We start from the raw sequence: 72089 nt of genomic DNA on the forward strand, positions 1-72089 counted from the left end.
GGGGGAGGTATTAAAAACACTAATATTTCTGGAATGGAAGCTTTAATTGAATGCAAGAAAGATACCATAACTTAGAGCAAATTTCTTTTGAAATCAAATACATCTTTTGCAAATGACCTGACCTGGGTTTTTGGTTGGCTCTTTTCATAATAATCCCCATTAAAGGATGAGTCATTACATGGGCTCCAAATTTGCAACCTCTTTCTTTTCCCTGGGCAATAAGCAAAGGATCCTAGAATCAGACACATGGAGGAGAGGACAGAATTAATGGTTTTCAGGCTCTGGGTTCTTTCATGCTGGAGGTTTGTGTTTTTTTTTTTTTTTTTTGAAAATTGAGTGAAATTTACATAACATAAAATCAACCATTTTAAAGTGAACAATTTAGTGGCATATAGTACATCCACTATGTTGTGTAACCATCACCTCTATCTAGCTCTAAAACAGTTTCATCACCTCTAAAGAAAACCCTGTACCCATTAAGCAGTTACTCATTATTCTCCCCTCCCCCAGCCCCTGGCAATCACCAATCTGCTTTTCATGTCTATGGATTTACTTACTCTGGATATTTTATATAAATGGAATCATACAATATGGGACCTTTGGTGTGTGCCTTCTTTCACTTAGTGTCATGTTTTGAAGGTTCATCCAAGTTGTAGCATGTATCAGTACTTCATTCCATTTCATGGCCGGATAATATTCCGTTGAGTGTACCTACCGCCTTTTGCTTATCCATTAGTCTGTTCGTGGACACCTGGGTTGTGTCCACCTTTTGGCTATTATGAGAAGTGCTGCTATGAACATGTACAAGTATTTGGGTACTAAGTGTCATTTCTTTTTTTCTTTCTTTTTTTTTAGATGGAGTTTTGCTCTTGTCACCCAGGCTGGAGTGCAGTGGTGCAATCTCAGCTCACCGCAGCCTCCGCCTCCTGGGTTCAATTCTCCTGCCTCAGCCTCCCAAGTAGCTGGGATTATAGGCACCCCCCACCAAAAATACTTAAAAATTTTTGTATTTTTAGTAAAGACAGGGCTTCACCATGTTGGCCAGGCTGGTCTCGAACTCCTGACCTCAGGTGATCCTCCTGCCTTGGCCTCCCAAAGTGCTGGGATTACAGGTGTGAGCCATCGCGCCCGGCCCCAAGTGTCATTTCTAATGAATTTCAAACTTGGGACTCCCACAGGAGATAATTAGGAGCATCTAAAAATCCCAGTTCATATCGTTCTTTAACCTGTAGGAGAAGAACATTGCATGGGTCCAGCTCTCGCCATTCCTGCATATGTGGAACAAAGTGATCTGAGCATGAGGGTGGCAAAGCCTTGGACCCCGGCTCCCTCCTAGCTCTTGTCACTTCCTTTCTTTGAGAGCCCAGGCTGGCCCACTGTTGGCTCAGGCCAGCAGCCACACTTTTTCCTTTATCTGTGGTGCCCTGTCTACCAGGTTGTTTTTTCATTGTTCTTCTTTGCAATTGGCTCAAGGTCAATTGTCCTTACACATTCTTTTTAAAATTCATTTTCGTTTTTAATTTTTTTGAATGTTATTTTTAATTTTAATTAAAAAAAAAATAGAGGCAGGGTCTCGCTTTGTAGGCCAGGCTGATCTCCTGGCTTCAAGCAATCCTCCTGCCTTGACCTCCCAAAGTGCTAGAATTATAGATGTGAGCCACTGCACCTGGCCACCTCACACATCCTGAAAGGTGCCTTCCTGGTTCATATTGGAAAAACACAATTTCTCAGGTTAGAGCAGAAGAGACCCCAGGCCTCCTGATGGGAGACAGAGGACAATTAAGAAATGGACCACTTCTCCTAAAATAATCATAGCTATTATTTAGGAAGCACTGACTGAAAGCTAGACACCACCTTGTTTAATTGAACTACCCTATGAAGCTGACACTATTATTTCCATTTTATAGATGAGGAAATCAAGGCTAAGAAATAATACATACTTCTCTAAGTTTACTGAGCTAGTAAATGGTGAGGCCAGGGATCAAACTCAGGCAGTGTGACTCCATGCTGGGACACTCAGTCTCAACTCCCACAAGGGATCTACTGAGAGCTGGGCCTGGGAAGCAAGGGCTCTGGCTGGGAATGGATTCTGGGGACCAGATGGGTGATGCTGGAGAGGATCCAGTGAGCCGAGAGAGGAAGGTGGTGCAGCAGCAAACTGGAGCAGAAGGCCAGGCTGGGCCCATCAGGGGGAAAGAGCGGTCCTGGATCTGACTGGCTCCAGCACAGAGCACTGCACACAGCACAGCTCACCAGATGGTTCGTTTGTTGATAAGGATTGACCTGGACGAAGGGATGCTGGGGACAATGGGCTTTGAAACTGCATCCTCTGATCATCATAGTATGATAAGCAACTAATACGATGCTGTGGCACATGGTGGGTGCTCAATAAAGACCTGTTGAAGGGATAAATTAACACATGTGGCTTCTATATGTCATTGTCGCTCTATGTAGCTTCTATTTGCATATAGCTTCTCTCTCTGTGCAGCTTCTATACAGTGAGGACACTGCATTTGCTTTGCCTCTGGCTGCTTGATAGCTTTTATGTTACTGCTCTCAAGAGCCTGGATCCATAGTGTCTCAGACAACTTTAAAGGGCCACCAGTAGTGTGTATTAGTTTCCTGAGACTGCAGTAACAAATTAACACACATTTGGCGGCTTCACAGAAATTCATTCTCTTTCAGTTCTGGAGGCCAGAAGTCTGAAATCAAAGGTGTCTAAGGCTATAGGGAATTCCTTGCCCCTTCCAGCTTCTGGTGGCTCTGGGCATTCCTTGGTTTGTGACGGCATACCTCCAATCTCTATCTCTATCTTCACAAGGTCATCTTCTCTGCCTCAAGTGTCCCTCTGCCTTTCCCTCACAGGGAAGCTCTTTACTGGATTTTGGGTCTGCCTAGATGTCAGGATTATCTCACTTTGAGATTCTTAACTTAATTACATTTGCAAAGACTCTTTGGCTAAATAATGTAACATTTGCAGGTTGTGGGGGTTAGGGTATCAGCATACCTTTTGGGGGGTCACCATTAAACCTACTACACAGGCCCTGAAGCCCTAGACAGAGGAGCCACTAGTGCCAGTGGGGTTGAACTTCCTCTATGTTCAATGCTTGCCCTCTCATGGTTGTTGCAGAGTGGGCTGCCTGCCCCAGAACTCTCCCCTGTAACCACTTTGTAAACCTATGAAGAAGAGTGACAGACAAGCGTGAAGAGAAGAAAGTCCAGAGACCCTGGGCTGATGGCTGCGTCCCCATAAGGGTAGTTCAGCTAGGCAAGGTCACAGTGAGCTATCTTGGCACTTTTAGGAATGCAGTAAAAATTCCTTGAGCAGCCTGGAGGCAGCACAGGTGGCAAGGTTCCCTAGGGAGCAGAGAGGGTCATTAGAGGAGCAGGACAGGGGAGTAATAGTAATAAGGCTCAGCTTGGATTCCCCTAGCCGCCCTTCTGTGTGGCCACTCTGCAGCCATGTTTTCCTTTACCTTCTCCCAGTACCAGCCTTGTTTTCCAGCTGAAAACTCTGGACTCTCAACTCGCTGGCTCCTAAGACCCAGGCTATAGTCCTGGGAATGTGTGATGGTTAATTTTATGTGTTAACTTGGCTGGGCCAAGATGCCCAGATCAAACACGGTTCTGGACGTTTTGGAGAGGGTTTTTTGGGGGGGATGAGTTTCACATTAAAATCTATGGACTTTGAGAAAAGCAGATCACCCTCCATAATGTGTGTGGGCTTCATCCAATGGGTTGAAGGCCTGAACAGAACAGAAGGCTGACCTTCCCTCCTGCCACCAACAAGAAGAGAATTCTGACTTGAATAGCAACATTGCAACATCTCCCTCCTGTATCTCCAGCCGGCTGGCCTGTCCCACCATTTTGGGTTTGCCAGTCCCCGTAATCTCTTAAGTCAATTCCTTAAAATAAATTATCTCTGTCTCTCTCTCTCTCTTTCTCTCTCTCTCTCTCTCTCTCTCTCTCTGTACACGTCCTATTGGCCCTGTTTCTCTGGGGAACCCTGACTAATACAGATCATTTCCACCTTCCCAGTCTAGGCAGCAGCCTTCGCAAGAGCAGGAACAGCCTCTCTTCTGGGCTCTGTACTCAGCTTACGCACCTTCCCTCTGCCTCTGATCTCTATCCAGACCCCACCTTCATGTTCAGAAAATTGGCTTTTAACATGGATAAGAAACTCATTTGGGGTCTCTAGTATACTTCTCTTTGTTTCAAACAACTGATTACAATTTTACCCCAGTCAGGAGCCATTCTACCCACTGGCTCAATAGGATTCATGGAGGGGAAACATTTGCATGATGGGGAATGTCAGGGGAACAGAATAATGGTACCAGCCCAGCTCGGGGAGCAGAGGGGTCAGCCAGGCTGAGTCAGCCAGAATGGCGGCACCAATGCAAGTGAATACAGAGATGCAGCTGTGGGCGACAGCTCATCAGGCTCTCCCAGCAAGCAAGGCGCTGAGGCCAGGGCGGAGCAGAGCCCAGGAACGTCACGGTCATGTGGATAAAGACCTGCCTCGCAGGAACCAGAAAGAGGTCATGAACCAGGGGGTATGAAGAGACAGGAGCAGGGGGCCTGACAAATTTTACTGACAAGGGCAATTGTTTCAGCTGCCTTTTAGCCCTGTTTTTGCCACTCACTTAAAGGGAAGTCACCATGTGGTGGTAGGAAACCTTGTTGTCAGTGCTGGGAGAAAAGCCCTTTGACAGTCTGGCACAGGGAAATGCAGAAATCGTTTTTCTCACCTGCGGGATGAAGTTATTTTTTCTACAACCCTGGAGGGACACAGCGGCACCATGCAGGCTAGACAGAGGCGCTCTGGGCAGCACAGCAGAGCCTCATGCTGTGCATTTAAAGCATACCCAGACTTTCGAAATCTAGGAAAAAATTGTGGCTGGTTTTGAAATTTACTGGGTGTCTGGGCTAGCTCCACCCTCTGCCTTTATCTTTAACGAGGCTGTTTTATAACTCTGTAGAGAGAGATATTTTCCTGTAGGAAACTAATGGTCATAATCCCTGTCCATAGGAATGTAAATTGTGTCCAGTGGAATGCGGCTGATGATCACCCTGTGGACAGTGAACAGTTTTGCCAGTTTTTCAGCCATTTGTCAATGCGTTTCAGCATTCCTCATCTGACTATAAATGTGAGGAATTTTGAGTTCTCTTTTGAACTCTCTTTTGTAATAGCTACAACATTACCTGCTTTAAATGCTGGGTTCCCTTGTTAATTAATGAGTTAAATAAAAAATCTTTGACATGTGATCATTTTATATCTGTATGAAAGTAATGATTTTACCCTTTTATTACATATACATTTTAAAAATAAGGTTCTTTCAGCTAATAATTTTTATTTATTTATTTGTTTATTTTTGAGATGTGCTCTTGCTGTGTCACCCAGGCTGCAATGCAGTGATGCAATCTTAGCTCAGTGTAACCGTTAGCTCCAGGGATCCTCCTGCTTCAGCCTCCCAAGTAGGTGTGATTACAAGTGTGTGCCACCACACCTGGCTTACCTTATTATTTATTTATTTGTTTTTGAGATGGAGTCTCAATCTGTCACAAGGCTGGAGTGCAGTGGCACGATCTTGGCTCACTGCAACCTCTGCCTCTGGGGTTCAAGAGATTCTCCCGCCCCAGACTCCCAACTAGCTGGGATTACAGGCGTGCCACCATGCCTGGCTAATTTTTTTTTTAATTTTTATTAGAGATGGGGTTTCACCATGTTGGCCAGGCTGGTCTTGAACTCCTGACCTCAAGTGATCCGCCCACCTCAGCCTCCCAAAGTGCTGGGATTACAGGCGTGAGCCACCACACCTAGCCTATTTTTTTTTTTTAAGTAATCCCTTAACAGAGGCTGACCATTCTCAAACACACTCCCAAAATGAGACTACTTTGTCTCGTTTAATTTCCTCCACAACAAATACTGTACATTAACATGTATTAAGATCATATAATTGAGGTTTATAGGTGCACAGAATGAGACTAAACCTTGCAAACAAATAGAAATGCTTTCAAAGTGTCCTCCCCTCCCTTATCTTAAAGGGAGAATATTGAAAATGCCCAAACGCATATAGACTCACCTTTCCCCTTCTTTAGGCCTAGCTGAACTCTGAGATAAATCAGAAGTACTGTACAGAATTTTATACTTAGGGCTGGGAATATTATTTATGAAAAAGATTTAAAAGACTTACTATATTTTAAGAAAGGACGATGGTAATGTTGACAGTATAAAGATTTTTGACTCCCATGATTCTGAAACTACCGGCTGCCTCCTTCTCCCCCTAAAGATGACTGCACTGTACTTGCATTCAGCATCAAGGTGCCTATGCTCCTTCAACTGTTGGTTGCTTTGATTTCACATTGCGTCTCCCTTGAAAGGCAGGTCTCAGGTGACCGAGGCCTTAAAAATCTGTATCATTCAGTGACAGTGCCTACACAATATTGAGCAGCTACCACTTCAATCAAGTTCCAAAACATTTTCATCATCTAAAAAGAAAACCTCGTACCCATTAAGCAGTCGCTCCCCATTCTGCCCTTTCCTGGCAACCACCAATCTGCTTTCTGTCTTTATGCATTTACCTATTCTGGATATTTTATGTAAATAGAATCATATCCTATGACTCAGCAATTCCACTCCTAGGTTATACTCCAAATAATTGAAAACAGGTATTCAAGCAGATACTTGTACACAGATGTTCATAGTGGCTGTAACTGTTAAGTTTGTCCTGGTTTTCCCTAGGCACTCTGCCTGCTTCTTCATGCTTCTACAGGTAAATCTTTCTTCCTCTGAGCTGGAAAGGCAAAAGCCAAAATGAGGGTGTGGACAGGAGCAGCACCCAGTTACCCCTGTCAGGGTTCTACCTCCTGAGCATGACAGTCCCAGGAATGGGTGAATGCTGTCCACTTAGGGGTACTGACATGATGAAGCAAACATACCCAAAAAGGAGAGGCCTAGGAGACACCGTCAGGTGATTTACTGAATTCAGAAGACTGGCAGTGCCTGCCGTGGCAGCCACGGAAGTGGGACTTGTCCAGGGTCCCTCCAGTTCAGAGGTGAATGCTGCAGGGAAGCTTGTTATATAAACCCGCTGGATTTCCCGCTTAAGGCAAAAAATGTGTATGAGAACCTTCCTAGGGGTGGGGGGCATGGTTCTTGTGGTCATCCTGATCACTACCAGGAATAAGCCCGAGGCTGGCTGACCCAAGGGTAAAGCGGATTTGTTTTTAAATCTGAACCCAGCACGTGAATTGCAAAGCATTTTATTCTAACCCTCTGTGGGCTCAGGGGCTTTTGGCATTATAGTCCTTGGTTTGCAAATGAAGAAACTGGAGCTGAGGCCTTTTCCAGTATTTTCTTCCTTGCTCTCATTTCCGGCAATTATTATAAAGTGCACTCATTATCCTTACAATGGTTTGGAGATTAAAGCTTAATTTGGTTTGTTATTTCTGTGGCTTTGCCTAATAACATTTGTACCTGTACCAGCCCCACTAGGCTGTAAAGCCAACAGCTCCTTAAATCACCAGGGGCTGCAGTTTGCATCCTCAACTTTGTTCCTATTGGTCTGGCCAGAAGCAGTTTTCATGAGAACATTTTAATGGGTCACCAGGGTTTTCTGTGGGGACAGCTGTCTCTGTAACAGGCAAAATGGGACTTTCCTAAGAGAAAAGCTGGCCTGCAGGAAGAATGATCAGGCTCAGATTCTAAAATGCAGTAGTTGAATCATTTGCACCCTTTGTTGAAAGCAAATGAGAATGAAGCCACTCTCCTATTCAGGTGAGGTACCCTAGTGTACTGTTGGGAACTAGGCAGATCTGCGTTCAAATCCTGACTCTGCCAGCTTTCTATGTGTTATTAGGACAGGTCTCTAAACTCACTGAACATCAGTGTACCCAACTATGGAGTATGGTGATAAAACTAGAGTTACTGTACAATTCAATGAGATAATTTTTGTAAGTAGCGAATACGTAAAAGGTGTTCAAAGATGACAGCATTATTATTCATTTAGTACTAATAGCTGCCTCCAGTCTAAAACTGGCCAAAAAAGATCAGGCAATTTGGGGATTTTTGCAATCTTAGAAGATGTGGCTTGTGGGACATCAGGCCTAAGAGAGCTTTCCAGATCTCAACTTGGCAGTGATCTGGGGTTCTCTCCTATAATAGTGAGCCCTCTACTCATCCAGCCATGTGGTTTATTTAATCATTCGGAGGTTTAGCCAAGTTAAAGCAGTATTTTTAGATCCACAATTCTTTGGGGGACAGTGTCTAGAGAAGCCACAGGGTGAGTAGAATGGGATAGGAGAGTGGGGAAAGAACAATCTTTTTTTTTTTCTTCTTTATTGTATTTAAAGCTCTTTTGGGTCTATGTGAGTCATCCAGATACTTTTCTGTGTCAGTCATTCAACAGATGTCAACTGGGCACCTGTTCTGTGATTGGGCACCTGTTCTGTGATTACTGCTATTCCAGTACCTCCTTATACACACATTCCTACCTCCTTTCTGCCTGCTATCTTAGGAAGATCACTATAAAACACTTTCCTTCCTAAGAGGAAGGGGTATAGAGAACAGCTGGAGGACAGTGTGAACAAAGAGGGTATCTGAGAGGGGGAAGACAGACACGTTCAGAAAGGAGATGGGAGAATAAAGAGAGATGGCACTTGTTTAGCAAAAATGCCGACTGCCATGGGGCACCCTTCTCTCCCTAAGCCTGTGCTGCGGAAATCACCTCCATGGTAGCTCTGCCACGAAGGCAAAGGTGAAGGAAGTCTAGCTGAATAACTCTGGCCAGAATTTCTTAAGGATTTAGAAAATTGCACGTTGCACGTGTACATGTGTGTGCATATTGCAACCTTTCTCCATCCTCTGGCATAAGAGATGCTTCCCTTTAGCCCTACTACCCTTAAGTTTCCTTTGCACAAACTGTCCCTTGGTCAGGCTCAGGGGACTCTGGAGAGATGTGGCACTGCCACAGAAAGCACAGCCAGAGGCCCAAGGGGGCCTGGGAAGCACCAGGCAAAGGATAAGACAAATCTGAGGGAGAAGGGAGTCGGTGCCTCCCTGCCTGGCTTGTTTGTTATTACAGCTTAGGAAGGAGGAATGTGCAAGCTGTTCTGTTATGGCAGAAACCATGCCTGCTCAATTCTTCCCCCTCTTTTCCTTTCTTTCCAGCATTCTCCTCCCTCAATTCCCCAATAGCTCAAGACAAATTCCAGCTACCAACAATGCCCTTATATTCTCAGTGTGTGAGAAGAGAATTGCTAATACCCTCTGGGTAATTCGTTTAATTAAAGCTCAGGACATATGTTGGTTCCTGGTATAGGTGAAGACATGGGGAAAAAAAAAGAGAGAGGTCAAGTGAGTTAATTACCCATGGCCAGATCTGTAAGCTCTCCTGATTTCTCATATCTTTTATTCACCAAAGAAAGGAGTGAGATGGAGAATGGTGGCTAGATTGTCAGTTCTGCTCAGTAGCACACATGCAAAAGTTCTGGATTGATTGTGGTGCACAGTGTTAAGCAAAATGCTTGACATATCTTTTTACATGTTAGATTCCTACTTGATTAAAATGGCAATTTAATTTTTGTTGCCTTTGTTGTTTTTGCAACCTTTTTTTTTTTTTTTTTTGAGACGAGTCTTGCTCTGTTGCCCAGGCTGGAGTGCAGTGGCGTGATCTCTGCTCACCGCAAGCTCCGCCTCCCAGCTTCACGCCATTCTCCTGCCTCAGCTTCCCTAGTAGCTGGGACTACAGGCGCCCGCCACCACGCCCAGCTAATTTTTTTGTATTTTTAGTAGAGATGGGGTTTCATCGTGTTAGCCAGGAGAGTCTCAATCTCCTGATCTTGTGATCCACCCACCTCAGCCTCCCAAAGTGCTGGGATTACAGGCATGAGCCACCGCGCTCGGCCTTGTTTTTGCAACTTAATCAGACCCACTGCCTCACTGTGTCAGCCCCTAGAAAATAAGCTTCTGAGACTTTGGAAGCGAGTCCTGCTATTATACTGCGGTTATTTCTATGGCATTAACCATTAAAGGAAAGGAAGTTGGTCATCCAGTTGAATACAGTATTTAGTACTGAGATGTGTTTAATATTATTCATGGATGTCTTCAGATATTCAAGGGAAATGGCTGTGCGAAACCTTACAGTTATGCCCAGTGTAATCCTCCCAACACCCCCTGCCCCAGGAACACCTGGAATCTGCCAGTTTTGAAATTTCTGTATACCCATAGATTCAATGTGATGTTTTCTAAATCTTAAAGTATGACTTTTTAAAATGATGAGATACATAGTTGTAGTACTATATCATATTTATAAATACCCCCCCTTTTTTTTTTGAAACTGATTGTCGCTCTTGTTGCCCAGGCTGGAGTGCTGGAGTGCAGTGGTGCGATCTTGGCTCACTGCAACCTCCGCCTCCCGGGTTCAAGTAATTCTCCTACCTCAGCCTCCCAAGTAGCTGGGATTACAGGTGCCCACCACCATCCCTGGATAATTTTTGTATTTTTAGCAGAGATGGGGTTTCACCATGTTGGCCAGGCTAGTCTCGAACTCCTACTTCAGGTAATCTGCCCGCCTTGGCCTCCCAAAGTGCTGGGATTACAGGTGTGAGCCACTGTGCCTGGCCTAAATACACATTTTTAAGCCTTCATTCACTGATTCGCTAAGCAGCTGTTGAATGCCTGTTCTATGCAGGTACTGCTGTTGGTGCAGAAGACACAAACTTATATCCTTCTGGGTCACTCTCTTCCTCTCTTCTTTAGCCAGTCAGCCTCCTGGTAACACCCTGCACCTTGATATTCTATCAGAGATACTTGATAAAAAAGTGGCCCCTGGAAACTCTAGACTTTCATCTATTGGCTTGTCAATCCCATGGAAATAGACTGTGCTCTCTAATGGGTCCAGCAAAAGCTTGGGTGTGATTTTTATGGGTTGGCCCAGTTTGGGTCACATGAACACACCTGACCTGTCTCTGTGGCTGGTGGTTGGTGGGCTCTGCTTGGGTATGTTTGGGTTAAATGTCTCCTCTGAGAGGTGAAGGGGGTTATTTTCTCACAACTACATGGTTTTCTGAAAGGGTAGCTCTTTCAGAAACAAGATAACAAGATGGGTAGGATGGTCAGGGAAAAAAACCCAACCAACCACAAATCCCAGCAGATGGCTGCTGCCCAGCCCGAACCTCCCTTATGAGGACCAGACTTCGATCTTGCAGTTGCTTCCTCGGTGTCTCCACCTGGATGCTCCACACACACATCCAGGTTGCCGTATTGAAATCTGACTCATCTTTCCCCACAAATGTCTGTCTTTCCTTGTGTAGCTTATCTTGGTGAAGCATACAGCAATCCTCCCAACTGCCCAAGCTAGGACCTGCTCGTTGACTGATGGCCTCAAACCTCCTCTCTCCCATGGTCAGTGTGTCATCAGGCCTGAAACATTTCTTGTCTTTGTTCTTTTCTAGCCTTACTGCCACCTCTTTGGTTCAGATCATCACGATTTCTTCCCAGATGGCTGCAGTGGCCTCCTAACCAGTTTTCTTCTCTTTAACCTTGCCCCTTTCCAGTCCATGTGGATCTTTCTATAATTTAAATAGGACCATGTCCACTCACCTGTTTTAAACCACTCAATGACTACCCAGTGCCTTCAGGATAAAATACAAGCTTTTAAAACTTGGCATACAAAGCCCTTCCTTCTTTCTTTCCTTCCTTCCTTCCATCCTCCCTCCCCCTCCCTCCCTTCCTTCTTTCCTTCTCTCTCTCTTTTCTTGCATCTCCTTCCTTCCTTCCTTCTTCTCTTTCTTTCTTTCCTTCCTTCCTTCTTTCTTTCTTTTCTTTTCTTTCCCCTTCCTTCCTTCCTTCCTTCCTTCCTTCCTTCCTTCCTTCCTTCCTTCCTTCCCTCCTTCTTTCCTTCCCTCCCTCCTTCCCTCCTCCCTCCCTCCCTCCCCCCCCCCCCCTTTCTCTTTCTTTCTTTTTTTTTTTCCTTTTGGAGTCTTGCTCTGTTGCCCAGGCTAGAGTGCAATGGCACCATCTCAGCTCACTACAACCTCTGCCTCCTGGGTTCAAGTGATTCTCCCGCCTCAACCTCCTGAGTAGCTAGGGTTATAGGCATGTGGCACCAATCCTGGCTAATTTTTGTATTTTCAGAAGAGACAGAGTTTCGCCATGTTGGCCAGGCTGGTCTTGAACTCCTGACCTCAGGTGATCCGCCCACCTTGGCCTCTCAAAGTACTGGGATTACAGGCATGAGCCACCACGGGTGGTCTCTTTCTTTTTTGAGACAGGGCCTGGCTCTGTCGCCCAGGCTGGAGTGCAGTGGAACAATCTAGGCTCACTGCAAGCTCTGCCTCCCGGGTTCATGCCATTCTCCTGCCTCAGTCTCCTGAGCAGCTGGGACTACAGGTGCCCACCACCATGCCCGGCTAATTTTTTTGTGTTTTTTAGTAGAGACGGGGTTTCACCATGTTAGCAAGTATGGTCTCGATCTCCTGACCTCATGATCCGCCCACTTCAGCCTCCCAAAGTGCTGGGATTACAGGTGTGAGCCACCATGCCCGGCCCCAAGAATAAATATTTCAAGGCAAAAGTTACAATAGAGTTATGTGCAAAAGCTATGAAAATGTGAAGATGGGAGCACTAGAGACATTCCAGGGAAGGCAACATTTGAGATGGCCCTGTAGGAATGAGTAGCAATTTACTAGCTAGACAAAGAGATAAAGGCAATTCCAGGTAGGGAATGGCTATGCAAAGACACAAACATATGCGGTGGTAGGACGTGATTTGGGAATGAGTGTGGTTGCCTAGGATATTCCAGGTAGTCAAGAGATGACAATGGAAGGGAGGGAAGCCAGGGTTTGAACAGCAGCAACAGTTACAGAGGTGAGCATTTCTGGTACTTTTTAGACACCTGATACTGAAACTGTTACTTATATATGTTATCTCATTTAATCCCCGTTATTATTATTTTTATAGGTAAATAATGTAACTTAAGTTTTTCATTTTGCATGTCAAATGTCAAAATCTGTAAGAGTAAGTAACTTTGATTGTACAACACATAAAGATCCTTGAAATTAGTTGTAATTAAAAATATTTTGCTCTTTTAAAAATGGGAATTAAACTTTGATTTTTTGTTCTAATTAAAAATGACAATTTTCCTTTTTAAGAATAAAGAGACACTAGCGAACTCATATAATTGCTTTGCAGTTTCCATGGTTGAATATTTTGAAAGTGAAATAATTTTTCCAGTTTTAGAATACGGTATGAAATAGAAGTATTTTATAAGAAATTGGATTATTTAGAATATATAGAATAAATTATATTGTGTCTAATAGTAATCCTCATTCCTGTTGATAATCTCAGTTTATAGGTTAAGTGACTTGGCCAAGGTCATGGAATTGCAAGTGATAAAACTTATATTCAAAATATGGGGCAATGATTGTTTGCTTGGCTTATTCTCTCCCTCATCCTTGCTTTAAGATCAAGGATATTGTACTTTTGCTCATTTGATACCTGTCTGTGACTAACATGCTAAAGAGTTTAGACTTGATCCTCAAGTTAATAAAACCAATGAAAGCTGGACAATAATATGAATATGATTAGATTATTGTGGCCAAAGGATTGGAGAAGGGGAGCTTGATTGGAAGGGCTTGTTAAGAGTCTAGAGGAGATGATATCAGCTTCAACAAGTCAGGGATAGTGAGGATAGGGAGGATTGAATGTAACTGATTAATATCTTAGAGGCGCAATAGACAAAACTTGGAGACTGTGCACATGTTCCAGGGTTAAGGGTGAGGCCAAGGCAAGGGGCTTGGGCAGCTGAATAGATTGTGACACCAGTGGTGAAAATAGAGAGAACAGGTGAAGAAGCCGGCTGGGTGTTAATGAATGATTTTGGTTTTAGATACCTTAAGATATGATCCCTTCAGAACAATAGCTTGGAGATCATCATCATCAAAATATCCGCTTGCCCAAATCTGTAGTCCCCAGGCCCCTGGAACAAGGCCTGCTGCCCTGCGTGTCTTGGCAGTTGTTCAAGCACGATTGGAATCTGGCTCAGCATTAGGCCAAGTGAGCACAGAGCCTTGCACTGCTGCATATTTAAAACTACTTGTCAGGAAAAGGAGCTACAGAGAAGAAGGGCTGTGATGGGGGAAGGCAAACATTCGCACCGTTCAATAATTCAGCGCAGAGCTGGTCTTGGCTGCTGAGTTACCATCACAAGGAGCATTTTTAAAGTCAAACCCAATTTCCGTGCGAAGTCATGCCTGAGCAAGCTGGATCGTTGCCAAAAGACAAGAGAAGACTCCAGACCTTTCTATAAACAGGCTCTGAGAGATACGGGGTACTGCATGATAAAGCTGTCAGTCTGGTTGCAGCAGCCTGGCATGTGACTCATTTGCATATGTCACTTCCTTTAGTGTAATCCAGTCCATGGGCCTCTAACTTCCAATCCTGTGAGCAAATAAAGCTGTCCAGCACGACCTGCGACGATCAGATTCAGGCTGTATTTAGGAGGGGAGGGGTCTGGCCTCATATCCTTCATCTTTATGCTGCTCCGCTCCAGCTCACAGCCCCTCCAGTCGGATGGAGCTCTTCAAAGGGAGGGGCATTTCAGAGGAGGGTCCCAGGGATAGCCCCTTTGTGGGGCTGGGCCACGAGGTTGGGGAGAGTGGAGCTGCTGGAACTCTGGAGGGACTGGCTGATCCAGCTTTCCCACTGCACCCCTCTGGGAGGGCAGGCTCTGGGTGTAGGTTGCCCATCTCCTTGCTCTCCTCTGGCACTGCTTCTATGCCCCCTTGGTTAGCCTGGGAGCCCATCCTACCCAGACTTGGGGTCAATAAGCAGAGGACCTGTAAGGAGTCCTTGATGGGATGTACAGCCCTGCCCAACCCTGCACAAGGTAGGGTATTAATGTTTGTTTTGTGGTGAGCTGCCTGCTTATGGCTGGGTTTGGGCCTCCATTCATTTTTATTTTCTTTGAGTTGCACTCTGGGCAAAGCTTCTCCCAGCAGGCGGAATCTGGCCTGGGGGCTCCAGCTTCTCTCACCTGCCTGGCCTCCCAAGAGCTAGAGAGCTCCACATCTCAACTCATCTATAACCCATTAGCAGAGCCATCAGCTAGCAGAAACTAGGAATAATAAAAATGTGCCGTATTTTTACAAGCTGGATGCCAGGCTTGGTGATCAGGACACAGACTGCTTTCAGCTCCCACATGCCCCTCCTGCTAGCTGCTTTGTGCAGAGTACTGGCTACATGGCTGCAGGTGAGAGCCCTGCCTGTGAACAGGCCACCAGGATGCTGGGACATACCAGTTGGTAAGTTCGGCTTTACAGACCCTTCTGCCATCCTCCCTCTGCCTTGCCATTATGTAATTCAAAATAAAAATGATACTGACTCTTAAAGCACAAAACTGATACAGATGCTGAGATTAAAATGATTTCACTTGAGATATTTAGATTGTAAAATTTCAGTTCAGTTCTCACTGAAGCCAAACATTTTTCAGTTTTGTGGGAGATGCCTGCTGGGCTGCGTCTCTAAATCCATATTTCAGCTACCTATTGAGTCATCCAGCTCTGTACCCCAGGGCCCCAGACCCCAAGACTGCTTTCTTACCCCTGCCAGCCCCTGTGGCTGGGCCTCTCTGATGCTGCCTGCCTCTCAGGGCCTGCCCATCCCTCCTTGATTCTATTGTCCTGCTTAAGGAAACTCCTCAGACTCTAGCTAACAGGGCATATGTCTGGCTTCTTCTTTCCTTTTCATGCTGGTTCCCTGAGTTTGGAGGAAACGTCTGGAATCACTTGAGGGCTCCATCCCAGAAGTGACACAGTTTTGCCTATGCTGTTTTGTGTTTAGATTCCAAATCTTTCCTGCTAATGTCTGAATCTCAATTTTAATCTTGTCAATAACTGGATCCATAGTCATCCATCACACTTGGGGAGTCAGGACAGTGGAGAAAGAAAGTTTAGGAACTCTGACTTCCTTTGTGCCTTTTGGTGGCTTTAAAATGAGTCCATGCATTATTTGATACTCCTCCCTTCAAGAGATGGAGCTGAATTCTCCTCTACAGTATGGGCTAGACTTAAGAAGTTGCTTCTTTTAAACAGAATGTGGCTTCTTTCTTGCTCTTTCTCTTGGATCAATCATTCTGGCGGAAGCCAGATACCATACTATGAGGACACTTGAATAGCCCTAGGGAGAGGCCCTTATGGTGAGGAACTAAGGCCTCCTGCCAGCAACCAGCAACGGACAGTCATACGAGAAAGCCACCTGGGAGTGGGAACTCCTGTCCCAGTCCAGCCTTCAGATGACTACAGCCCAGCCTTTTTTTTTTTTTTTTTTTGAGACGGAGCCTTGCTCTGTTGCCCAGGCTGGATGGAGTGCAGTGGCATGATCTTGTCTCACTGCAACCTCCACCTCCCAGGCTCAAGCAATTCTGTTTCAGCCTCCCGAGTAGCTGGGATTACAGGCATGTGTCACCATGCTTGGCTAATTTCTGTATTTTTAGTAGAGATGGGGTTTCACCATGTTGGCCAGGCTGGTCTTGAACTCCTGACTTCAAGTGATCCACCCTCCTTGGCCTCCCAAAGTGCCGAGATTACAAGCACGAGCCACTGTGCCTGGCCCCCAGTTAACATTTTGAGCACAGTCTAGTGAGAGATCCTGCACCAGAGCCTGCCAGCTAAGCCACTTCCCAAATCCCAACTCTGTGAGATAATAAAATGTTAACTGTTTTAAGCTGCCAAATTATAAGGTAATTTGTTACACAGCAATAGATAACTAATACATGCTCAAAAGATAGGACTGGAGAGAGGGATGGGAGGGGTCTCACCAAATACTTTTCTGTACAAGGTGCTTTCATGTGATTTAATCCCCCTTTCCCCTGAGAACATCACATCCTAATGGCTTATTTACTTCTCTGTCTCCCAGATAATCCATGGGCTCCCGAGAGCAGGGATTGTGACTTACTCATCTCTGATGTAGCCAAGTTCTGACAAACCTAAATGTGCAGGTAATGTAAAATTCTTTATTTTTCTATAACTCTCTGAATATCTATTTTGAGTATCTGCTCTGAGTGGCAGAAACAGCCAATTCTGGGGCACTTTACCTCTCAGATCCGACTTCGCTCACTCTTTCCATACCCTTTTGAGCCATGGGAAGCACCTGGCTGCCTCTGTGCCCTGCAGGGTGGGAAAATTCTTCCAGGGGTTCTCAGATCTGCTGGGACTCTATAAGATCTGCCACTTCAGGCCTCTCCTCTGGACAGGAGGCTAAAATCCCACCCCCACGGCAACCTTAGGACTCACCGCAATGGCTAATTCTTTTGTTTCACCTTTACTCTTAGTTACTTGCCTCTGACTTCCAAATCTATTGTTTAGGACTAGGGACATTCAGGGCCGTGTGTGTGTGCGTGTGTGTGTATGTTTGTGTGTATGATTTTTAAACTTTTTAACAAATTATAAAAAAATTTTAATATATAGGCCAGGCATGGTGGCTCACACCTCTAATTCCAGCACTTTGGAAGGCCAAGGTGAGCAGATCACTTGAGCTCAGGAGTTCGAGACCAGACTGGCCAACATGGTGAAATCCCATCTCTACTAAAAATACAAAAATTAGCTGGGCGTGGTGGTGGATGCCTGTAATCGCAGCTACTTAGGAGGCTGAGGTGGGAGGATTGCTTGAGCCTGGGAGGAAGAGGTTGCAGTGAGCCGAGATCACGCCACTGCACTCTCGCCTGGGTAACAGAGCCAGACCTTGTCTCAAAAAAAATTTTTTTTAATATACAGAAAGATCAGAAAATAATATGACACTTTTGTATCTACTACCAAAAGTAAACAGGCATTAAAATTTTGTCATGTTTGCTTTAGATCCTTCTTTTCTTAAAAATAAAATAAATCACTACAGATAGAGCCAAATACCTCCATTCTCCTCTGCTCCCTGGAAGTATCGACTATGCTGAAACTGGCGTTCATCTGTCTCTTGTGGATTTTTGTTCTGTTATTATTTGTTTATGCATTTAAAAAGAATATGTTCTATTGTATACATCTAAAAAGTTTTCTTATTGTATGTGTCACTTTTTTCCTACTCCATATTATGTTTATTTTCCTCATTTTAAGGTAATAATTTACTTAGAGCGAATTTTACTCTTTTTAGTGTAGTATAGACTTCTATATGTTTTGACAAATATGTCCAAACATGTAATTACCACCACAAGTAAGATATAGAACAGATTTGTTACCCCAAAAAGTTGCTACTAGGACCTCGATATTTGATATACATATACTAGGCTCTAGAAAATGGAAAGCCTAGCCTTGAATCTCAAGAGTGTTTTGTCTGCCATTCTGCGGTGTTAACTTCCTGCTTGAAGCAATCAATGCCTGAGAACTGAGGGGGAGATGGTGTCAGGTTTGAAATTCACAAGCAGGAATCTCAGTTAATATGCAGCCACCCTTGCTCGCCCCCAGTCGAAGTCCTAGTGCCTAGCCAAAGCTAGATCCACGAGAAATATTGGTCATCTAGTGAGTAAATAAATGAATACATGAAGCAACTTCTGTAGGAAGGTAGATAAGGAATTGTTCTCTTCTCCATCCTTTCTGAGTACTGGGAGTTACCAAGGAGGCTTCAAGGTTGGGCTTTAGCCCTGTTCCTTTGGTCTCCAATGCTGGGGGAGATGTGGATTGATTTCAGACCCAGGAGCAAGGCGTCCTGCATTCCTGTCTCCAATATTGCTCAATACAGTCTCGTAGGCTCTTCCTGGGTTGTGTGAGTGTCTCCTTATGGGATATCTGAGCTCTTGCTTGCCGTCATTCACTCAGTGAACCAGCATCTCAATGCTTTTTCTCCCCATGAGAAGAATGAATTCACTTGGATTGTTAAGTATAAAAGTGTTAGGGAAAGACTCTTAAACTGCTAACCATAAGGCTTAACCTCTCCGGTAACGGAGATCAGTGCTCCTTTCTACTTTCTTTGCAGCCCAAGGATCTTCAGCAACTGTGGCTCCCAAGATGGTACATATTTTCCAAAGGAAAAATGGGTTATGATTGATTAGTTATGTCTGTACAAAAGATGGACAGAAAGAGCAAGAGAGTAAATATAGCTATGCTGTATTCACCAACCCTGACCCATGACTTTGATGATGCCATATTACTTTTCCAGGATGTTGGTAAAATAAGCCCTTCTATGGCAAAAATCCTCTTTGCCCTTCTAGGATGCCCAGTTTCTTTTTCTTTTCCTTTTTTTTTCTTTTTTTTGGAGACAGGGTCTCACTTTGTCACTTGTGCTCAAATACAGTGGTGGACCATAGTTCACCACAGCCTCAGTTTCCTGCGCTCAAGCAATCCTCCCAGCTCAGCCTCCCAAGTAGCTAGGACTACAGGTGCACACCACTGCACGTGGCTAACTTTTTTTTTTGATATGGAGTCTTGCTCTGTTGCCCAGGCTAGAGTGCAGTAGCACCGTCTTAGCTCACTGCAACCTCCGCCTCCAGGGTTCAAGTGATTCTCGTGCCTCAGCCTCCTGAGTAGCTGGGATTACAGGCATGCGCCACCACACCCAACTAATTTTTACGTTTTTAGTAGAGACGGGTTTTCACCATGTTGGCCAGGCTGGTCTTGAACTCCTGACCTCAAGTGATCCATCTGCCTCAGCCTCCCAAAGTGTTGGGATTACAGGCACGAGCCACTGCACCTGGCCAATAACTTTTAAATTTTTTTGTAGAGAGAGGGTGATGCTGTGTTGCTCAGGCTGGTCTCAAACTCCTGGGCTCAAGTGATCCTCCTGCCTTGTCCTCCCAAAGTGTTGGGATTATAGGCGTGAGTCACCATGCCCACCTGCCCAGTATCTTTTGGTGTCCAACAGCTAACTGACCTAGACAGACTCTGTCTGGAGGCAGCAATGATGGAGGCGTTCTTCTTGTGGCTAGGCTGAGAAGATAACAGCAATGGAGTTGGCTTAGCACTCCTGCAGACCCTCTGTGCCAGAGGCAAACCAATACAGATGTCTGAACTGGCCTTCATTTCTTATTGAAGGTCTTGGCAGCAAGTCCCAGGGTATTTTCATTATTTAGCATCCTGATTGAGGTGTGTGTCTGTGTGAGAGAATGAAGCACACAGGTCCTGCATCTCATTGCTTCCTCTGCTGAAAGAAAACAGGCAGCCTAGCCTTGGGAATTCTAAGTCGCAATGGAAAGAAGAGCAGTCCCAACTCTTATCCACTTTCCTGTTGCATGTGCTGGCCCTATTGGGGTGGGCTGTCCATTGGGGGTTTGTTGACTTTTTGCTTCTGCTAACTGTTCACAAGAAAAAATCCAAGCAGAATCTCTGTGTTTTAAAAAGTACTTAGCTAAAGTATGCAGCAGATCTCTTTCTTCTGCCCCACGGGGGACTGGCAGGTCTCTATCAGTGCCCAGTGGAAGCAAAGCCTCTGCACAAAGAGGTGATGCCTTCACCCCGCAGGGCTCCTGAGGACCCCCTGGGGGAGGGGCAAATTCAGGGAACAGCAGCTGCTGAGGGCCAAGCTCCAGTGATCTTCAGTTCTTGCTCACTGCAGATCAAAGAAGTCTTGCTGTGTCCAGATCATATAAATATTGAATAAGGCTGCTTGGAATCCTTAAAGGAGTTTGGAGAAGAGGAGGAGGAGTTCAGTGCAGAAGATGGTATCAGAAAATGCTGACCCTCAGCTAAGAGCTAATACAAAAGTCAGCAACAAAGGAATGAGAATGGATCCTATCAGGCATGGCTTCTATTTTTGGCTTGGAATTTGCACACGCGTTGCTTTTAAGGTATAAGTTGTGCAAGAATTTGACTGTCTGGGTCAGAACAATGAGAAGGAGAAAAGCATTTATCTCTTGGTTTGGGTTTCTAAACTTTCCTCCTTTATTTGGAAGTCCAGTATATTAACTTGAGGCTCCCGGCCTCACGCTGTCTTTCTACACTTGCTGCAGGAGAGTTCTCTACCCACTCCTGGGGCAGGTGGTCTCAGGGGTCTTTCATGAGTAGGCTATTCTCCAAACGACCCCTGTTGATTTAGGAGTCATGTTTGCTGGGAAGCCTTCCGTGACACCCCAGAAGTGCATCAGACCCCTCTGTCTGCAGCCCCACAGGCCCCAGTGCTCACTTTCACCAGAGCACATGTAACACTGGCTTGTGTGCGTGTCCATCTCTTCCACTGCACTACAGCAGCTTGGGCAGGCTCAGTGCCTTAGTCACCAGTACGTCCCCAGCCCCTAGCGCAGTGCCCAATACATAGCAGGTGCTCAAAAAACATGTGCTGAATGAATACACGAGAAGAAGTGTATGAGGGAAGTTCCCAGGGCGGCCCTCCAGCCAGAAGCTTCCTGAGTTCTTGTTGTGGCTTCTCTAGGTAATCGCTGGTACCACCCAGGAGATCAGAATACTGATCCCCCAACTTGTCTGCCCTCAAGTGTAGCACATCCAGTAGGCTACTTTATGAGACATGAAACTCTTTTCCTATGGTGTGGTGAGTCTGGGTGCAAACCTTTTTGGAGCAAGTGGTGGGCACGTAGTCAGGCGTGAATTCTACCCCGTGGTTTAGGGTTAAAGCCTGATTTCATGAGTCTCTTCACAGGCTTTTCAAATTCTCTCACCATCTCTGGCTGCTCTAAGCCCAGATTCTTGAAGTTTAATGTCTTTCTTCACATCTTACCTTTCTGTTTGTTTATTTATTTTGAGACAGGGTCTCATTCTGTCACCCAGGCTGGAGTGCGGTGGTGTGATCATGTCTCACTGCAGCCTCGACCTCCCGGGCTCAGGCAATCCTCCTGCTTCAGACTCCCATGTAGCTGGGACCAGAAGCACACACCACCATGCCAGGCTAATTTTTTATTTTTGTAGAGATGGGGTCTCACCATGTTGTCCAAGCCAGTCTTGAACTCTTGGTCTCAAGTGATCTGCCCTCCTTGGCCTTTCAAATTGTTGGGATTACAAGTGTGAGCCACCACACCCAGCCGTATTTTACCTTAATTATTTTCCTTGTCAGAGGCTGGGACATCTCTCACTCTTTCTCTTCTTTGTGGGTTTTTGGAAGATGAGGGCATTTTGGAGTCAAGGTCCCTTGGTTTCCAGTTGAAATTCCTCTTCTTGCAGCCCCTTGGAAGATTCTGTAGGCCTGGTCTTGAGTCCCCTGTATTCATACTTTGTGTCCTTCCCCGTGCTCTGTTCTCCATCCTCTCGTCCTCTCTGGAAGCTCTGTCCACTGAATGCATGTGCCCAGACCTTGTGTCCCATTGAGGCTTACCCCCAAACCCATCCTCCACAGCCCCTGCCCTGCAGAAGATTCCTCATTCAGCCACATCCTCACCCGGGCTGTCATCAGCTCCACCTCCCACCAAGGGTCTCCCACTGACCTCCTCCCTCAACTTCCCAACTTCCACCGCTTCAAAATTGTTTGCCCAGCCTGGGTCTCCCCTCCATGCACTGTGATTTGGGGAAAGGACTTGTGGTTTCAAATATCACTCACCTCTGTCCTCACTTGCTCTTTCTAATGAGAAGGTGCCACAGGCCTTGAGAAAGTGAGCAGGGATTTACCAGGAGGACAAAGGGAAAACCTCATTCCAGGAAGAGGAAATAGCCAATGCAAAGGCCCAAGGAAGAAAAAGAAGTGAAAAAAAAAAACGGCCAGCAACCTGGTGTGACATGGGGTGGAGTGGGGGCCTGGGGGACAGGGCTGAAATCCTTGCCTTGAGAATAATTTTACAGGGAATCATCAAAATATATTTGGGTTAGACTGTTATTCATTAGCTCTGTGTTTATATTGTATTCCTCAGTTCACAGACAAAGGGCTAGTCTTGAAATTGATAAAAACATTGATGAGAAAAATTAATAAGAAACTGATTGCTGAAAGTAGCCAAAGACCCACAGAATGAATAAAAGATATGATTAGAAGTTCACAGAGGCTGAGTGTGGTCGCTCACCCCTGTAATCCCAGCACTTTGGGAGGATCGCTTGAGCCCAGGAGTTCGAGACCAGCCTGGGCAACAGAGCAAGACACCGTGTCTACAAAAATATATTTTTTGAGATGGAGTCTCCCTCTGTCACCCAGGCTGGAGTGCAGCGCCGTGATCTTGGCTCACTGCAACCTCCGCTTCCCAGGTTCAAGTGATTCTCCTGCCTCAGCCTCCCGAGTAACTACTGGGATTAAAGGCGTGCACCACAACGCTCGACTAATTTTTATATTTTTAGTAGAGACGGGGTTTCACCATGTTGGCCAGGCTGTTCTCAAACTCCTGACCTCAAGTGATTCACCAATTTTGGTCTCCCAAAGTGCTGGGATTACAGGCGTGAGCGACCGTCGTGCCTGGCCACTACAAAAAAAAATATATATATATTATATATATATATCTCACCTGGGCATGTTCTCACAGACCTGTAATCTCAGGTACTCAGGAGACCAAGATGGGAGGATTGCTTGAGCCGGGGAGGTCGAGGCTGCAGTGAACTGAGATCACGCCACTGCACTACAGCCTGGATGACAGAGCAAGACCCTGCCTCAAATAAATAATAAATAAATAAATAAAAGATTTAAAAATAACTTGGATGGGTGCAAAAGAACCTAATAGTGGTCGCCCAAGTGCAGGTCGGAGAAGTGTGGGAACCAGGCAGACAGGGAGCAGGGGCGAGGCTCTGTTCACTGTGAACCTTTTAATACACATTTCCTCAGATTTGAATCATGCAACTACGTACCCTATTCAAAACATCACATAAAAAATGAATTGCTTATTCCCACAGTCTTTTTTTCAGAATAGCTCTTCTGCAGCTCAACTGCCCGGGGAGCCCAGCATCCAGCTTTATGACTCACAAACCATCTCCAGTGATCTCAAGTGTTAAAAAATAATTCCCCCAAACAAATTCCTGGACACCTTTAGCGAGCAGCTGCCAGGGGTCACCCGTCTGTGAGCCATTACAACTCCTTCCGGGTTGAAGTTGACCCGCTGGTGTCTCTGGGGGCTCTGAGTTACGTGTCTGTGTTTCTCTACCTGCTTCTCTCCCACACAATTCATCAGTTTCAGGTGGTGTCTCCATGCCCTTTATTTTGGTATCTTTCTTCCCTGAGCATCTCTGCCCTAAGATGACCCGGCTGAGAAGTTCTGTGAGAGGTTCTCACCCTCTTTGGGCTTTGGGATCCCTTTTCCAGACCCTGTACATGGTGCATATCCAATGTGCTTGCCCAACTTGAACACCTTATAAAAACCTTTGAAATCACTCTGTGAAAATCTTGCAAACGAGGAGCAGCTGGACTGGAGAAAGAGCCAGCCAGTTGCTTGCTACTTTCTCAGAAGTACAGTGGAAAGCACCATGTCCCAGAGTTCCAGGAGGTGAATGGCAGTGTTAGCCTTCACAGCCCTGGGATATGACTGCCTGAGACAATGGCCCTCTCCTCTACCACTGGTGTTCGTGTGATTGCCCTCCTTAGGATGCACAGTCAGTAATTTCCCGGGAGAGCTGTGGGTCTGGACTTTCCTCCTTTTGGCCTAATTGCCCTGTGTCTGTCACATCTGTCACTCAGGTCTAAGCTAACTTACTACCCACACTTCCTTAGGCAGATACTGAATAAAAGATTAATAAGCTGAAGTCCAACCAGGCTGACTCATTTCCCTGCTCTTCTTTTTGGAAGCTGACCTTTTAGAAGCATTCTGTTCATTTGTGTATCGCTTGTTTCAGTCCCAGAATGAAAGAGTTCTGTATCTTTGGCTACACATTTGAATTCCCAACCAGTTATAAACTCTTAGAGTGTGCAGGGACCACCTGTTTGCCATCTTTGTTCACCCACAGTCACTAAAACACAGCCGACCCTCTGTAAATACTCGAGTAAATGAATGAATGAGAAGTTGAGTGGATCTCTAACACTACGTATTTAGATCACCTCTGTCCAGTGGAAATGTCTGTGATGATAGAGACGTTCTATAGCTGTGCTGTCCAATGCTGGGGCCACTGGCCGCGGGCAGCTACTGAGTACTTCAAATGTGGCTGGTAGGGCTGGAGAACCACATTTTAAATTTTAATTAATTTTATTGAAATGGTCACGCGTGGCTAGTGGCTGTCATATAGAACGGTATAGATATAGGTCATTAGCTTTATAATTTGATCATCCACATTGATCTACTATAGAACCTTCTTAATTAACTTTTCTTATTTCACAAGGCCCAAAAACTTTCAGCAACAGTTTTAGAAGCAGTGAAAAAGCATATAAGCACTTCCTATGATCACCACAGGCAGACAGAGGCCAAAAGGAGAAAGAGTAAATACAAGTTCATTCTGCCTGCTTTTTTTCTGAGAAAGTCTTGGGTCCCTGGGAGTATAAAGAGTCAGCCTCTTGGTTTCTGACTCACCCAAGAGCCACCCCCTAGATTGCTTCAAGTCCCCACCAGCAGGCCAGGCACAGAGTCAGGGATGCGTCTGAGGAAGAGTGCCACTTGCTGAGTCATCGGCACCATTTCTCAGAACAGGTGTTCTTTAGCCAGCCTCCTGGGAGGGCGCCCCACCCGTGGTGCCTTCACCTGCAGGGTGACTGCAGCCTGTGGACAGGCATGAGGTTCATTCCTGCTCAGGAATGTTGGAGGTGGCATGGAGCTACCAGAAATGTATGCCCAGAGACTCTAGAGGAATGCGATCCAGAAACTGGCTTTGTGCTACAGCATAGAGGCTCTGCCAGAGGCTGAGTTCCCTACAGCAACTTTAATGCCACACAAAGACCTTTTCTTCAGTACTTGGTCCACCTGGCTACACCCAATGTCTCTACTGGCAGAAGGCAGAGTACTTTGTCATGCAGGGTGCATGGGGCTCAACAGTCACAGTAGGGGGTGGCTGGAGAGGAGGCATTTATGGATGTCTGTGTGTGTGTGTGTGTGTGTGTGTGAGAGAGAGAGATACTGGGGGGATCCCCTAGATGCTACTGTCCTCGATGGGCTAGAACAGGACAACCTCTCCATACCCAAGGTGAGCAGTGCTCATGCCTGTCTGCCAAAGGAAGGCAGTTCCCCATTGCTTTCTGGGCTAGAGAATGTTCACAGAGCAAGTTATGAACACTCCCATGATGCCAGGTCACTAAGCCGGAGTTCCCAGGGCTGCCTGCATCCTCTGCTCTCACCCCCGAGGGATACAAGCAAAAGGTACCTACCACCTAGCATGTCCCAGTCCTGAGCTATGCCGTCCCCTCTGGGCAGCCCATCCTGCTTACCAGGTCTCATTTGGAAGACAAAAAGATTGCAGCGCTGGGTCCCTGACACAGCAGAACTCCCAGGGTGCCTGAGGCCTAGGGTAGTGTCTGGGTGCAGTCTTGTTTCGACATAACCTACACACCCTACAGGCCCAGTAGGCAGGGCAGGTGCAGCCCAAACTGCACATGACACACAGGAGAAGCTCTGATTCCCAGATGCACAAACAATGCCTCATTCAGGGGCTCAGGGAAGCGCAGAGGTAGCTGTGACTCCGCACTGATGTGCCTCGCCCTTCTGTCACTCTGACTCTTCTGCCAACCACATCTTCAAAATCTTCTGGGCAGCGGCAAGTGTAGGTTTGGAGAATAACTGGTGTCCAGGTATCCAATTGCTGCAGGAGTAAGATGCTGACATAATGGCAGGCTAGTATCAGCTTGTCATCCGGGCCTTTGCTTCTTGAAATCCCATCCAGCTGTATCTAAAAGTCCTGTGGTTTCTATCGCCCTACTTTTTCAGAGCAACTTATCCCTGCAGACAGTGTGGCTATTTCTGGGTCAGGTGTGACTGAAAAGGCTGGTGTGAGCAGACCAGCCCGGCCATTCCAGAAGGCTCCTTTCGGGTTTCCTGGAGAAGGATTGTCTCAGTTTATAGCTGTGGCTTTGTCCATTTCTTGGGATGCTGAAGGTTAATACCTCCAGAAATTGTTCCCTAAATAAAGAACACTTAATTGAGGGCAAAGCTACCTGTGCAGCATAGTCAGAGAATTTTAGATTTGGATAGCTAAAGAGAACGTAGAGATCACAGCTTCATCTGAAGGGTAAGGAAAACAATACCAAAGAGGTTAGGTAATTTGGCCAGCGCCACTCAGCTTATAGGCAGAGATACCAGAACCTTGAGGAGGCAGTTGATCAAGACAATGCTTAAGTTCATGAGCTGAGATTGGCTTTGAATGGACACAGGAGACTTACTCTGGACTCCTCACTTAGAAGAAGGGGTATGGAGTCAAAATTATTTTGGTGAATGTTTTCCTTTTTCCCCCAGTATCGGACCCTAAATTTTTTCATCTATTAAGTAGGGTAATAACTTGTCCTCCTCATCAAACGTTTTGCTTTTTCTTTTTTCCTAGATTGCACATACTGGATTTATGTAATTTGTGATTCACTTGATTGACTGAATCTGATTGCAGGGGAAGACTCAGATCCACCTTCCCATCTCCAGGGAAGATGGTGCTGGGGTCAAAAGATGCCAAGACCTCTTGGGAGGATGACCTCCAAGGTTGAACAAGGGGCAAAGCTTAATCTGCCCTTTCTCCCTGATAACCTACCTGTCAGCTCTCAGGGAATTTGGACTGGTATGTACTGAGATGAGAATGAGAGGGTGATACCCTCTTATGCTTTATGTAAACTTTGGTCAGATGAACCCCTCTGGCCTGGGGAGAGATGTGCAGAGCCTCATTGCCATGGACTGGGATATGCCACGAGATGAGTGAAGCCTCTGCATTTTCTGTGAGCCAGATATTGTCTCTCTTCTCTATCTTGCCCTGGAAATGCAGGGGCCTCTCAAAATAGGGTCTGGTAAAAGGATCAGCTAATGTTTTCCACAAAGTTTTTTTTTTTTTTTTTTTGAGACGGAGTCTTGCCAGGCTGGAGTGCAGTGGCACGACCTTGGCTCACTGCAACCTCCACCTCCTGGGTTTAAGCAATTCTCCTGCCTCAGCCTCCGAGTAGCTGGGACTAAAGGTGCGTGCCACCATGCCCAGCTAATTTTTGTATTTTTAGTAGAGATGGGGTTTCACCATGTTGGTCAGCATGGTCTCAATCTCTTGACCTCGTGATCCACCTGCCTCAGCCTCCCAAAGTGCTGGGATTATAGGCATGAGCCACCATGCCCGGCCCATAAGGTTCTTTAAAGAAAATTTTTTAAAGAAAGTTCTTTAGAGAAAGTTTTTAATTGTTCTGCTGGAGGTCATTCCAGTTCCGTTTCTGAAATAGTTGCTGGTTAAGAATCTGGTGGCCACCCATCCTCCATGGCAGGCCAGTTCTGTGGTGGAAACACTGCCATTCTGGACACGTCAGGGTTATAAACTGGTTCTGGGGCTGACGATTGATGTACCCCACTGAACTAGGAGTGTATTTGATACTATTTGGTAAAATTCTCTCAACAAGATTTTACATTCCAGGCCGAGTGTGGTGGTTCATGCCTGTAATCCCAGCACTTTGGGAGGCTGAGGTAGGCGGATCACTTGAGGCCAGGAGTTCAAGAACAGCCTGACAACATGGTGAAATCTCATCTCTACTAAAAAATACAAAACTTGGCCGGGCATGCTGGAGCATGCCTGTAGCCCCAGCTACTCGAGAGGCTGAGGCACAGGAATTGCTTGAACCTGGGAGGCAGAGGTTGCAGTGAGCCGAGATCATGCCACTGTACTCCAGCCTGGGTGACAGAGCGAGACTCTGTTTCAAAAACCAAACAAACAAAAAGAGATTTTACATTCCTTTAGCCCAAATAATGCAGTTTATATTTTCTTTGATTTCCCTTCTAGTACATAGCCTGAACACATTGTAGACAGTAAAATTTAATTTGAGTTTTTAAAGGCTTAAATTAGGCAGAAACATACCTGTGAGTAAAATAGCCCATGTGTTGAAAATAGAGTACAGATTTATAGTAAAAATATAGTGTTACTTATTCAAGTTGACAGTGAGAAACAATGATTTTTTTTTAACAAAAAGTTATCTTGGTAAAGAACTGATTCAAAAGTCCGAAAGTTTTCAATAACATTCCTCAAAAAATGTGACAGTAAATGCTGCAGACAGCAATTATTTAGCTTGGAAGGTGTAAACTTTGCATTTATATACGTGAGGAAGACAAATAACACCTCTGAAAACTTAAAACTAGTACGAATAAAAGTGTTGATAGGCCAGGCGCAGTGGCTCATGCCTATAGTCCCAGTACTTTGGGAGGCTGAGGCGGGTGGATCACTTGAGCCCTGGAGTTCGAGACCAGCCTGGGCAACATGGTGAAACCCCATCTCTACAAAAAATACAAAACTTAGCTGGGTGTGGTAGTGCATGCCTATAGTCCCAGTTACTCAGGAGGCTGAGGTGGGAGGATCACTTGAGCCCAGGAGGTGGAGGCTGCAGTGAGCTGTGACCACACTACTGGACCCCAGCCCTGGGACAAACAAGACTCTGCGTCAAAAAAAAAAAAAAAAAAAAAAAAAAAAATTGTTGAGAAATGCCACAGATATTGAAGTCATCCCTAAGATAAGATGATTTATTATTCTAGCATGTGTTGAAAGGATAAACTGGGCAAACATGGCAGGTGTTTGAACAGATCAGGGGAAAGTGGGTCTTGAAAATGCCCTCCCAGAGCTGGAGAGCCAGGGCCAGGATGTCACCGAGAGCCACCACGTGTCATCCTTTCAAGGGGCTTTCCCATACCTGAGGCCTGATGCTTGCTGAAGGAAGCTGAGTCTCCAGAGGCATTTGCAGCCTGTGTACACCTGGAAATTAGAGGTAGTATCTGGCTCCTGTTCTTTTAGCTGAGTCAAAGGCAGAGTTGGTGCCTGATCATTTACTTTAATTTCTAACAACATGGGGGCTTATGCAGTCCCTGCCACAATGACATGATCTCCAGCTGATAGGGGAGAGGGCAGGAGGCAGGGACTCAGGCTCTGGAAAGTAGCACTTTACTGGGTGACAATGTGCAAGAGGAGCTGTCATTTTTATGTCCAAATTGCTCAGGTCTGGAAGGTTCTGTCAGGGCAGGAGGCCGAGGAAGGTTGAAAGCAGGAATTGTTTTGCTCTCTTGGGCATGGTAGCAGATTGAATACCAACAATAGCATGCACACTTAAATCATTCCATTGGGCTGGAGATGTTTTAGCCCAAGGTCACTTATTTCCAGTTTGAGGTAAAATGATCTAAGTTGTTGCCTTAACATTTTCAGATGCATTTGTGAGTTGAGTTTTGGCCATGCTGTCAGGCAGGAGCTTTGAGAAATGCTGTTAGCTTTGGAAACTGCCCCTTCTGCAAGGACCTGTGTGGCCTGGAGAGGTTAACCCATTTCCTAAGGCTCCTCTTTGGGCCGGGAGACCTCGGTGCCCCTCTGACCTGCTTTTGTCCTGGTTCCTAGTTCAAGCCCACAGAAGTCTTTCACCTTGCTTTTCTGAAGGACTTTCAAAAGTCTGGAAAAAAACAATAAACAAAACCCAAACACACAGGTGGGGTCAGATTTCTGCATTTGGATGCTGCTTTGACTCCAATAATGTCTATTCCTTAGAAATGTGCCACTGCCTTTTATTTTCAATGGTCATGGCCAACTTTAACACGAGGAGATTTGGTGTCTGAAATACTAAATGTTTTCAGTCTGTGATGATCTCAGCCCAAGAGTGATGGGAGCAAGCCCAGAAGAAGGGGTGCTCATGGGCGTGACCCCTGGTTCACTCCCCACCCCTTGGGAATAAACTTCCATCCTTGTTTCTTTGCTGGGGACTCCACAAGCAAATGGAAGGTGATAAACCTTGAGCCTCCTATAAAACTCTTCTTCCTGCTCCTGGGTGAGACAGGCCTGGAGGGCGGAACTGCTTCATTGCTGAGTTATGCAGCACACACTTGCTGTGCATCCTGAGCTGAGCTGAGCTATGTAAGATCAAGAGCAGAGGGGGCTTTGTTCTTGGCTATTGGGAGCTCCATACAGAGATATGGAACCCCAGAGGCCTCAGATGCAGATTGAAGAGGATTTAACCAAGGCCTGTGACTTTCTGGGGACATCTCTTGCCAGGCTCAGATATCTGGTGGACACTAGGTATGTATTCACTCCAAGAGTGGTACTGAGAATGTCCCCTTTAGGCCCAAAGATGAACTTTGAACTTTGAAATGAACTTCCAAAATATATGTTTAATGTGTAAGAACCAGCTCTCCGGGTGGGGGAGAAGCCCTGATTTGTATTGTTTGCCAATTTCTGTGGTATAAATACTCTCACCATGGCTGACTCGAAGCTAGCAACATCATGTCAACTGACTTGCAAAATTTCTGAAAATTAATAATGGGCTTTTGCAAGCAAAGTCCAGCTGCAGCTCACCACTGGCTCTAGCCCAGCACGGTATTACTGAAACTGACCTGAAGACACAGAGCTTTGGAGCCAACAGACCTGGAGAGGACTCCAGGTGCATTCTAATTCTCCTCTCTGTGTTTCACCAAACTCGTGAATAGAACCCACCTGCGTGTGGGAGACATTTTAATGGAAGGACAGACTCCCTTCACTGAAGATAAATTATTATTTCTTGGTACAGTGGAAGGCAAAGAGGGAAGTGGGAATTCCACCACACACGTCTTTGTGAAGCACCTTCTCTGTATCAGAGTCTGTGTGAGGAGCTGGGAGAGATTCAGGAGGAATATGACCTGCCCTCGTGGAGCTCCGAGTCTGAGTGGAGAGACAGACAGGACAACCAGTAACTGCAGAACAGAGCAACATGGAAAATGTCCTATAGTATTTGATCTAACAAAGAACTGAGGGAGGGTCAAGGAGAAATGATCAATTCAGATTTATGGAATTGGAAAAAGGCATCGTGTGTTTGGTGAATGAGTGTAAGTCTTCCAGCAGAAGGTCAGATGTGTAGCAGGAGTTCCCTAAACATTGATTCCCATCTAGGGTGCTTTCCACTCTAAAAATTCTGTGTCCTAGTACCAGTGTGCAGAGGAAACTGAGTAGATGCTAGATGAGCTGTGCCTACAATTATCTGCAAAATGAAAGCTAAAAAGCCGAAGGCCTATTTGTAGCTGAATTACCAAACGCTGAGAGGATCTGCCTGGCAGGATCTGGGTTGGCTGTCCTTGCTGCCCAGAAACAGTGCACAGTTTTCTGCTATCCATCTGACTGGAGCTGGGGACCGTGGCATCCCAATCACAGGTACTAGGGGGCTGGGGGAAGTGTTGAGATGGGGGGAACACAGTGGGGGTGGTTATCTCTCCAGGAAGGATCCAGAACACAGTGGCATTTTCAGTACCAGCTTCTGCAGTCTTTGTAGATGTGCTTCCTGCATTCCAGTGCCCTCCTGAAGGGAGGACTGGGGAACCGGCTCCAGCAGGAGGATGCAGACATCACACTGATTGGCAAGGCCCGCTCTCCTATTTATGGGGGAGAGAGTGTGCTGTGGAGCCTGATGGCTGAGAACTTGTTCTTAGGGTGTGCGAGGGGGTGGGGGAAGGAGAGAGGAAAGGGAAACATCTGATTATTTGAGCCCAAGCCCAGCACCACCAAGTGAAGCCCGCCCCGCGAAAGGCAGCATGAGCCTTCCTTATCTTGAGATTTAGGGGAGCTCTTGCAGCTTGCACCCTGGGAATTCTCCTCAACCCTCCCACACAGCAAGGAAGATGCCTGGCAATGTGTGTTTGCCTGCCTGACTGTCTGCTGCCTGGGAGAGGCGCCCACTCCAGCAACTCTGCCAGAATCTGGAGCCCTGGATGGGTGTGGGAGTGGGGCAGGGAGGGGGTGCTGGGGAGGGTCTTTGCTGTTCTCACTGGCCAGGGTGGGGGACATCTGTTTGGGGATGAGAGACAAAGTGAGAAGGTGCTTGAGCTATTAGCTGGTTCATCCAGCTCACTCACTCGGAGGGGGCCAGGAAGCGATGATTTGTAAGTTCTGGTGTGTGTGTGTGTGTGTGTGTGTGTGTGTGTGTGTGTGTGTGTGTGTGAGAGAGAGAGAGAGAGAGGCAGGGGGGAGGGAGAGGAGAGAGAGGGAGAGAGAGAAGTCATGAGAAAGCAACTTGGGGTAAATAGGCAATACTTGTCCTTAGCAACCATTACCCTAATCTAAAGTAATTTAAATTATTTTACAAATGTATTTATTTGTCAAATAAATTTACAAGTACAATTACGTACAAATTGGATTGTTGGTTTTGTTGATGGTTTGTTTAAGGGATTATTGAAGAATGAAAACACTCGCTGGAACAATCCGGCCCTCCCTCCCCATTTTACTCAGAAAACAACAAGAAAAAAAATCTTTAGAGAAAAATGTTCTGTCTCCCCATTTTTTCCCACTCGTCCATTACCTCTCACCACTGCAATTACTGTCTCTGCTTGCCTTTGATCCCCATGCCAGTTCACTCTGTTTAGTCATTCATTCACTCACTCATTCATTCAATCAATCAGTCAACCAGTTGGTCAGTCAACAGACATATCTCAGGCACACGTGCTAGGCGTTAGTATCCATGGGTGGAGGCTGTTAAATAAGCTGATTTTCATTTTCATTTAGTCTCAGAGTTTCTGAACAGTTCATTTCACTCCCAAAAGGAGTGCACTTGCACTCTTCTCTGGGGGAAAATGTCTGATTATCTGAGCCAGCAAAGGCAGCTGGGATGCCCTGGAGGTTTCCTGCATCCTGCCGGGCTTGGCCAAGATGACACCAGGGGCTCTCGCCGATGCTGAGATTCCATGGTTTTGTTGTTATAATTTTTAGCGTAATTGAATAGACACGAAGGAAGGACTGTTGTCCCTAAATTAGATTTTCCCCCTTAACTCCCAAGTGATCGATTCCAGTAAAGTCAAGGCCAGACAGGCTCCCCGACTCACGCTGAGCTCTGCCTTCTCTCCAGTGTTTGATTACCTGAGAGCTGTCTAGATTGAGCTGAAGGAATTCAGAAAAGGGCTGTGTGAATTCTCCAGCATGGAGGCCGACTTTGTGGAGAGGAGGCAGGGCCTATGTCGATGCTGCTCGCTCTATTTTCAGGGCTTGGCACCATTCATCCTCAAAAAGGCTACGGGTCCTCACTCAGAATTAAAGGTAATGATTAAAAATTATGGGCAGGACAGGCCAGGTGCGGTGGCTCACGCCTCTTGGGAGGCCGAGGTGGGCAGATCACGAGGTCAGGAGTTCGAGACTAGCCTGGCTAATATAGTGAAACCCCGTCTCTATTAAAAATACAAAAATTAGCCGGGCGTGGTGGTGTGGTCCTGTAGTCTCAGCTACTTGGGAGGCTGAGGCAGAAGAATCACTTGAACCCAGGAGGCAGAGGTTGCAATGAGCCGAGATCATGCCACTGTACTCCAGCCTGGAGGACAGAGTGAGACTCCATCTCAAAAAAAAAAAAAAAATATATGGACTGGACAAAAAGGCAGAAATCAAGCACAAGGCTAGTTTCTCGTCGGAGATCCGGCGGCCTCTCTAAGTCACACCAGGCAGAAGGAAGCAGAGTTTCACTTCAGGCCACATCGGTTCACTCTAACAAGCAGGTTTTGGCATCCCCACGAGGTGTGTCTGCACTCTGGGAACCTGCGAGAGTAAGCTCCATGCTGGCTACCCTGATAACATGAACCCTCTGCCTGCTGCCCCGGCTGCACTGGGTGCTGGGGAAAGCCTGCATTTTGGGTGTGCCTAGGGCCAGGGCTCAGACCGTTATCTCCCTGCAGCCTTGCATGCCTTCCCTTGCCTGGTTACCGTTCTCATCAGAAAAAGCAGGATTCTTCCTTTAAGTCCTGGTGATTTACATGGAGAATAATAAGTTCTGGCTTAATCATCCCTCCAAAGATGAAGAAATTCTCTGCCGAGCCCACCCTTCTCTTGACTTCTGTTCAAAAATCAAATATTAATATAAATCGAAGCCCTCCCCTTCCTCCCATGCCACAGGCTGTTCTGCAAAGCTGCCCTTCATAGGGAGAACTGGCAACGAAGTGTCTGTCAGAAGGACTGTTTTTACCATTGGGACCTGCCTGTAGTGGTGATGAGGTAATTTCTTCTTAAGCTTCTGGTATCCAAGGAGAGAAAAAGAACAGCAAAACAAGCTCTGTTAATAAAGGTGAGAGAGTCTTTGGGTGTTTGCTGTTATTAAAGAGACCTTAAGAAAGGCTACTTCTGAGCTAAAAGCACACTTTCGTCAAAGGTTCATTTTAGAAGGTTCAAAAGACACCAGAGAGAGAGAGAACAAGAGGCAGGAAGAAGCAGGCACACAGAGAGGGGATGAGAGGAAGAGAGGGAGCAGGCAGGAGAGCCACGCTGTGCTGGGAGTCACACATGTGGGCTTGGGCAGTTTGATCACTGGAAAAATGTTTTCTGTTAAGGGTTGGTGCAATGGAAGAGAGAAATCTCTCGATATTTTTTTTAGGATGTGCTTTTGCTGCTGCTGCTCTGTTCGCCTAGAATGCTCTTTTCTGCCCATCTTTAACCCATCTTTTCTAAATGGCTCAGTTCAAATGGCCCCTCCTCCGTGAAGCCTTCTTTGATATCCCCAGTGAGATACATAATTGTTTCACCTTCTGTAGGTCAATAGTAGTTTTTTTCTTTAAAATTTTTTATTTATTTTTATTTTATTTAATTAATTTATTTATTTTTGACACAGAATTTTGCTCTTGTCCTCCAGGCTGGAGTGCAATGGTGTGATCTTGGCTCACTGCAACCTCTGCCTCCCAGGTTCAAGCAATTGTCCCTGCTTCAGCCTCTTCAGTAGCTGGGATTACAGGCGTCTGCCACCACACCCAGCTAATTTTTATATTTTTTTTTTAGTAGGGACGAGGTTTCACCATGATGTTGGCCAGGCTGGTCTCAAACTCCTGACCTTGGGTGATCCACCCACCTCGGCCTCCCAAAGTTCTGGGATTACAGGCACGAGCCACCGCACCCGGCCTATTTTTACTTTTTGAGACGGAGTCTCTCTGTCACCCAGGCTGGAGTGCAGTGGCATGATCTTGGCTCACTGCAACCTCCGCCTCCCAGGCTCAAGTGATTCTCACGCCTCAGCCTCCTGAGTAGCTGGGACTATAGGCATGTGCCACCATACCTGGCTAATTTTTGTATTTTTAGTAGAGACAGGGTTTCACCATGTTGGCCAGGCTGGTCTTGAACTCCTGACCTCAAGTGATCCACCCGCCTTGGCCTCCAAAAGTGCTGAGATTACAGGCGTGAGCCACCATGCCCGGCCCAAAATTTTTATTTTTAATTGTGGTAAAATACACATAAGATAAAATTTACCATCTTCAATGTTTCTATGTGTACAGTTCAGCAGTGTTAAGTGTATCCACACTGTTGTGCAACCACCCTCCAGAACTTTCTCATCTTGCAAAACTGAAACTTTATCCATTAAAAAACAGCTCTCTATTTCCCAATCCCCTCAGTCCCTGCAACTACCATGTTATTTTCTGTCTCTTAACTACTCTAGGTACCCGGTAAGTGAAGTCATACAATAGTAGTCTTCTTGTGACTGGTTTATTGCACTTCTTATGATGTCCTCAAGGTTTACCCGTGTTGTAGCATGTGTCAAAATTTCTTTCCTTTTCAAGGAATAGTAATTTAATTTAATTTTTAAATGGCATTCATAACATGCTGTCTTATTTTTAAGCTATGTGTGCATATTATATCTCCCCTGTGGAATTTGAAATTCTGAGTTTCTCTCCCTTTGGAGTCCCATTGTACCTACAGCCCAGTGCTTGGCAGAGAGTTTGTGCTAAAGAACATTAGTTGAGAGGATCAAAAGACCAATGCTACCCTATTGTCTTGAGTGGGCACTCCTAGACCTCTCTCTCCTTCCATACCATACCCCTAAAATGCTCAACAGCAATGTTTTGTTTGTTTGTTTGTTTCCTTACAGACAGGGTCTTACTCTGTCACCCGGGCTATAATGTAGTGGCGTGATCATAGCTCATGGCAACCTTGAACTGTTGGGCTCAAGCAATCCTCCCACCTCAGCCTCCCGAAGTGCTGGGACTACAGGTGTGTACCACCACACCCAGCTAATTTTTAAAATTTTTTTGAGAGATGGGGTCTTGCTATGTTGCCTAGACTGGTCTCAAACTCCTGGCCTCAAGCAATCTTCCTGCCTCGGCCTCCCTAAGTCCTGGGATTATAGGCATGAGCCACCACGCCTGGCCTCTAGGGCAATTCAACCTAGTCCATGTTGTCAAGGGGAGATGAGCACAAAGGGATTGGTATCAGTAATTTTAGGCTTGTCTTAGCCTTGAACCAGGCCCTCATCTTCTCCTGGCTTGAGCCTCTGCTTCCGTTTGGGAAACACTTTTGAAACACCTTTCCTGAAACAGAAAAGCTAACCCAATCTTAAAAGAACAGAAGGCCAGGACAGAAACAGTGAGGAGTGCAGGAGACAAGTCATGCAAGAATGGAAGCTAGTATTTAGATTTTTTATCCTGTTAACTTTCTGGATGTGTGTGTCATCCTTGTTAATAGGCATCTTCTGATAAAGGTGGGGTTGGTAATGGGGTGGGGGTCAGGGGACTGTGGACGTCTTACTATTAATCATACTAAGCATCTTTTCTCACCTTCTTCCCCCAAGTCGTCCCTATGGAAGATTTGCCTATTATGCAACTCAGGAACAATAAAGGAAGCCTGGCTAAAATTTGGCTTAGGATCTTGGAGAACTAACTGTAACTTTATGCTTGCTCTGTAATAGCTATTTTTGGAGTTACTTTAGTTAGCTTGGCTCCTAACCCTGCCCTTTCGCTTTGTTCTCCCACAGCCATTTGTAAGAGAGGATCATGGAATGAATACAGGCATTGAGTCAAGCAGTCTGTGTTCCACTGGCGGTGTGACCTGGGGCAGGCCATTTCACCTCACTGAGCCTTAGTTTCTTCACCTGTAAAATGTGAAAAATATCACCTTCCTTACCAGGCTTTTCTGAGGATTTAATGACATCATGTTCAGTGCCCAGTATGGGTGGATAATACCCAGGAGTTTCTTCCTCTTCTCCTCCTAAGTTGACTTGATCCCCCCCGCTGAAGATCAGGGCTGAACTGGCTCAATTTGGATCCAGGACTGCTGACTTTGTCTCTTCCCTAATTGCCCGCCACACCCATGGACACCCTTAGGTAGTTTATCCTTTTGGGACAACTGGATTCATTAGAGAAGGGTATTCTGGAGTGGAATAAGGCCCTTTTCAGTCCCCATGGAGACTTTTTGGAAGATGAAGTTCTCAAATCCACAAGAGAATTCACAGAAGAGCACACCACCCACAGTTAGATTTCCCTCTCAAGTGCTTTGTCTCCACGTGGGGCAGATGGCTCTTTGTCTGCATACGTTATTGGAGCTTTTGGAGTCCAGCCTTCAGAAGAGCTCTAATTTTTGGATTCATATCAGTTTATTAGAGAAGACTAGTTCTAAGGATTAGCAAATGGGTAGGAGCTCAGCCAGCCCAGAACAAGCAGAGCCATGACAGAAGTTTCTGGAATGATCTCAGAGTCAGTGTCTTCATGGACCCAGGGGGCCTAAATCCAATAGCCTGGATTTGTCACTTTCCCTTATTCCCTTATCAAACTCTTCCCTTTTGGACATCAGAGGAGAAAAGTGCTTCCTGCAAGGGGGCAATTTGCAAAGCTTCATGGAAGTGGCATTTGAGTGTGGCCTTAAAAGATGTGTAGGATTGGGAACCATAGATATTTAGAGGAAGGCATTCCTGGCAGAAGGAACAGCAGCAAAACACAGAGGTGGAAATTAGTAGCAGCATTAATGGAGAATAATTTGGGGAATAAGATACACAAATGGAATAATAAAAATAGCATTAATTAAACACTGTGGGAGTCATTCTGTAAGATGGCCCCTGGTGATCTCTGCCTCCTGTTCTTCATGCCTTATGTAACCCCTCTCCTTGAGTGTGGTCTGGAATTACTGACTCACTTTCAATGCACAGAATGTATCAGAAGTAATGGGGTATTCCTTCTGAGAATAGATTATAAGAAAAGAGTGTGGCTTCCTTCCTGGCATTTTCACTTGCTCTCCCTTGAACTTGTGCTCCAAACAAAGCCAGCTGCCATGTTGTGAGGAAGCCCTTTGTGGAGGACCACATGGTGAGGACGGAGGCCTGCCAACATCCATGTGGTGAGCTTAGATGCACCCCTTCCCAGTTCCAGCCAAGCCTTCAATGGGACCACTTGACCAACTGCTTGACTACAATCTCATGAGAGACTTTGAACCAGAAACTAAGCTGTGTCCAGATACCCATACAAATAATGTGAGATAACTGCTTGTTGCTTAAATCACTAAATTTGGGGGTAACTTGTTTGCAGCAATAGATAACTAACATAAACACCTACTATAATGTGCCAGACACTGTCATAGGTCCTTCATAGATCTGTTATTTAATCAACAATATTAGGTGGGTATTATTATTCTTTTTTTTTTTTTTTCAATTGAGAAAACTAAGGTTTAGGCATCTGCCTAATTCCTGTTACTATCTAGTAAGTGAAGGATCTGCAATATGAACGTAGGTCGTCTTATTCCTGGGTATATGCCCTTAACATGGACTCACTACATTCTACAAGCAGTGCCCGTGGTTACAGTTTGGTCCACTCCTGCTGCCCCCTGTGTTGCCCTGCCCCACCTTCCCTGAAGTCTCCAGCCACCCAGCCCTCATATCTCAGCAGAGCCTGGAAGGAGCCCTGGGGATTCCTCTTAAGTGTTTTGAGCAGAGTCTCACTCTCCATGCTCAGCTGCCTCAGCCAGGCTGTGCCACCTACATCCAGCTCCATCCCTCCGTGGACAGCTGTGGCCTGGCCCCTAGGAACCCAGCCTCTTGTCCTTGCCTCCTTGCCACCCCTTACCCTTGGCACTTTCTGGGGTCTTAGAAGCCCGGGATAGTGGTGTAACCCTCAGGTAGGGTAACGGTACCCTTTCTCTGACCCTGGGCTGGAGGTTACTTCCTTGGAGGCCATATCATCTCTGTTAGGACCCCCAAAATACAAATTTTTCATGGATTTATATCATGGGGTTAGGGGAACCCAGAGGGTCCTGCTCCCACTCTAGGGGACAGAGAACCCTAACCCTGTGGGTCCCTCCCTGGTCTGCCCAGCCTTACTCTGCTTCCTCCACAGTTTCACTGGATAGTGGTTTGTTTCAGGGTATTCCCGGAAGACTTAAGCTTGCCACTGCCCCTCAGTCATGTGAGAGATCCCCTCCTTGGGCCTTTGCAGGGAGGCAGGGGTGGAGATGTGTGGGATGCTGCATGCTCAGTCCTGGGAGACCGTGGAATTCCTTCAGATCACAATATCTATTGGCAATGTCATCAAGACCTTTGGCACATTGGCTGAGTCTCAAGAGGTCTATAAATGAATGATTATAACTGGCTAATATTAAAAACAAAGCAACATACTAATTAAACCGAACCTGAAGAGTTAGAACTGATCCTTCCAACTCTGTTCTCTGTTAACCCTTGGCAGGAATGAGCAGTGCCCTATGGCACAGAATGAGCTTACAACGGGCCGATCAAGGTCCCAAGGCAAGCTTTCCCTGGTGGCAGGAGAACTGGGCACTCGTCCCAGCTCCACCACCTGCTGTCTGGACAATCCTGGGAGGTTCACCTCACTCCCTGAACCTGCTTCCTTTTATATTAAACAGGAGGCTGGAGCAAGTCACCGCCAAGGTCCTTCTAATCTCGACTCCGCGGTTTTATGGGACTTTGTTTAATGATTGTTTCCAGGGCTGGCCGATGAGCAGGGTACTCCCCTTTCTGTTCTGTGATCCTCTCCTCTGCTCACAGGCTCCCCGATCCCTCTGCCTCTTCTGGAACAGTGTTGCTTTATCTGAGCCACGGTTTCACATAGAAGTGTCTGTGAGTCAGAGGCTGAAGCACTCAAGGCCCAGCAACAAAGTCTCGGGTAAAGGAGCAATATCTTCTGGTTTCCCGGACCATTCTCAACAAGCCAGGAGTTTCCTTTCAGAGGTACACACAAGGTAGCAGTCTCTAAACACCCGCAACAGCCCTCCTAACGCCCACTGGGAAGTGGGGAAAGGGGTGGCACAGTGACCGACCTTTAGCCAGCTCCGTCCTTCTAGGAATCAGGTGCCATGCTGGGGACGATCCCATGTGTAGACTCCATTTCATAGAGATGGGAAGTCAGAAAATGCTAGAATCAAGACTTAAAACTCAGCTTTTTGATTCTCAAGTTCATGAGAGAAGACATTATTTCATTAATTCACTCCACACGTATTTATTAAAGGAGTCTCAATGGATCATCTGAGTTGGCTTCAGGGTGGTTTATGAAGCAGAGAAGTAAAATGCTTTACTAAATCACACAGCTAGAGAATGCTTTTAACTTGCATTATACATTTAGACACATTTCTCTGGTAGGACTGACTCAGAGCCCATTTAAAATACATTCAAGGCCGGGTGTGGTAGCTCATGCCTGTAATCCTAGCACTTTGAGAGCCCAAGGCGGGAAGATAGCTCGAGTCCAGGAGTTTGAGACTAGCCTGGACAACACGGTGAGACCCCCGTCTACAAAACAATAAAATAAAATAAAATTAGCTGGGTGTTGTGGCATGCACCTGTGGTCCCAGCTACTCAGGGGGCTGAGGCAGGAAGATCACATGAGTCTGGTAGGTTGAGGCTGCAGTGAGCCTTGATTGAATCACTGTACTCCAGCCTGGGCAACAGAGCAAGACCCATTTTGAAAAATCAAAAATAAAAATAATAAAATAAATTCAAGAAAATGACAGTTGGGTTACTCTGTCTTCCTCTGGTTTCTAACAGGACTTCTCCTATTCCATTGGATGTTCTTTGGCCTCCAAAACAGCAGCCCCACCTGGTACTGAAGGGCCGGTGCGTAAACAACCTTCCTTCTATCTTATCCTGGCTGGCTTAATCAGATTTGACTCACTCCCTGGAGCCCCTTGCAAGGACTGGGCTGGGATTGCAGGGCTGAGCAGGAACCGGCTTCTCTAGCCTCTTCAGGGAAGGGCGTTCTAAACTCCACTCTGCCCCATACCCTCCAGCTAGAAACCCAGCCTCCTGCCTTTGGAGAATTCGGCCCCAGTAAGAGCTCAGTGTCTTTTCCACAAGCTCTTTTCCTATGGCCTTTAGGGGCACATGACTTTGAGGAGACCAGACAGCTGGGGGGGGACATGAGAATCAGGGCCAGTTGCTTGCAGGAAAGAAAGCAAACGCTCTGAATGTGAGCCAGATGGCAGGTCCCCTACGCAAGGCAGGGGGCTCAAGAACACTTCCTTTGATGCTAGCAGTACTAGCTGCTCCCACCTTCGTGAAATGCATTTTTGAAAGCAGAACAAATGATATTTAATTCGAGAAGCCCACACCCCTTAATACTCATAGTATTTTCACCATCATCCTAGCCCCTGGTCAGCTGGAAGAGCAGCAGGGGAGGGGAAGCGTCACTTTGGTTTCTACCTCCCAGCTGGGGCAGGTGCAAGGCAGAGCACTCCATCAGCTCCTTGCCCAGAAGGGCAAAATGATGTCTCCTTTCTCCCTCTCTTCCTCTTTCCCTGTCTCCCTCCCTCCTTCTTCCTTCCCTCTTTTCTTTCCTCCCTTCCAACGTTTCTTGAGTGAGGATCTTCTGCCAGACATTGTGCAAATTCGAGGAATCCAAGGTGCAGAGCCGAGGCCTGGCTCTGCCCTCCTGGCCCTTCCAGTCCAGTGGGGAGGAGAGGCCTCTTGCCAAGACATGGCAGCTGTGAGGAATGCTACTAAGAGTTCCTGGGTCCTGCGGGGCGGAGTGACTTGGAGTGACTGAAGTTACCCGCCTGGGTGGGGTGGGAACAGGACAGGCTGTCCTGGAAAAGTGATGTTTGGGCTGATACCTGAAGGGGCAAACGCGGGATGGAAGTGAGGACATCCCAGGTGGAGGAGAGGGCCTGGGCAATGGCTGTGAGGGAGAGCCCAGGAAATGGGAAGGTCACCAGCGTGGCCCAGGGCAGAGAGGTCAGGGGACCAGGCAGGAGACAGGATGTGAGGGGAGGCCAATGCAGAGCACCTGGGCCACAGCCACGGGTCAAGTTCCTGTTTATGCTGGGAGCCTGGGGAAGCCAGCGAGAGAGTGGAGCAGGAGTGGCCTTCAGGGCACACTGGACAGTCTTGGGGCGCCCAGCACAGTGCAAGTGATGGGCTGGGGCCCCTCACCGCTCCTTGTCAAGCATTCTCCTCGGATAAGGGCGTCCCTGGCGGGGGGGGAGGGGGGGACGTGGGCGAGGAGATGGTGGAGCTGGGGGAAGGGACAGGGACAGAAGGCAGAAGAGTCACCCTCAGCGTCGCCTTCTCTCCCCTCCCCACTCCGGAGGCCAAGCGCCCCAGCGGCAGGCTTCCCTGCCCGCCTCGGCCCCGCTTACACCGCAGGTGCTGTGAGTCACCCACCTGCGTGGTGAGTCAGGGGAGGAGGCCGGGAAGGCAGGTGGGCGGCGCGGCAGGGCGCCCGGCTTCGCGGGGAGGGAAGCGCTCTCTCCCCACGCGCCCCTCCCCCAGGAGCGGCTTCCAGAAACCCGTTTGCCCGTCCCCGGCAGGAGGCCTCCGCCCGGCTTCTCGCTCCCTCTTCCCTCTCCCCGACCCCCTCCCGGGCTGTCAGCCGACTACCACCGTCACCATGGCTACGCGGCTCCCGCTCAGTTCCACAGTCAGCAGGAGTCGAGCAGGCGGGGCGGCTGTCTCCTCGGTCTTCCTGCTGCACCGGGTTCTTTGAAAATCAGCTCCTGGCTGCATGCTGCGGATTCTAGGCCCAGCCCCCTTACCTGGAAGGCTCACCTTGAAAGACGGCAGGATGAGAACCAGGAAACGGGGCCACAGGCATACCAAGGAAGCTTATTTTGCCTGGCTTCTCTTTTTAAGCACGGATGCATACCGGTGTGTTGGACGTGACTGATGAACCGAGATTAGAGGAAGGTCACCCACTGAGTGACTGGAGGTAGACGTGGAAGGCTTTGGTTGCCATAGGCAACTTGGGGCCAGAGAGACCTGGATTCAAATTCTGGTTTTTATCAAAGGGATAAACTGGGACAAACAATTTTACCTTGCTGGGCCTCAGTCTCCTCATCTGTAAAATAGGGATAATCCCCCCTTGGTAGATTGGGATGAGGATTAAAGATAATGTAGGCAAAATATTTGGCACATAGCAGGTGCCACCAAATGCTTATTGTTGTTGTTATTACAGAGTTCAGAGCCCTTTGAGATGCTCCACAAGTGTTTGCTGATTTGAGGGTGGCACAAAATGCAGTTTTCCCCAACACCAATTGAAAGACTCCTTGGAGTGTGAATTTCAAGATGGTGGGGTACAGCAATTTCCACCCTCTCATCAAAAGTCTCATCTCTGCTGGGAGACTATGTGACCCAGAACCACAGTATAGGAAGATGGTGGAAGGTGAAGGCATGAGCAGAGAAGAAGGAGGTCCAAGCTGAGTGCCTAGGAACAGCGGTGGCCTACATCAGAGAGGCCAGTTGCTATGGCCCACAGAACCTTGCTAGGTCTCAAGGACTGGGGCATTAGCTGCTGTAGAAGGGAGTAAGGTGAACACAGAGGCATTATTTAGAAGTGTTTACAAGTATTTACAACAGGCAGACAGACTTGCAGGTCTCAAGCCCTACCCACTTCTGCAGGAAAGGAAGTTTATTTTCTAGAGAAATTGGACCAGAAAGACTTCGTGCTAATAATACCAGGTGCAGAGGAAGGCTGCGATGGGGTGAGTTTGCACAATGAGTGAGCGCTTCCCTGACCTAGCCTCAGAACAACAGGGGCAGGAAATTGAAGGATTTCTTTTCTGCAAAAACCGGACCCACTTAAAAAAAAAAAAAAAAGACTTACATACATTGACATTTTAAAAATGTTTTATTGTGGGTACATAGTAGGTATATATGTGTATATATATACGTATATCTATGTATAGATATACGTATATATGTGTATATATATACGTATATCTATGTATAGATATACATATATATGTATATATGTATATGTGTATATATATGCATATATGTGTATGTATATATGTATATATATGTGTGTGTGTGTGTGTGTGTATATATATATATATATATATAGAGAGAGAGAGAGACGTTTGGAGGCTGCTAGCAAAAATGCCCATTATCTATCTGATCACCCTGGAATAAAATACTATCCATGTACACAGAACTTCCAATCAGCTCTCAGCTCTTCAGGGCCTCCTTAAATTTGAGGGGCAGTCAGGGGTCATCACTGAAGAAACTGTTCAACATCACAGAGAATAAAATAATCAAACAGAAAAAAGCATCTAATGAAGGCAGCAGAAACAATGAAAAAGCAGGAGAAGCTGAAGATAAATTATAATTAATATCTTTAGAGGTATAAGGGAAGATGTTATATCCACAGGATGTGATGAAAAAGGAAGAAGCAGGGCAAGAAGGAGTTCCAGGAAGTTAAAAACATGAGAGCTAAAATTTCAAAAATTCTATAGCAGTGTTCGAAGATAAAGTTAAGGAAATTTCCCTGAAAGTAAAGCAAAGAAGGGCAATAGGAGACAAAAAGATAAGAAATCACAGGAGCAATTCAGGAGGTTCAATATCCAATAGGTAGTTTTAGAAAGACAGAACAGAGAACATGGTGGTAAGAAAATTATTTAGAAAAAAATACCCCAAAAAAAAAAAAGCCATAGAAGAACACAAATCTTCAATTGAAATTCTCCAAATGCCCAAGATAATAGCTGACAACAGCCCTGTACCAAAATATACCATTGGGATATTGCAGAACTAGAGACGGAAAGAAGATCATAAGAGTTTTCAAAAAGAGAACTAAAACGCTTACATGGAAAGGATCAAGAATTGGAATGACACTGGACTTCCTGAGAGCAACATGGGAAGCTAGACTACATCAGAAAAATGCCTGCAATATCCCTAGGGATATTTATTTTTGGCCTAAAATTCTATTTCAGTCACACTATCAATCAAATATGATTGATAGTATCAGTCATTGCCAATCCATAAAGACATTTGCAAAATACAAAAAAAATTACATGCAAAGTACAAAATTTTTGGAAGTATGAAGATGTCCACCATGAAAAGAAGGTTCTAATTTTTTTGAGACAGAGTCTAGTTCTGTCGCCAGGCTGGAGTACAGCAGCATAATCTTGGCTCACTGCAACCTCCGCCTTCCTGGTTCAAGGGATTCTCCTGCCTCAGCCTCCCAAGTAGGTGGGACTACAGGTGCCCGCCACCACGCTGGGCTAATTATTTGTATTTTTAGTAAAGATGGGGTTTCACCATGTTGGCCAGTCTGGTCTCAAACTCCTGACCTCATGTGATCCACCCATCTTGGCCTCCCAAAGTGCTGGGATTACAGGCCTGAGCCACCTCACCTGGCCAGAAGGCTTCTAATCTAACAAAGGGGAGAGGCACAGGGAGGTTCCAAGATGAAGCTATGGACAGGCTCTGGGACCAGCCGGTCCGGGTCAGAGCAGAGTATTGCAGGGCTCTGGGAAGAATTTCTCCAGGGAAACAATGGAATGGTTGTAGCCAGGTTTGAGATGTCAAAAATTGTATAAAGTGTTGATTTGCAGACTTCTCAGAAATATGGAAAGACTCAGATGTTTAGAGAAAACAAAGCAAAAGCAAAATGTGGAGGAATTATCAACTCTAGGAAGAAGAAAATGTTGAGAAAAAGAAATGTACTATCATTTCACTACTTGGCTCGGCAGTGAACAATGTTTACTTTACATTATCATAATAATGAAAATGCTGGCCGGGCGCGGTGGCTCACGCCTGTAATCCCAGCAGTTTGGGGGTTGGGGGGCCGAGGCGGGCGGATCACAAGGTCAGGAGATCGAGACCATCCTGGCGAACACGGTGAAACCCCGTCTCTACTAAAAATACAAAAAATTAGCGGGGCTTGGTGGTGGGCACCTGTAGTCCCAGCTACTCAGGAGGTTGAGGCAGAAGAATGGCGTGAACCCGGGAGGCAGAGCTTGCAGTGAGCCGAGATAGCGCCACTGCACTCTGGCCTGGGCGACAGAGCAAGACTCCGTCTCAAAAAAAAAAAAAAAAAAATGAAAATGCTACTTGTAGATTTAACAAAAAATTGATAAATAATTGGAAAGAAAGAAAGTGAAGGAAGGGGAGGAGTAAGTGATCTAAAACATTCACTTACTATAGTGGGAAATAAGTGAATCAAGACAGAAGAGTATTTGCCTGCTATCTAAAAATATAAATGTAAATATATATATAAAAATCTATGAATGTGGCTTCTGGGGATCAAAAGGAAGATAGGGTAGGAAGGTAGTCAAGGGACTTCTACATGTATTTTGTTCTTATTTTTTATTTTTTGAGACGGAATCTCGCTCTGTCGCCTAGGCAGGAGTGCAGTGGTGCAATCTTGGCTCACTGCAACCTCTGCCCCCTGGGTTCAAGCAATTCTCCTGCCTCACTCAGCCTCCCTAGTAGCTGGGATTACAGGCATGCACTACCACGCCCAGCTAATCTTTGTATTTTTAGTAAAGAGGGGGTTTTGCCACGTTGGCAAAGCTGGTCTCAAATTCCTGATCTCAAGTGATCTGCCTACCATGGCCTCCCAAAGTGCTGAGATTAGAGGTGTGAGGCACCACGCCCTGCCATTTTTTTTTTTTTTTTTTTTTTTTTTGAGATGAAGTCTAGCTCTGTTGCCCAGGCTGGAGTGCCATGATGCGATCTCGGCTCACTGCAAGCTCTGCCTCCCGGGTTCACGCCATTCTCCTGCCTCAACCTCCTGAGTAGCTGGGACTACAGGCGCGCACCACCAAGCCCGGCTAATTTTTTTGTATTTTTTAGTAGAGACGGGGTTTCACCGTGTTAGCCAGGATGGTCTTGATCTCCTGACCTTGTGATCCACCTGCCTTGGCCTCCCAGTGTTGGGATTACAGGTGTGAGCCACCGCGCCTGGCCCCTGCCAGTATTTTGATAGAATATAAATAAAAATTAAACATCCAGTTAAGGCAAGAAGGCTGGACCTGCATTGGTCAAATGATGGCTTTACCTCCCCAGTACACCTGTGGGTGATTTTCAAATTCCTCAATCATCAAGTCAGCAAATACAAAGTGACAGACATGTGCATGACAATAGGAGAATTTCTGGAACTGGGACTGCCATTCCTCCTATGGGAAAATGCCAACAATAACAACTCGCAATGGCTACCACAGGTTTTCAAGGCACCCTGGCAAGTTGGACACCATGCTATTCCCTGTTTTCAAAAGCAAACACCAAGACATAGACGGATTCAGGATTTCATCGATGTCTCCGATGTAGTAAGTGGTAGAGGCAGGACCTAATACCAGGTCCTCGGTGGCAGATTATCTTTTCAAAGATGGACCCATCCCTCATGCTCTTCTCCTACCCCTTCATCAAAAAGTGGTCTGTTTCTCCACCTCCTGGAATCTGGGAAGGTCTCATGACAGCATTGACCAATACAATAGAGTGGCAGTGATGCCGGGGACTTCTAAGGCAAGTTATCAGAAGCCTTGCAGTTCTTGCCTTGTTTTGCTTTGTTCTTGTGGAATGTTCCCCCAGGACATTGTCTTTTGGAAATGAGCTGCTATCCTGGGAGAAGCCGAAGCCATGTGTAGAGGCCATATGGGCACTCCAATCTACATTCCTGCTGGGCCAGGGTCCACTGCCAACCACGTAAGAAAGCGGCCATCTTGGACACTCACCCCAGCTGAGCCTTTGGCTCACTCCAGCCTCAGTCACTGACTAAACTACATGTGAGACCCCAAGTGGAGCCACCCAGTTCAGCTGCCCACCCACAGCACAGTGAGATGATAGGAAGATTGTTTGAAGCCACTGTGTTTTGGGGGATTTGTTATACAGCAACAGATAACTAGAGCATCATCTGACACCAAGGTCCATATTCTTTCCTGAACACCATCCTATAAGTGGTTCTCAGCAGGCACATATGGGACAAGTTTTATTTTGCAGAACTTCCCTGCACCCTATAGGACTTCCAGCATTCCTTGTCCACAAATACAACATCTGTTCCCCCATACCATTGTGATAACTAAAAATGCCCTCACATTTTTCCAATGACTTCTAATGATAACATCCCCAGGTGAAGTCTCTAAGTAGATGAAACCACCTTGAGATGGTTTAAAACTGAATTCAAAACCTCCAGATGGAAAAGACAGAGGGTTTTGTTGTTGTTGTTGTTGTTGTTTGTTTGTGTGTTTTTTGAAGACAGGGTCTCACTCTGTCACCCAGGCTGGAGTGCAGTGGCACAATTACAGCTCACTGCAGCCTCTGCCTCCCAGGCTCAAGTGATCCTCCCACCTCAGCCTCCCTAGTAGCTGAGACCACAGGCATGCACCACCTCACCTAATTTTTTTGTATTTTTTGTAGAGATGGGGTTCACCGTATTGCCCAGGCTAATTGCAAACCCCTGGGCTCAAGTGATCCTCCCACCTTGGCCTCCCAATGTGCTGGGATTACAGGCATTAACCATGGAGCCTGGCCAACAGAGAGGTTCTGTTAGCAGGGAAGGATGGAAAGGAAAAGCATGTAGGGTACAGTTACCAAAGTTCGACTGCAGGGCATCCCCCTGCCCTACCCCTGAGATCTAAATTGCTGGTTGAAACCTCTTTGGCTCTCCTCTCTCTAAGCCTGGTGGAAACTGTTGTAACTATGCCCATGGGGGGAAAGGGTGTTGATGTGGGAGGAAGCTGGGAGATCATCTAGTCTAACCCCCTCACTTCACTGAGCCAGAGAGGGGATGTGCCAGGACCCCCCAATCCAAGTCCCACATTCTTCCTACCACTTCAACAAGGAAACAACTGCGATTGAGGTTATTTAGGTGGCAAATGGACACATTTACCTTTGGCATGCAGGATACAGTTGTCCACGTTGCCTAGCATTATTGCTGGTTGTGTGAGTTTGCTAGGGCTGCGGTAACAATGTACCACACACTGAGTGGCTTAAACAACAGAGATGTATTGTCTTTCAGTTTTGGAGGCTAGGAGTTCATGATCAAGGTGTCAGCAGGGTTGGTTCTTTCTGAGGACTGTGAGAAAGAACCTGTCCCATGCTTTCCCCTAGCTTCTGGTGGCTCACTGGCAATCTTTGGCATTTCTTGGCTAGTGGATCTCTGCCTTCATCTTCACATGGTGTCCTCCCTGTGTTTGTCTATGTCCAAATGTCCTCTTTTTATAGAGATAACACTCCTATTGGATTAGGGCTCACCCTGCCTCAGTATGACTTCATTTTTGTCTTAACTAAACTGATTGCATCTGCAAGGACTATTTTCCCTGCCTCCCTCCCTCCTTCCCTCCCTTCCTTCCTTCCTTCCTTCCTTTTCTCTTTCTTCCTTCCTTCCTTCTTTTTCTTCAGGGTCTCACTCAGTCACCCAGGCTGAAGTGCAGTGGTGTGATCATGACTCGCTGCAGCCTCAACCTCCTGGGCTCAAGCAATCCTCCTACCTCATCTTCCAAAGTAGCTGGGACTACAGGCACACACCACCACATCCAGCTAATTTTTTTATTTTCTATTTTTGTAGAATTGAGGTGTCCCTATGTTGCCTTGGCTGGGCTCGAACTTCTGGGCTCAAGCGATCCTCCCGCCTCAGTCTCCCAAAGTATTAAGATTGCAGGCATGAGCCACCGCACCCAGCTGACTATTTTCTTTAAATAAAGTCTTATTCTGAAGCACTGGGGGTTAGAACTTCAACATATAAATTTGGATGGGGGGATACATAATTCAACTCATAACACTGATGTGATAAACTCAGGTGCTGTATGTTTCCCATGGGAAGTGTAACCTTGAAGATCTTCCATTTGCATCTTGCTTTGACTCTTGGCTTAAAATTCTGTGTGAAGCAGTGGATCTACCTGAAAAATTTCATTAGCCCAGGTGAGACCAGGAATCTGTCTCCTTTTTCCTGAGACAGCATGTTGCAGCCTGAGCTCTGCTATGGCAACCATAGAAAATCTTTGACGGGCCTCTAATCTGCTTCAGTAGACACACCTGTGTCAGCTGTGACCTACCTGTGAGTCATATTTTGCCTTCAGAAGGATCCCAAAGTGTATTAGCTGGCTGAAAACTCCTAAAAAATGCAACCACCTGGGAGGATAATGCGTCTTACAGCTTTGGAAGCACAAGGTATTTGTGGACAGACAATGGAATTCGAGAGAATATGGGAAAAGCTTGATGTCATTGCAAGTCCAGGGAGACGTATTCAGTCATTTATTTACTCATACATTTTTTTAGCAAGTTCTTATTGAGCACTTAAGATGAGCTAGACACTGTGAAAATCTGGTGGGAAAGAAAACCATACGAGCGATTTCTAATTGTGATACATGATGCAAGGCAACTGTCTTCTGTCATCTGCGGTAATAAGGCACAATATGGATATCGAGTTTTAAGGGTGCTCCAGGAGCCCTCTGTAATGAGGCACCATTGAAGCTGAGACCTGGAGGGTCTAGAGCTGCATTCCAGGTGGCAGGGCAGCTTGTGTGCGCCGGCCCTGAGTTGGGGCTGAACTTGGTGCGTTTAAGGAAAAAGCAAATATTCAATGGAGGAGGCAAAGGGTGAGTTGGAGAGCGAGGTGTGGGCATGGACGGGGAAATAGGATGTTATGCGATAGATGAAAAGCCCCTGAGGAATTTCAAGCAAGAGAGTGACATGATTTGACTTCTGTTTTGAAAACAATGTCTCCCCACCCATCAGAATGGCGAAGATTAAAGTTTGAAACCCACAAAGATGTGGGAAACAGACTGACTCATCTATTGCTGTGGAAGTATAAACTGATACTGACCCTAAGGGGAGAAATGTGGCAGTATTTATCAGAATAAAAAATACACATACCCTTCGACCTAGCAACTTTTCTTTCATGAATTTATCCTGCATGCCTATGTTTTAAAATCAATATATGGAAGGTTACTCATTGCAACATTGTGTATAACTACAAAAGATTGGAAAAGACCTAAATATCAATGAAGAACTAAATCTAACAATATCAACCAGTGAGGATTTGGATAAACATACATTGTTTATCCACACAACGTGCTGCTGTGCAGCTGTAGGGATTGAGTGAGTTCTTTATTTACTGACACTAGTCAGTCTCTGAGGTATACATATAGTCAATTTTTAAAACCACTTGTATAGTGTATATATCATTTGTATAAGTATAGGATGTGTGTGCGTGTGTGTTTGCTTGTGTGTCTACTGGGTCCTCGAGGAAGCAGACACTAGGTTGGAATTAGAAATGCAAAAGATTTATTGGGGGAAATGACCGTGCAGGAAACAGGGGAGAGGGGGCAAGCAGTAGGGCAGGAAGAGCTGTTAAATCCCAAGGCTGGTCTGAAGACTCGAAAAGGTTTGGGAGAAGGAAGGAGGATGGGGTAGGAAGAGCCTCAGACTGCAGTGCAGCTCTAGAGAAGATCTCAGCCATAGAGCCAAGAGTACCATTAAAGGAGCCTTGTGTCAGGCAGAACTGGCCCTGCTCAAGGCCATCCGCTGGGTTGTCATTGGCTGGGAGCAACCTGGGGAGAATGTGGCCTCAGTATGACCACTGTGGTGGGTTCCTAAGTGCAGCAGCCAGAGGCTGTCAGCTGACACTCCTCACTGTAGGTTCTCTGTTGAAGACAAGTCTGTGCCGCCACTCCATGGCTACCACAGATTTACATGCACGGAGCACCTCAGGAAGGATGTAAGGTGCAACACTACATACCGGCTACTCCGGAAGAGAGGAACTGGGTGGCCAGACCACAGAAGTGGGAGGCAGACTTTTCACCATGTCCTCCTTCCCACTATTTGAATTTTTTTTCAACATTTAATTGAGTGGCATTTAGTGCATTCACAATGTCATGAAACCACCACCTCTGTCAGTTCCAAAACATTTTCATCACCCCAAAATGAAACCCTATACCCACTAAGCAATGACTCCCCATTCCCCCTTTTCCCTCCCTCCCTCAAATGCTGGCAACCACCAATCTGCTTTCCATCTCTGTGGATTTGCCTATTCTGGGTATTTCATATAAATGGAATCATACAATACCTCACCTGTTTCATCCGGCCTCTTTCACTTAGTATAATGCTTTCAAGGTTCGTTCATGTTGTAGCATATATTGGTACTTCATTTCCTTTTATGGCTGAATAATATTCCACTGTATGAATACACCCCAATTTGTGCATCCATTAATTCATTGATGGACATCTAAGCTATTTCCACCTCATGGCTATGTGGATTAGTGCTGCTAGGAATGTGCATGTCTGTGTATTTGTTTGAATACTCACTTTCAATTCCTTTGGCTGTATACCTAGAAGTGGAATTGCTGGATCATATGGTAATTTCATTCTTAACTTTTGGAGGAAATGCTGAACTATTTTCTAAAGCGGCTGCGTTGTTCTACACTCCTGTCAAGGTTCGGATTTCTCCACATCCTCACCAACACTTGCTATTTGTTGTTTGGTTTTTGGATAGTGGACGTCCTAATGGGTAGGAGATGGTATCTCATGGTTCTGAGTTGCATTTCCCTAATGATTAGTGGCCTTGAGCATCTTTTCCTATGTTTATTGTACATTCGTATGTCTTCTTTGGAGAAATGCCTATTCGGATCTTTTGCCCATTTTTTAGTTGGCTTGCTTGTCTTTTTGTTGGTAAGTTGTCAGAGTTCTCTATATAATCTGGATACTAGGCCCTTATCACTATTTGAATTTTATTCCATGTAAATTTGTCACTGCCTCAAAAAGGAAATAAAATGTAAGATGCAAAAGAATAAAAAGGTCTTGACTGTGGACAATAAGTGCGTATAGAAGCCAGGGGACTAGTCACTAAGCCATCTCAGTGTCCAGGCTGGAGACGGTGGTGGCTTAGGCACGGTGGGGACAGTGGGGATGGATAGAATTGGGAAACGTGAGATGGGAATATGGTTTGGATGTAGGGGTATGAAGAGAGAAAGGGAGGAATCGGGGTTCTTGTTTGAACTTCTGGGTGGGGGTGCCATTTACCTAGAGGAGGGGCAGGCTCGGGACAGGGTGTAGGAGTAAGGAATGAAGGGCTTGGCTTTGGGCATGTTAGGTCTGAAGCGCCTGTGAGTCACCTAAGTTGCGAGGCTGCACAGGGAGTGTGATCTGTGAGTGTGCAGTTTAGATTTCCTGCTGATCCTTTCCCCTCAAAATACTGCCAGTACCTGTAGAGGACAACTGGCCATTTCCAGGTGGGGAGAGGAGGCAGACACGCACCCGGGAGGGGAGAGAGGAGGAAAAAGGCCTGATAGCAGATCGTGGTTGATTCAGGTGCCCACCCGAGGGAGCTTAAGCCTGAGAATGACATGACATGGTTTGCATCATGGAAAGATCTCTCTGGTGGCAACAGGATAGACAAATGGGAGGGAGGTCAGAAGGAGGCACAGTGGGGAGTATGGGAGCAGAAGCAGCGCAGGGCCCGTGACTGTGGAGATGAGGGTATGGCCTGGATATGGCTGGGATATGAGACGGGGAGGGGTGGGTGGGCTAGAGCCACTGTCAGCTTTCTGGCCCGAGTTTCTGTGCGGGCGATGGCACCAAGTCCCAGAAGCAAATGGAGGAGGAAGGGCCGGCTGTGTTGGAGGAGGAAGAAGGAAGCCAATTCTTAGGTAGCGTAAACCTGACTCTGTTCTCAGGGACAGGCCTGTTGTGGTGAGAATCCGTTTCTCATGCTGGCTCTCGCCACACCACGCGGCAGTGTTGTGTTGGGAACGTCAGGAGATCCTCATTCCACCAGGGTCAGCGACTCTTCCCTTTCTGGCCCCCACATCAGCCCTGTCACCTTAAACATGCTGCAGTCACACATCTCGCTTCAGCCACCGTCCTGTCCCTGCTGCACACACCCCTGCAATGTCTTTTGACCTGTCCCCACCTTCAGTGCCCCCATCTGTCCTTGACACAGAGGCCAGTCTACGTCCTTACATTCTGCCATCGGTTACTGCCTTCTCCCCCAACTCTCACATTACTGCCTTCTCCCCACCCTCTTGTCAAAATCCAGTGGCTTTTGCTGACTGAGAGTTAAGCTTCGTGGTCCTCACATTCTGAGCTCCCCTTTCTTTTCACCTGTTAATATATTTATCTTCTTTCCAGGCCCAGCCAAAGTCCTTTCCTCCCGCAACCCTCCTCCCTCAAAGCAGCCCTCCACGAAGCCTTCTTGGGCCACACCGAGCTCCTTTCCCTGAGCTCCGCAGATCCTGGAGTCTGCTGCAGAATCTACACTTCCTGACATGGGGCCCTGGGCTCTTCATTGCCTTCCCCACTTGGCTCTTGGAGGTGGACACCAAGACTTGTGTCTAGAACGTCCTTCACAGAGAAGCCAGGTGCGAGGGAGACAGTGACCATCTGCCTGCGCTGTCGCTGCGCCACAGCTCTGTGTTCTCGGCTCCCAACCTATCCTCCCTCGATGCTTGTCTTGATAGACAAGAAAGACTGCCCGCCATAGCCCTTGGCCTGGCTCTGCTGCTCCCCAATCCCCATGGCCAGCCGTTCATTCTGAGCTGCCTTGGTGGTGTGTGAGCAGGCCTGATGGAGGATCCTACACTGGGATCCCCCAGACCTCACCAGGGAAGTTGGTTGCCACTGGTGGTACAGAGCTGCATGGAGAGGGATATGGCTGAGATCATCCTTCCCTTTCCTTCCTGCCCGCTTCCCACCCTCCTTCCTCACAGCTGCAGCCCCTGGCTATGAATCACAGGAAGGCAAGCACTGGTTTGTGGAAATACCTAAGAAGGCCGTTTCTCTCTTTTCTTTTCTTTCTTTTCCTTCCTTCCTTCCTTTCTTCCTTTCTTTCTTTCTCCTTCCTTCTTCTTTCTTTCTCTCTTTCCTTTCTCTTTTTCTCTTTCTTTCTTCTCTTTCTTTCTTTCTTTGTTTTTCTTTCTTTCTTTCTTTCCCTCCCTGCTTCTGTCCTCTCTTCCTTCCTTCTTTCTTTCTTTCTTTCTTTCTTAATTCCTTCCTTCCTTCCTTTTTTTCTCTAAATATCAGCCGAAAGAGCTTAGGCTCAAGAATTGTGAGAAAATCTTTATTTTTCTAAGTAAAACTAAAGCTCAGACCTTCCAGGCTTTGCTACAAAGGAAGATTTTCTACAAAGATGGGGGGGGCATTTTCACTTGAATCTCTGACTCTTGTTCCCAGGATCAGTATTCACTGGGCTCTCTCTTTCCAAATTGACCACACAAGAAGTGTCTTTAAACAAGAAGTGTCTTTAAACAAGAAGTGACTGAAGGCTCGGGGATAACTAAGAGTTAATCTGTTTACACAGACAGTGAGATGGCTCAGCCTGGCTGTGTACACGTCACCTGCTCATTGGCCCTTAGGCCAAGGCTTACTGGCACTACCAAGGAGTCTAGAATCCTCCAGTTCCCCGCTTGGATCTCATATGGCCCCCCACCCGCTGGAGGAGGAACCCACAGTGCACCAGCCGTTTAGTCCTCACAAGCAGGCAGGGTGGAGTTGGGCAGGATTCAAAAGGAGGTGGCCTGACAGGCACCCCCTGAGCTGACTCCCTGCAGAGGATGAGGGGCTGTTGTCCTGCTAGTGTGACATGAGGGTCATTGGACAGACCCTCTTGTCCTCAGCCTCAGATCATCTTCTCTCCCCCTTCTCAAGGTGCCTAAAATGGCTCCATTCAGGATTCACACTGCTGAACTTATTACGTTTTGGCCTTCAAAAATTCCCTAATAAATGCAAATACTCCATAGTCTGGTAACACTTTCCCTTTGATTGATAAGTCTGGATGAGGCAAAGAAGAAAAGAGAGTTTTGTTTTAACCATTTTAAAGTGTACAATTTAATGACTTCCAGGACATTGACAGTGTTGCACAACCATCACTTCTAATTCCAGGACATTTTCATCACCCCAGAAAGAAACCCTATACCCATTAAGCAGTATCTATCTGTACCCCACCCCTCCAAAGTTCCTGGCATCCACAAATCTAGTTTCTTTCTTTCTTTCTTTCTTTTTTTGGCGGGGGGGCGGAGTTTCGCTCTTGTTGCCCAGGCTGGAGTGCAATGGCATGATCTCAGCTCACCGCAAACTCCACCTCCTGGGTTCAAGCGATTCTCCTGCCTCAGCCTCCCGAGTAGCTGGGGATTACAGGCGTGAGCCACTGTGCCCAGCCCACAAATCTAATTTCTGACTCTATGGATTTGCTTATTCTGGCCATTTTATATAAATGGGACCCTATAATACGTGACCTTTTGCATCTCACTTTGACTTAACATCTTGCTTTCAAAGTTCATCCATGTTGTAGCATGTATAGTACTTCCTTTCTTATGGCTGAATAATATTCCATTGTTTGGATATATCACATTTTGTTTATCCATTCATCAGTTGATGGACATTTGGGTAGTTTCCACATTTTGGCTCTTAGGAATAGAACTGCTGTGAACTTCCATGTACCAGTTTTTGTTGGAACACCTGTTCTCGATTATCTTGGATCTATACAGTACCTAGGAGTGGAATTGCTGGGTCATGTGGTAACTCTACCTTTGACCTTTTGAGGAATTGCATACTGTTTTCCAGGAATAGAGATTTTTAAGAGTGAAATGTTTTGAGAGGGGAGAGGAAGCCCAGACATTGGTGCTGCCAGGGGGTGAGAAGTTTAAACAAGGAACTCAAAAGGGGGAAAGGGGAAGGTTCAAGACAAATTACCCAACTTTCCAGTCTGTCCCAGAAGCTAGATGACCGTGGTAGTCAACAGCTACGTTTCTCCCCAGATCCTTCCCATCTCTCTGCCTACCACCCAGTGCCTGGCACAGAGCGCTTGCTGGTAAACACTGGTTGGACGCATAGCTATCTACTGAGCACCAGCTCTGGCCCTCACTCTAGTCCCTCCATCCTACCTTCCATTTTCTCCCAATGTCTCCATCTTTGCCTCCTCTGGCTTGAAGCAGAGCTTTGTTCCAATGTCCTAGTTTTGTCTCGGGCATACGAGTGCAGCAGTCGGGGACCTCCTTACCCTTTCCAGAGCATGGTACATTTGGAGGCTGGGTGCTTACAAGGTGAAGGCAAAGATGCAAGCCAGGGAGCACATATTGAGGTGGAGGAAAGAGACCGTGACTCGGAGCATAATTACTCACAGGAGTTATGGCAGGGGAGCATCCCAGGCAGCATGAAAGGTAGGATTGCTTTGCGGTGCTTAACTGTGAGGCTGGGCCATGAGGGGCCCCTTCCTCTTCTGCCTCTCCTCAACCTGCCTGTCTGAAGAAATTGCCAGCTCCCTCCAGGGAAGAACAACCAGCAGCCCAGGATGGAAATTGAGGGGAAGACACAGGCCTCAGAGCTGGGGAGTGGGGAAAGGTGAGCGGAGTAGGAGGGTCTGAGAGAATGAGAACCCAGAGGGAAGGAGTAAGGAGAGAGGGAGATCTCAGGTGAGGGCTGGCAAGCTGAGGTTTGGGCCCACACAGTGGGACATTTGGATGGTCTTCCCCATATTTACTGGGTCATTGTTTCCTACAACCTACTTTTCTCAGGACATCCAAAGTGACTCTTCTAGAACAGGACCCAGATCCAGCACTTCTGCCGTTTCCCATCTCAATCAGATTAAAAGCTAAAGCCCATAAAATGGCCCACCTGGCCCTATGTAATCTGGCCTCCCACCCAGACCCTCCACTCCTTCTCTGACCTCTTCTCTGCCCACTCCCCCTATTTTCCTCAGCTCCAGCCTCCCTACCTCCTGCTGCTCCTGAGACCTGCCTCGGGGCCTCTGCATGCCCTTTTCTTTGCCAGCTCACCCTTCCCCTGATGCCCATGTGGCCAGGAGCCTCACTTTCTGCACTTCTCTGCTCAAATGCCACCATGTGGGTGAAGCCTTCCTTTACCACTGTTTATAAAATGGGAACTCTACCCCCACCCTTTGCACCTTCTAATCCCCATTCTCTGCAGTATTTTTTCTCCATGGAATGCACAATCTGGCACACTTTAGATTTCCTTTGCTGTCCCTTTTTTTATTAGGATGTAACTCCAGAAAGGCAAAGAGTCTATTTTGTTCTCTGATATATCCCCAGTCACTAAACCAATATTGGGCACATAGTAGGTCTTCAATATCTTGAAATGGATGAATAAACAAATAAATGATTGAAAACATTTTTTCCTGAAATCAATATATTTATGTAAGAAAAGTCTCAAAAATCACCTGGATTCTTAGTGCCTTGTTTTGTTTCAAAAGTCATCATGGAAAAATATTTTCATGGTAGGGAACTACAATGACAGGAGGTGGCCAGAATCTTTGGGGACCTGTCGCTGACCACACTGTGCCTTTCTCCAATGTCTTAGCAGAGGCATTGTCCCACAGTAGAGGCTACTGTGCATGAGGTGCTGCTGCTGCAAGCTGCCTGTCAACTCTATAACCATCACCAGGAGTTTTCCTCCTGCTAGCGTGATGCCAAGTGTTGTCTCCTCTCATAGATCATGCTGGCTAAATCCGAGGTCAGAATTCAGGGGAAATTCCTCTGAAGTTTTGGAACCAGGAAAGACCACGTGGCTGCCCACCCCAGAGAGGGCCTGACCACAGAACCCAGAACGTCTGACACAGTGAGCCCTCTTTGCTCTGGGGGACCTGCTACCCTCTATGGGTCACAGAGCCAAACTGTGTAGCTTAGCTGCTTAGCTCCCTGCTTTGCATTTGGGGAGAGTGTGAGATTTGCATCCAAACTGGCCAAGATGCTTAATGCTGAGGCCAGCTAAGAGAAGTGAGAGGAGTGTGTGTGGGAGTGGGGGGTGGAGAGAGAGAGAAAGATTTCGAGAGCGTCTGTGTTCATGTGGTCGGGTGGGGGTGGGTGGTGATCGCTCAGGGCTGGGGAGGAAGAGCACATGGGTTTGGGAGTTAGGAGTCAGTGCAATGTGGGTTCAGGTCCTAGCCAGCCCCCTTATGATATGTACAACGATGGGAAAGTCATTTCACTTTGATAAGTGTCCCGTTCATGAGCTGTCAAATGGTAGGCGTTTGGCCAAATAATGCTTCAGATACCTTCTAGTTAAAAAAGAAAAAAAAAAGCACAAAAATTCTATAGTCTCAGTATCCAAGGTTGTATTTAGGCCACTACACATTCTCCACTAAAGATTTTTTTAACGTGTCTTTGGCCATGTTAAGCTGAATATTTCTACTGTCTCTGGAATGGAGGTTGCACTTTGGAGACCTGGGAGGTTGAGGGGTAGTCTTTTCCCTTCCCGCTCACCCTGTCTGGGTCCACTGACCCCCGATTATAAAGTAGAGGGTGTGTGAGTGTGTGTGTGTGTGTGTGTGTGTGTGTGTGTGTGTGGCAGTGGAATGTGGCAGAATGACAGGCTCCCACCCATGGTCTCTGGGTAGGCAGAAAATACGATGTCCATCGGCAATGACTCTGGCAAGGGGAGCTAGCCCATGCTTCTCACACTCAGTGTGCTGCTTCTCCTCAGGACTGGCTGCATCCTGAGGATGGGCTGGTAGCCTCTATTGTTTCTCAGGATCCCAGTAAAGCGGCCGGAAGGTGAGGGAAAGAAGGGAGTGGGTCTGCCTCCTCCTCTCTTTGACTCATGGTTGTAACTTGTCAGCACATTGACAGGTTTTTTGTTTTTCAGTCAAATGCTGCTTTTGTTGGATGTCTGAGTGAAAAGCATGGTACACTCACATAATCAAAGCCCTGCCATGTGTAGGGGGCGGTGGGGGGGCAGTCAGTCTTTATTGTATGAGCAATTGTATATTCCCGAAAGCCAGAATAATTTGAGGCACAAAATCTAAATAGATTTCTGCTAGTATTAGATTGCTTGAATGCATTTTACGAGAGAAGATTGAGAGAGAGAGAGAGAGAGGAGCTGCTTTTGCTCCTCCTCCCCCCACCCTCTGAGATGGGTGGCAGCTGACCTCGCAGGGGACAGTGGTTCGGGCAGGGAGAAGCTGAGTGGCGTGGGCGTGGGATGCTCCATGCTTCTCCAGGACAAAGGCTCTGACTTCATCCCTGACCTGCAGTGTCCTGTGTCATCTGGGGCTCACCCTGGGCACTCTGGAGGTGCTGGTGAAGGAGTAACTCAGAAAGGGCAGGACAAGTGATGAGTGTGTCCATATCTGGAACCCCAGAAGGCTATGGGGGCAGCTGTGTGGCTCTTGCCTGTTACCAGTAGGCTTTCTGACCCCTGGGCTGTATCCATCAGGGTCACCAGTGAGACTTACTGACCTGAAGCTCTCAGAGTTGAAGCTCATGTCCTCAGGCCACATCAAGGCGCAGCCATCCACTGACCCCAGCATCACCCTGCTTTGTTTCCGCACTGAGCACTTGCTGCTCCATCACCCTCTCAACTGTGCCAACTGCAGTTCTTCAGCATCCATGGTGATGCCAACATCCATGGGAGATGGTCTGTTAACACCCTGTCGTCTCGTTCCTTGGTCCCCTCTCCCACCCAGATCCTAGACCTTCCTGTTACTAAGAACTGCAAGACCTTCATAACTTCTTCACTCACCTCCCAACTTCTCGGCTCTGCCCACTCCTTCCAGAACCCCAGTTCCCGCTATTCCTCAACTGGATTGTGACCTAAAGTCACCAATCCTACCACATTTTAAGTGTCTCTCATCACTTTCATGTTCCCCATTTCCCGCTTACCCAACATAAATTCCATGGTCAACCACCATTACAATGACTCATATTACACATGAGTCATTGGAATGGTGAGTGCAATGTAACTGCATATCAAATCTGTAACCTCACAGGCACATTAACTCCCCAACCCTCTCTTGCCTTGTGGTGCTCACAGAATTGCAGCCCTGGTTGAATCCAACCCTCTGTTTATTCCATAGCTGTCTGACTCCCCCATCTCAGCAATCCATCCCCACAGTTGAACATGGACAGAGAAAGATGTTACAAACACGGTGATAGGTTTTATTTTAAATTAAAGTGAATCCTTGGTGCTTACTGAAAATGCAACCATGCTCCCTCATCCATTCATTTTCTTATTTTCCTACATGACTACTTTTTCACTGTCTGTCCTCCAACCTCCAGCATCTCCATCTCCATCCTCACTTTCCACTGGCGACATTTCTTCTAATTTCACTTAGGAAATAGGAATATTAAAGGGAATTTCAATCGGTCCATGTATCATATCTACTCATCCAATGGCAACCAAACCCACACATTCTTCCTTCCCTTCTGTGTCCATGAATGACCACCATGCTCCCTGCTTGTGGTAGAATGCCTATGTCCTAATGCCCGGAACCTGTGAATACGTTAGCTGACACGACGAAAGGTATTTTGCAGATGTAATTTAAGGTAAGGGTCTTGAGATGGCAGGATTATCCTAGATTTTCTGGGAGGGCCCATTGTAATCACAAAAGTCATCATTAGAGGGAGGTAGGGTCAAAGTCAGAAAAGGCCAAGTGCAGGTAGAAGCAAAGGGAGAGATTTGAGAATGGCCAGGAGCCAAGGAATGCAGGTGTCTTCTAGAGGATGGAAAAAGCAAGGAAATAGGTTCTGCCCTAGAGCTTCCAGAGGAAATGCAGCCATCTGGATACCTTAATTTCTGACCACCAGAAGTTTAAAATAATAAATTTATGTTTGTTTTAACTTACTAAATTTGTGCTAATCTGTTATAGCAGCAATAGGAAATAATACATCATTAAAGTCGCTGGCTTCTCTTGTACTCCAGCCAGCAATTCTGCCCTCTCTCCTACATCATCAAGTTTTTCCCCTTTCGGATAATCTTATTAACACATACATATACTGATTTTTTTAATTTAAAAAGATAAGCACAGAACCTCTCTTGACTCTACATTCTGCTGTAGTGACGAGTCCATTTCTCTGCTACTTATTGTAGAAAACTTCTGAAGAGTCTGTCCTCTCAGTCTCTGTTAAACTTCACCAATCAGGCTTTTTACCTTCCACTCCTGCTCCATTGAAATTGCTCTTGCCAAGGTCATGGATGACCTGCAGTTACTACATCTAATAATCCATTCGAACTTGTCTGTTTTTATTTTTATTTTTTTGAGAGAGGGTCTCACTCTGTTGCCAGGCTGGAGTGCAGTGGCGCAATCACAGCTCACTATAGCCTCAACCTCCCCAGCTCAAGCAATCCTCCCACCTCAACCTCCCAAGTAGCTAGGACCATGGCTGCATGCCATCATGCCCAGCTAATTTCTGTATTTTTTGTGGAGATGGTGTCTTGGTATGTTCCCTAGGCTGATCTCAACTCCTGAGTTCAAATATCCTCCTACTTTGGGCTCCCAAAGTGCTAGGATTACAGGCATAAGTCATCGCACCTGGCCTGACTTGTCTTTCTCTTTTTTTTTTTTTTTTTTTCGAGACGAAGTCTCGCTCTTGTCGCCCAGGCTGGAGTGCAATGGCGTGATCTCACTCACTGCAACCTCCGTCTCCCAGGTTCAAGGAATTCTTCTGCCTCAGCCTCCCGAGTAGCTGGGATTACAGGCACCCGTCACCATGCCTGGCTCATTTTTGTATTTTTAGTAGAGACAGGGTTTCACCACATTGGCCAGACTGGTCTCAAACTCCTGATCTCAGGCGATCTGCCCACGTCAGCCTTCCAAAGTGTTGAGATCACAGGCGTGAGCAACCTCACCCGGCCTGACTTGTCTTCTTAATGGACCCATCACAGCATTTGATGTAAGCTGTTCTTCACTTCTTGCAGCCTTGCTCCATTGTGTCTGAGATGTCACACTCACTTAGTTCTTCTCTTTCCTCCCTGGCTCCTTTTCTGTCTCCTCTGTGGGTTGTTCCATTTCTTGGATCTGTAAATCTTGGGGTGCCCCGGGCTCTATCCTCTGATCCTCCTTCTCTTCCTGTCCTCAGTGATTCCGTCCAGTCTTACATCTACAAATGCCATCCTTAGGCTCCTGATTCCCAACTTTATGTCCCGGCCAGAACATCTCACTGCAGGCTTGGACATCCAACCCCGCACCTCGTATCTCAACTGCACGTCTGATCTGTGTTTTACACTTCCCTCTCTAAAATAGAACTTAGTCTACAGCTGTTCCTCCCTCAGGCTCTCCCAGCTCAGCTCATGTCCCACCATCCCTTTAATTTCTCAGGGAAACCCCTTGGAGTCAGTAATCCTTCGCTGTCACCAGATTCACCCCATCAGCAAAATGCTTGACTCCTCCTTGAAAACACTTTCAATGTTTGACATTCTCATATCTTCTTCCACTTCCACCACATTTCCAGTCGCCTTTATCTTTTACCTGTACTAAAATGAAGGTCAGACCACATCACAATCTGGTTATTTCCATGGGTTTCCCATGGGTTTCCCATCTGAGTAAAGGCCAGAATCCTTTCTAGGCCTGACAGGGCCCCGCCTCACCTGGCCCCCTCCCCCTCTGAGTTTATCCCCTGCCACTCCACCTAGTCGGCTTCACTCCACCACCCTAGTCCCTCGCTGATCCCAGGGCCACCCCCTCTCAGCACAGTTTCACTCCCGGCCTGCTCAACTTGATGTATCCCTGTCTTATGACCACAAAATCGATGTCCTAAAACATCCAGAATGTGTTATCTTATGGTTCTGGAGAGCTGAGGTGCTAAAGTCAAGGTGTCAGAAGGGCTGCGTTTTCTCTGGAGGCTCTGGGGGGCAGTTTGTTTCCTTGCCTTTTCCAGCTTATTAGAGGCTGCATTCCGTGGTTCCTGGCTGCTTCCTCCATTATCAAAGCCAGCAGTGTAGCCTTTTCCAATCTCTCATTCTGTCATCACTTTTTCTGACTTTGACCCTCTTACCTCCCTCTTTTTTTGTTGAGATGGAGTCTCTCTGTCACCCAGGCTGGGAGTGCAGTGGCACGATCTCAGCTCACTGCAACCTCTGCCTCACTGGTTCAAGCGATTCTCATATCTCAGCCTCCCAAGTAGCTGGGACTACAGGCGTGAGCCACCACACCCGGCCCCTCATACCTCCCTCTTATAGGGACCCTTGAGTTTACATTGAGACCACGCAGATAATCCAGGATAATCCCAGAGTCTCAAGAACCTTGATTTAACCATGTCTGCAAAGTAAACTGACATATGCACAGGTTCTGGGGATTAGGACATGGACATCTCTGGTAGCCATTATTCAGTCTGCCACACTCCTCTATCTTGAATACTATTTCTCTAATTATGATTACGATTATTGTTTTTGAGACAAGATCTCCCTCTGCTTGCCCAAGTTGGAGTGCAGTGGTGTGATCACAGCTCACTATAGCCTGGACCTCCTAGGCTCAAGTGATCCTCCTGCCTCAGCCTCCTGAGTAGCCACCAGCATGCCTGACTAATTTTTTTATTGTTTGTAGAGACAGGGTCTCACTGTGCTGCCCAGGCTGGTCTCAAACTCCTGGCCTTTAGTGATCCTCCCACCTCAGCCTCCCAAAGTGCTAGTATTATAGGTGTGAGCCATCACAATTGGCTCTTCTTGTAATTATTAATACATCTCCCTTGCTTCCTTCAGGTCAACTTAATGTCACCTTCACGTCAAGACCACCCTTGACTATCCCATATAAAACAGCCATTGGCCAGGTGCAGTGGCTCACGCCTGTAATCCCAGCACTTTGGGAGGCAGAGGCAGGTGGATCACTTGAGGCCAGGAGTTTGAGACCAGCCTGGCCAACAAAGTGAAACCCCATCTCTACTAAAAATACAAAAATTAACCAAGCATGGTGGTGCATGCCTGTAATCCCAGCTACTCAGGAGGCTGTGACACTAGAATTGCTTGAACCGGGAGGCAGAGGTTGCAGTAAGCAAGATCACGCCGCTGTACTCCAGCCTGGGCGACAGAGTGAGACCCTGTCTCAAAAAATAAAAAATAAACCCCCACCCAGCCACCTCCCACCCCAACCCTATGCTCCCTTTCCTCTCTGCTCTGTTATTTTTTCTGTAGCATGCATCACTCCCTGACGGACCGTGTATTTTCTTGTTTGTTTTCTGTAATGCATGTAAGCTCCACAAGGACAAGGATGTTTTACTGCTAGATGCCCAGCAACCAGACTATGTCTGGCACATGTAAGTATTCAATAAATAATTGCCAAAAGAATGAATGGCTGACAGCAGTGCCAGTCTCCCAGCATTGGGTACTCAGCTGGGCCCTTAGGAAACCAACGAACACCAGCAACTAACACCGTGCTGTGTTGTCTCACTGATTGTCCTACCGGCAAATGTGGGTGGTAGCGGATGCCTATTTTTCAGAGGAGGTCCCTGGGAGTTCAAGCTGCAAAGGACCTGCCCCGTCTCTGCCGAGTCCAGAACTCATGTTCTAAAGCAGATGGGAGTGTCCTTCCATTGAAGCCAGAAACAGCCTCCCCTCTGCCCCTGGACACAAGAGCGGTTGTGCCAACACTCTTAGTTCTTGCCGTAACTCCAAGAATGCGGGCCAGTCAGATGCTCCAGCTCAAATGACGTAATAATTTTATTCCACTGTTTCTGACCTCGTGTAAGAACCTGCCTCCTGTCCACTCCTCCAGAGTGCCTGCCCCTCCCCCAGCACGCAGGGTTAGCGGCCTTAGCTCCTCCCAGGATGCCTAAGCTCCTCAGTAAAGGTTTGAGTGACAGATCAAACACCCCGCAGGAGTGCTTTATTTCATTTTTAAATAGCTTTGATTTTTCAGTCAATTCCCTAAATGCCACCAGAACACAAAGAAATCATGGGATTCCAGGAAGTTCCAATGGTTTATTGAACAACGTGCTCCTGTGGCTGGTGGCTTCTTAGATTCTCTGTGAAGCAGGCCTGGGAGGTGGTGGGTGTATCCTCTCCCTCTCTCTCTCCCAGAGGTCTCAGCTTTGCTGGCCTTCCGCTCCCCTGTCCAGGAAGGCCGCCCCACAGCCTTTAGGCCCAAAGAGGAGCAGAGCATCAAGGCACTCACATCGCTTTCTGTGCGTATATTAAACTGAGCCCAGCAACACAGAGCTCTTAAATTGCAAAGGGCAATAAGTTTGAAGAACAAAACCATTTCCTTGGACCCTTTTATATTTTTCTAAATTCATCTTGATTTTTCACTTCATTGTGGTGTTGGGGGATTTTCTTTCTTTTCTTCATAATGGTTTTATTTCCCATAATCTTAAGAATGAAAGGCATCTCTAGTGCTTGTGTATTTCTTTCTCATTCCTATAAACTTCTCTTGCTCCTGACTTAACTCACCTTGAGCCACAAGCCCAGAACAGCAACAATCAATTACAACAGGGGAAGCAGCAGCAGTGGCTGGCATGCATCCAAACCATGAAACAGGCTGTAGAAGAGCATCTTCTTTCAGGCTTCAGGCTGTTTCTGTTCCTTCAGGAAGCCTCAATCAATCAATCACTCCCTCTTTTCCTAAGAGAGAGGGATTCTAGCCTTTTCTTATTAACTCATTCCTCATTACGACGAAGGCGTTTCTCTTCAGCAGCAAAATTGCTCAAGCTGCAGCTCCAGCCTGTTTCCTTGACATTGTTTTCTGTCTCCCAGGTGAGCCTTTCTTCGGTAGATTTGGATTGTTTTCCCTTTGTTTTTTCTATTTTTTATCATTATAATCCTTTCTTCACACTAATTTTTGGGTACCCCCTCCATTTTCCCTCTCTTTTCTAATTCTCTTCACTTCATAGAGCACCAAATGTTAATAAATATGTTAATGTCATTAAATGGTTTTAACATACTAAGTACTTGTTTAATACATTAAAAATATGTGTGTATTAAATAGTTTACATTAATAATCTTTATGTCACATGTGTTGTAATTAACAGCTCATGTCTAGTGAGCATTTACCATATGCCAGTTTGGTGCCTACAATGCATTTTTCTGCTGAATACTACAGGCTACCGTGTAAGCTTGTTGGGGAGGATGTGAGGGGGAAGTAAGGCACTTGGCACAAAATTTAAGGAGATATTCATTTTCAGAGTCACACAAGTGCAGCATCAGCACCTGAGAGTATCAGACCCTGGTCCCAGCCCTGGTCCTTACTATTATCTCCATCTCCATTTTAACATATAAGGAAATTAGGCTGACAGAAGTTGGCTCTCTAGTGCAAGGTAACGGAGCTAGAGGATAAACAAGATGAAGATAGGACTAGTTGACTTCAGAGCCCAAGCTATAAGAATTATAATAGCTACACACCCAGAATGTCCAAATAGCTTTTTTTTTCTTTTTAAAAAAAGGTGCCATTCTTAAATATGAAGAGAATGAAGGACAGCCAAGCATCTTCAGACATATGTTAGGCTCAAGGAACGCCTCTAACACAAATGCCAGGGATCCAACTAACCAAACAGAAAAAGAAACCCGGAAAACCCTAAAGTTGAAATAATGCAGAAAGCAGAAGAAAACTCCAAATAAACTAAAATCAGTATCTTTAAGGAACTGGAAGATATTTCATACATGAAACAAGAACAGGATAAAAACAGGAGCATTTACAGAATAAGAAAATGCTTGTATAAATTAAGGAGTTCATAAAAGGAATGAATGCTTCAGTAGAAGAGTTGAATAGTAGGGTTGAAAAAAAGCATAAAAAGATAAATGAGCAATAGGAGAGAAAAGATAAAAAAAAACAACCCAAAAACCATAACAGAGAATCAATTCAAGAAGTCCAGCCTCAAACTAACAGGAGTTTCAGAAAGAAAGGAGAGCAAAAATGGAGAGTAGAAAACTATTAAAGAAATATCATAATATTTGCATGAAGTGCCTGGAACATTGGATAAAACATAGATAAATCAACGTAAATTTTTAAAACACCAGGGATAAAGAGGTGATTGTAAAACTTCCAGAAGAAAACATGTAGGATCAGGAATCAAAATGGCATTCAGACGTCTCAGCAACACCATTGGAAACTAGAAGACAACAGAGCAATGCTTTCAGGATTCAGAAGGAAAATGACTTTCGCATCATCAATTAAATGTGAGGATGAATTCAAGAGTTTTTCAGATAAGAAAAGTCTAAATTAAATTCACTTTCTGTGGACCGTTTCTCAAGAAGTTACTAAAGGTTGTGCTTCAATAAAACAAGGGAGTAAACCAACAAAAAGTGACACAAGAAACAGCTAGTTCAACACAGGAGAGAGGTGAAGGAAATTTCAGGGCAACATAGCATAGTAGGTCTAGAGCAGCAGTCCCCAAATGTTTTGGCACCAGGGACCAGTTTCATGGAAGGCAACTTTTCCATGTGCTGGGATGGGCTGCACAGGGTTGGGGGATGGTTTGGGATGAAACTGTTCCACTTCAGATCATCAGGCATTAGATTCGCATGAAGAGGATGAAACCTAGATCCCTTACACGCACCGTTCATGGTAGGGTTCGTGGTCCATGAGAATCTAATGCCACTGCTGATCCAACAGGAGGCAGAGCTCAGGCAGTAACGCTCAATTGCTGCCACTCACCTCCTGTTGTGGGCCCGGTTCCTAACAGGCCATGAACCAATACCAGTCCATGGCTTGGGGGTTGGGGACCCCTGGCCTAGACACCTATCAGTTCAGAGTGAAGCAGCAGGATGAAGGACACTAGACATCTGGATTCAAACATAACAAGGACAGAAGATCTGATCGCTTACTTCGTGCGTTTGCCTATATTAAGAAGAGTTTTTAGAAGAGGTTGGAAGAATTCACGAAAGGTGCCTAAAAATTTGAGCAAACATAAACACTGTGATTATTAACTCCAGGAGAAACAAAACTTTGTACCAGAAAGGAAATGCCATTATAGTAAACTCTGAGGCTTATCTATAAACAATACTTCTATTTACAGAGGCATGTCAACATAAATTCTGAGTTTTATTTATCCAGAAAAGGTGAAATACTATATTGAATAATGATTGTGAATGTGCATGTGTGTATATTATGTAAAAGCAAAACTCTCCTCTTCCATAGTAGGAAGTTAATATGCATGTAAAATGAAAAGAATCAAGAAATATATTACTTAAAACTATGGAGAAAGGCTGGGCACAGTGGCTTATGCCTATAATTCCAGCACTTTGGGAGGCCGACGGAGGAGGATCACTTGAGGCCGGGAGTTCCAGACCAGCCTGGGCAGCATAATGAGACCGTGTCTCTACAAAAAATTTTAAAATTAGCCAGGTGTGGTGGCATGCACCTGTGGTCCCAGCTGAAGCAGGAGGATCATTTGAGCCCAGGAGTTCAAGGCTGCAGTGAGCTGTGATCATGCCATTGCATTCTAGCCTGGGTGTCAGACAGAGCAAGATACTATCTTTACACACACACATGCACACACACACACACACACACACACCTCTATGGAGGAAAATATCAGAAAAGTGTCTAAAAAGAGTTGAAAGTGCTTATAAGGAATCTCTGCTTTTCATGATAAACCTTGTAGTACCTATTGATGTTTAAACAAGGTATACATAGTACCCTGATCAAAATTAATACTAGGCCAGGTGCGATGGCTCAAGTCTGTAATCCCAGCACTTTTGAGAGGCCGAGGTGGGAGAATCGCTTAAATCCAGCAGTTTGAGACCAGCCTAGGCAACCAAGTCAGACACTGTTTCTACAAAAAGTAGAATAATTAGCTGGACATGGTGTCACCTACCTATAGTCCCAGCTGATTGGGAGGCTGAGGCGGGAGGATTGCTTGAGCCCAGGAGGTTGAGGCTGCAGTGAGCCGAGATTGCGTTGCTGCCCTCCAGCCTGGGCAACAGAAAAAAGAAAGAAAAGAAAAGAAAAAAAGGAAAAGGAAACAAAATTAATAATAAAAGATAATTTTAATATAAGCTTATTTACTTGCCTTTTTTTCTCCCTGATACAACTAGAACTTAGAAAGGAAGCATATCACCTCTTTGAGCCTTTTTGCTCTCTGAACAGAATAGACTCTCTGACTCTTTCCTCTCCTCCTTTGCTGTAGAACAGAGCAGTAATTTTAATAACTCCAAATAGCACATAATCCTCAACCCAATATTTGACTTTGAAATTAATTTTATAGTTATATTTGACTACATGTAAGTCATAAATTATATTGTGAAAAGCCAGATGGTGACAAACTGAAACACTGTCCACCTTTTCCACTGAGCCTCCTCCAGGTTAAAGGTTTGCTTTACGCATTCTCAGGTAAAAAGCATCACTTGCAGCAACACAGTTCCCTCTCTCCACTTTTGTCCTCATTGAGTTTCCACACCCTGCTTGGTACCAGCTGTCAAACTGAGAGGTCCCAACCCTTCAATCACCTTTCAGCCGCTAACTCAAGAAGGGTTTACTATGCATTCCATGATGCTCAACACTGACTCAGCTCCTAGAGACAGCAAAATACCAGAAATAATCCCTGCCTTCAAGGAACTTAAAATCCAGTTAAGAGAGGAGGCCATGGGCAAAACAAAACAACAGCAACAACCAAACAAACATTGCTGAGCAAAGCAAGACAGAACTGTCTGCAGAATTGAGTGCAGCTGTGGCGTGGAGGACGCCGTGCTGTTCGCAGCTGAACAGGGGAGACCCGGGATGGTGGGAATGGCCTGATCAAGCTTCAGGGAGGAGGCTAAGCTTGGCCAGTGTGCTCGGAGGCCATGTCTTATTTAAAATGATCTTTCTGGAGTCCCTGACTCAGCACCCCACACTACTGCAAAATTAGCCACACCCTCTCTGGGCTACCGCTGGAGTTTGAATATGCTTCTGATATTGCCATGGCCATATTGCATGACAACTTGTAACTGTTCACTTACTCCACTAACCACAAGATGCACCAGCTTGCTGGCTGTGTGTTTTGGCAGCCCCAGCCCCCAACTCAGCCCAAGGGCTCATGAATGTAAATGGAATGAAAGAATGAATATTGTTTAATGCAGAGAGGAAAATGACGTCTACGGCATAGCATGTGACACCGGAAGTGGGTCCTTCCTGCCCTGCTCTGGCCTTCCTTTCCCACCCCGCTGGGCTTGCATCTGCAGGTGGGAGCGATGTGGGAAGGCTTGTGGAGGAGCAGCTCAGAAAACACACAGGACAGGGAGTCCTTCCTAAAGGTCATCGGGAGGAGAAGCCGAGGTCCCGCTGGGTCTGGTATATGCAAGACCCCCAGGTATTCACAGACCCCCCCCCCCAGGTCCTGGAGGGTCTGTCACATTGGCCACGTGAAAGCACAACAGGTTGAATGTTCTCTCCTAATTTCTCCAAACCGCAGAGCAACCTAGGGGCGGAGGGAGACCTTCGGCCGGGCGGAGCTCTGTGTGCGGCCGGCATTGGCTGACTCCCAGCTCTGGGGGTCTCGGGTCACCTGAGTGCAACCCGTGAGAAGAGACAAGACCACCCAGAAGATATGGCCAAGCACACCCCCGCTGAGGCTGTGCGCGGCTGTGCCCCGGGCAAAGCTGGCTGGCTTCCTAGTGGTCCGCCCTGCCAGTTATTTCGTGGCAGCCTCTTCATTTGTAAAAGGGCCTT

At 46.4% G+C, this 72089-nt stretch overlaps 1 long non-coding RNA gene across 1 annotated transcript; it reads left to right on the forward strand.

The window, feature by feature from the left end:
• Positions 1 to 14520: 14520 nt before the first annotated feature.
• LOC116812684 (uncharacterized) lies at positions 14521 to 38701 on the forward strand. Its single transcript, XR_004370753.1, has 3 exons — positions 14521 to 15303; positions 16916 to 16997; positions 37619 to 38701. It is a non-coding gene; the product is annotated as an uncharacterized LOC116812684 (long non-coding RNA).
• Positions 38702 to 72089: the final 33388 nt, after the last annotated feature.

Source organism: Hylobates moloch, unplaced genomic scaffold, assembly GCF_009828535.3.
Source record: "Hylobates moloch isolate HMO894 unplaced genomic scaffold, HMol_V3 SCAFFOLD_9, whole genome shotgun sequence".
Lineage (NCBI taxonomy): Eukaryota > Metazoa > Chordata > Mammalia > Primates > Hylobatidae > Hylobates > Hylobates moloch.